The sequence below is a fragment of the Zea mays genome, chromosome 6 (assembly GCF_902167145.1).
Source record: "Zea mays cultivar B73 chromosome 6, Zm-B73-REFERENCE-NAM-5.0, whole genome shotgun sequence".
Classification (NCBI taxonomy): domain Eukaryota; kingdom Viridiplantae; phylum Streptophyta; class Magnoliopsida; order Poales; family Poaceae; genus Zea; species Zea mays.
The window spans coordinates 105,066,951-105,138,199 of NC_050101.1; the positions used below are offsets into that span (position 1 = coordinate 105,066,951).

At 52.0% G+C, this 71,249-nt stretch overlaps 3 protein-coding genes and 1 pseudogene across 3 annotated transcripts; 2 read left to right on the forward strand and 2 right to left on the reverse strand.

The window, feature by feature from the left end:
* The first annotated feature begins 16,034 nt into the window (after positions 1-16,034).
* On the forward strand, positions 16,035-29,097 carry LOC103631254 (protein MANNAN SYNTHESIS-RELATED 1-like; annotated as a pseudogene).
* A 20,971-nt stretch (positions 29,098-50,068) lies between these two features.
* PPR10 (Pentatricopeptide repeat-containing protein 10, chloroplastic) lies at positions 50,069-52,717 on the reverse strand. Its single transcript, NM_001163740.1, has one exon. It carries the CDS (start codon positions 52,548-52,550, stop codon positions 50,190-50,192), a length of 2,361 nt encoding a protein of 786 aa, NP_001157212.1. The 5' UTR covers positions 52,551-52,717; the 3' UTR covers positions 50,069-50,189.
* A 1,314-nt stretch (positions 52,718-54,031) lies between these two features.
* On the forward strand, positions 54,032-55,644 carry LOC103629688 (fasciclin-like arabinogalactan protein 14). Its single transcript, XM_008650802.4, has one exon. It carries the CDS (start codon positions 54,124-54,126, stop codon positions 54,949-54,951), a length of 828 nt encoding a protein of 275 aa, XP_008649024.1. The 5' UTR covers positions 54,032-54,123; the 3' UTR covers positions 54,952-55,644.
* Positions 55,462-59,032, reverse strand: LOC100285613 (CASP-like protein 2C1). The gene is made up of 3 exons (NM_001397137.1): positions 58,697-59,032; positions 58,469-58,592; positions 55,462-56,024 (listed from the first exon to the last, which is right to left on the reverse strand). The coding sequence occupies exons 1-3, from the start codon at positions 58,864-58,866 to the stop codon at positions 55,755-55,757; spliced, it is 564 nt and encodes a 187-aa protein (NP_001384066.1). The 5' UTR covers positions 58,867-59,032; the 3' UTR covers positions 55,462-55,754.
* Between the last annotated feature and the right edge of the window lie 12,217 nt (positions 59,033-71,249).

The following is a 71,249-nucleotide window of genomic DNA, read 5'->3' on the forward strand; positions in this document are numbered from 1 at the left end:
TATCTCCCACACGCTGCACCTCCGCCAGAGCAGCATCGTCTTCGTCAGGAAGACAGTACCCCTCACTAACCCGCTCCAGGTCCACAACATAGTGAGAAGCGAGCACGGCGAAGGCCCGCCTGACGCCGTGGTGCAACGCTTCGCGGACTCTGCCGCGGGCGTGACCACCTAAGGCTCGAAGGCGGCTCTGAGGGGAGCTTCCTGAAGGGACGTCGCCGGAGCCGAGGACACGATAAAAGTCCGAGACGGCCTCGGACATGACCGCGAGGTCCGCCTCCCTCTGCTCGGCGGCTCCGGCAAGCGCCTCAGCAAGCGCCTTGGCGGACTCGTCAAGGGCGGACTCAAGCTCTGCAAATAGCCAGGAGAAATACCTCGAGCACAAGCAAGGGAAACGAACAAGAAAAAGAACTAGGGAGGACCAAGACGTACTTCCGGCTCGGGCACGGTGCTCCGAGGCCGCGACCTGGGTCGCAGCTAAGTCAGCCGCGAGGGTCTCGGCTCGGTTTTCGGCCTCGGCAGCCCGGCCCTGAAGTCGGTTCCGTTCCTCGACGACCCGGACGAGCTCCGATCGCTGCCGTTGCACCTCCGCATGCGCTGCTGCCGCCTCGGCTCTCAGGTCGGCGCAGAGTAGCTGGAGGTCCGCCACCTTGGCATCCTGCTGAGAAAGGCGCGTGGTAGCCCCGGCGAGCGAAGACCTCAGGGATCGCAGCGAGCCCCAGAAATCAACCTCACGGCGGATGAACGACGACTTGGCGGCGCTCCGGTCCGTCAGATCCTGGGGAAAGGAAACAGGGCGTCACAACGGGTATCTCACAGAAGGAAAAAAGGTATGCCCGAAACCGCTACCTGGAGGATTCTGGGGACGTCTCTATAGAAAACCTCCAGCGACGCCCGGAGCGACCCCACCGTTGCCTCTGCGCACTCGCGGAGCTCACCCCAGGACTGGTCCTCCTGCTCATCATCGAGAACGAAGACGGGGTTCGAGGCCTCGCGGGTCCGGAATCGGAGCAACGGGCGCCGGGCCTCGGGGCTCCGCCGCACAGCGATGAGGCTGTCACCCGGCTGGACGGATTGCGCGACCGCGCCCACCTCTTCTGAGGTCTTGGGCGCCGACGCATCAGCCACCCCGGCGCTGGCGGCAACTGGACACCCTTCGACAGGGACGGCGGCAACCTCGGCGGTGGCAGGCGCCGGCATGACCGGCACGACATGCGAACTCAGAGCCACGTGGGCGTCAGCCGCCTCCTCAAGCACGATCGCCGCCTCGGCTGAAGAGCCGGCCTCGGGAGCCCGCTCCTCCGAGATTGGCGACGCCCGAGCCCCCGATGTCGGGGTACCCCGCGAAAGGGTCGGCTGAATGGCGCTGGCCGCACAGTTCGGCGCCGTCTTGAGGGCCTTCCGGGGTGCCAGGTCGGTCTGGCCATGACTTCGCTTGGTGGATAAAAAGGAAAGGGGATCACAACCGAGACATACGAATGGGAGGCCAAGACGAAGACGTTCCGAGGTACTCACCCACTCCGGGCCATGATCCACCGCGCCTGGGGAGAGCCTTCTTGGATCCCGGCTCTCGAAACGGCCGCCGAGGTCCGCTTCGCCGGTGCTTGGGGCGCCTGGGAGACAGATTCCCCGGACACGGCCGCGACAACCTGAGGGTCACCCCCATGCGCCACCGACACAAGCGGTGGCCCCTGGGGAACAGACGCCTTGGCCCGGACCTCCGGAACTACTTCAGCTCCTCCGGCTGAGGGGTCAGGTGACCTCTCGGTTCGCCCCCGCGCCTCGGGTCGGGCGCCCGACGCCCCGACTTCGGGGGCTGACAGAGTCGGCTCGCTCGAGGGCTGGCTCGACGGCTCCTGGCCACACCCCAGGCCGAGGCTGAGGCCGAGACGGGCGGCCATGTCGTCATCAATATCATCATCATCGTCGTCATCGTCGTCGGGCGTCTCCGGCGACGGCTCCCTCGGGAGTCCGTCCCTCTCCTGCTGGCGGCGGCGCTTCTCCAAGGCGTCCCGAGCCCGCCTCCGCTCGCGGGCCCGGGCCTTCTCCGCGTCCTTCTTTTTCTTCTTCTCCTCCGCGGCGACCCACCGCGCTGCACGGCCCACCGCGTCCTCCGGGACCCGTGGCAGGGAGGGTTTGTGACACCCCACATCCTAAAAGGAGGGGAGAAAGGAACCCGATCATAGGGACTCGGAGCGACCAGATATACGAAGAAGGGAGGAGCAAACGCTTACCAAAGTCACGCACCCCTGGTCGGGGCGCATCCGAAGCTGGGAGTATGCGTGGGGGTCCGGCTTCCCCATCGCGGCCGACACCCGCCATTGGAGGGCGTCGAAGGGGAGAGGATCAGGAGACATTCGTGACCCCTCCCAGTCAGCTTCCGGGGTCATCTTCCAGAGCGGCAGCCGCCGCTCCGCCAATGGGAGCACCCTCCGACGGTGGATAGCGGCGATCACTCCCGCAGCGGTAAGTCCCCCCTCCCGCAACTCCTTCAGGGCCTGGAGAAGGGGCTCGAGATTTTTCTGCCTCTCGTGCGGGGTCCCGTGGCGCCAGGCGTCGGTGGCAGCCGTAACTACTCGCTGGGAAAACGGTGGGAGCGACTCACCGTCATTCCGGAGGTAGAACCACCGGCGCTGCCATCCCTTGTTTGAAGACGCAAGAATGGCAGGAATGTACTGCAACGCCCGCGACTGCCTCAACAAGAGAGTGCAGCCGCCGGCCCGCACCGCTGCACGGATCCTCCTCTCCCCCGTCGACAAGGCGAAAGGCTCGGCGAGAAAGAAGTAAGTCCACAAATCCCAATGAGGAGCGATCCCCAAGTACCCTTCGCATAACGCTACGAAAATCGCGGCCTGCGAGATGGAGTTGGGGGAGAGGTTGTGCAATTCCACCCCGTAGTGGAATAGGATGGCCCGCATAAAGCGGCCCGTCGGCACACCAAATCCCCGCTCATGGAAGGAGACGAAGCTCACGACATACCCCGGCGGTGGGGATGGAGCGGCTCCGCCCACGGGAGGAATCCACTCTGGCCGATGCTTGTCGGTGAGGGGGCGGAGCAAACCTTCGCCGACCAGCTCCTCCAGATCACTCGCCGTCACCGTGGAGAAGGGCCACGGATCGCGTGGGGGGATTATGGTCACTCGATCCGCCATCACCAAAATGGAGAAGATGGCGGCGCGGGGGGGCAGGGAGGGCGGTTTCTCTCTCCTCCGACTAAAGTTTCCCGGGTTGCGAAAACCTAAAGGGAAAAGAAGGGAGCGGAGCGAAGAACCGTCACCGGACCCCCTCTCAAGTATATGAAGGCCAGGGCGAAACCGTTTCCAGCACGCCGCCTGGACCGGATGCAGGATTCGAAAAGCGCGAAGCGGCACGGCCGTTCCTCGAAACGGCTCGCGCACGCGTAACGGCCGCCCCGCCAACCACTCGCCCCGTCGCATTAACTCCGCGGCGGGACACGCGGCGTCTCTGACGGGAGGAGCGCGCGACGCTTCACCTTTGCCATAATAACCGCGTCAGAAAAGGTACGCCACGTCGTCCAATTTCGTATCCTTTTCTGTTTTCCTCTTTCTCTATCTCTTGCAACAGGGACCGGGAAAGGGGGATGCCCCGAAAGGGATCCTTCTCCGCGAAGGAACCGGGCTCCGAGCCCCCCACTACTGATCAGGGGTTCGAAGGCTGGCCCTCCGAAGGGTTCAACAGCCGCCTCAGATCGCGTGGGCCCGACACCCACTACTGGTCAGGGGTTCGAAGGCCAGCCCCCCGAAGGGTTCCATGGCCGCCTCAGGCTACTCGGGCTCCGCGCCCATTACTGATCAGGGGTTCGAAGGCTGGCCCCCGAAGGGTTCACAGTCGCCCCAGACACCGAGCGAGGGATGACCAGGGGTACGTTCGATACATAACCGAGGCTCGGGCTGCGCTCCCGAGGTACCCTAGGACATTTCCGAGACCAGCGGGAACGATCTTGTAACGGAATCCCATCGGAGGGAGGCATCGAGCCCTCGGACCCCGTCGCCAGGGGACCGGGTCCGGCAAATCACCCGCAGGTACTTTTGGGCGTGCCTCTGGGCCCCTAGCCAACCCCCAACGAACGGGGCACGGACGTCCACTCGGATTACCCGCTTGCAGCTCACCGGAGACACCATGTTTGGTGCCCATCGAGGGTAACATGGCGCACTCCCCCCCTCCTCCTTGCGGAAAGGCGACGTAGGGGCGTATGTAAAAAGTCGAGTCTGTCCCTGATCGTCCTCTCGCCCTGTGCGGAGGCTCGGGGGCTGCTCTCGCAAAAACCGGCTCCGGCCAAATCGTTGACAGCGTCAACATACCAGCCCGAGAGCTTGGGCCCCGACCGTGCACCCGGGCTACGGCCAGTTCGCATGAGGGAACGACCAGGCCAGCCGAAGCGTTACGCGAGGTATTAAGACCTCGAAGGAGTGTAACCACTCCTCCAAGGCCTCGGGGGCTACACCCGGCGGGTGCGCTCGCGCGCACCCACCGGAACGAAAGGCAACCGAGAAAGGCTGGTCCCCTTGCAAAAAAGTGCGAAAAAGCCTCCAAGCGAGTGCTAACACTCCCTTCGAGGCTCGGGGGCTACTATCGGGGACCATAATTAGGGGTACCCTCAAGACGCCTAATTCTCAGCTGGTAACCCCCATCAGCATAAAGCTACAAAGGCCTGATGGGTACGATTAAGTCAGGGATCAGTCCACACGAGTGACTCGATCATGCTTCACCCGAGCCTAGCCTCAGCCAAGGGCAGCCGACCTCGAGAGACTTCCGTCTCGCCCGAGGCCCCCTTTTTATGGCGGACACATCACCGGCTCGCCCGAGGCCTTGGCTTCGCTCAGAAGCAACCTTGACTAAATCGCCACACCGACTGACCAAATTGCAGGGGCATTTAACGCAAAGGTGGCCTGACACCTTTATCCTGACACGCGCCCCCGGCAGAGCCGAAGTGACCGCCGTCACTCCACCGCTCCACTAACCAGTCTGACAGAGGGACAGCGCCGCCTGCGCCACTTCGACTGCAGCACCACTCGACAGAGTGAGTCTGACCGGCAGTCAGGTCTTGACAAAGGCGCCACGGCAAACTCCGCTCCGCCCGACCCTAGGGCTCAGACTCGGGCTAAGACCCGGAAGACGGCGAACTCCGCTCCGCCCGACCCCAGGGCTCGGACTCGGGCTAAGACCCGGAAGACGGCGAACTCCGCTCCGCCCGACCCCAGGGCTCGGACTCGGGCTAAGACCCGGAAGACGGCGAACTCCGCTCCGCCCGACCCCAGGGCTCGGACTCGGGCTAAGACCCGGAAGACGGCGAACTACCGCTCCGCCCGACCCCAGGGCTCGGACTCGGGCTGAGACCCGGAAGACGACGAAACTCCGCCTCGCCCGACCCCAGGGCTCGGACTTCGCCTCGGCCGAACGACTTCCGCCTCGCCCGACCCCATGGCTCGAGCTCGGCCACGGCAACAGAAGACGGACTCGACCTCGGCTTCGGAGGAACCCCCACGTCGCCCTGCCTAGGGCACAGACCGCCACGTCAACAGGAAGCGCCATAATCATCCTACCCCGAATCGACTCGGGTCACGGAGAACAAGACCGGCGTCCCATCCGGCCAGCTCCGCCAGAGGGGCAATGATGGCGCCCCACAAGCTCTATGACGACGGCGGCCCCCAGCTCTCTTACGGAAGCAGAACGACGTCAGCAGGGACTCGACCGCTCCAACAGCTGTCCCTCCGCCAGGCTCCGCCGCACCTCCGACAGCCACGACATCACACCAGCAGGGTGCCCAGATCTCTCCGGCTGCCACATTGGCATGTACCTAGGGCGCTAGCTCTCCCTCCGCTAGACACGTAGCGCTCTGCTACACCCCCCATTGTACACCTGGATCCTCTCCTTACGACTATAAAAGGAAGGACCAGGGCCTTCTCAGAGAAGGTTGGCCGCGCGGGACCGAGGACGGGACAGGCGCTCTCCTGGGGCCGCTCGCTTCCCTCACCCGCGTGGACGCTTGTAACCCCCCTACTGCAAGCGCACCCGACCTAGGCGCGGGACGAACACGAAGGCCGCGGGACTTCCACCTCTCTCACGCTCGACTCCGGCCACCTCGCCTCTCCCCCCTTCGCGCTCGCCCACGCGCTCGACCCATCTGGGCTGGGGCACGCAGCACACTCACTCGTCGGCTTAGGGACCCCCCTGTCTCGAAACGCCGACAGCGCTGTTCCCACGTGTGTCGTTCGTTGTTGTCATGTCGTGGCGCGCTGTTCGCGTATGTCGTGCGACGTCTGCGCGTGATAATAAATTATTTTCGTTTATAAACACTCATGTTAGTAACGTTAATTCGTCAGGTCGTATATGTTAGATAATTAACTTATGGGTAGCTCGACTAGTATTTATTAGATTAATATTCTAATTGGATTAAATGTGTAATGTTCAACTTAGGCTTTTATAATAAATGTTATCATGGCTAATATTAATTTAACTACTTTCTATTTATTTAACATTTGTCTAGTATAAGCGTGTTCTCTATTTAGTATTTTATCGCCTGTCGCGCGTGCTGTTCTGCACTTGGTCGCGTGCTGATTCGCACGATATTCACGTTGGTCGCACGCACTGTTTCAGGGTCGTTCGCACGCTAAATCGTGTGTGGTCGTGCGTGTCCGCGCGTCGTTCTGCACGCTGTCATGTTGTTTCATGTGTCGTAAATTCGCATCGCCTATAATCTCTCTCTTTAATTAAATTACTAGTTTAACTAACAACTGCTAGTGTAACAGGTTAAGCGAAACTAAATATTAGATATAATTTATATTTGATAACGTCAAATCAAATGTTCTAACTAATATTTTTAGAGTAAATGCGATAACTTCTCGACCGTAGCTTCGACTATCGCATTTCTTTTTCCTCGTGTACTGTAGAGGCGAGCTCTATTTTAAATTGCTCATTTTTATAATATTTTATCTTGTATGGTGTAATGTTCTTATGCAAGTATATGTTTGCTTGTGTCTGTTTGTATTCATTACGCCTCGCGAATAGACTGCGATCCATTCCCGAACTTTGAGGAAATCGACGGCCAAGCTTCGGTGACCAAGAGATCAAACTCTTCGAGTTCTACAAAGTTGAAGACTCTGAGCATCTGTTTGGTGAAGGCAAGTGTCCTCTGACCTATTATGTCCCATTTACTGTATAATTCATCAACCTGCATACCATGACCCACCTAAGGATTGACTAGCTTTTGTTATCCATGTCCTTGTTTACCTATTTGGGTTGGATTATTATTGTTTAGCTTTATGCTATTGCTCAACTCTAATCAATGAACATGATGAGAATTATCAATGATACGGTGTTTTCCCCTCTTTTATTATGATGTTATACTTGTGGCCTTCAAGGGGGCTCGAGCGGTTTCTCAAGTGCCTCTCCGTAAGGACCTGTTCGTTGGATGACCGCCCGGGAAAACAGTGCAACCATGAGGGTGGAATGGGATGCCCTTAGCTGAATAATTAGAGGAACCGGGGTGTAGTTCACTTAGCCGTCGTGCCGTTAATGGGGCTCGGTGTATGCGGCTCGCTCTGCCAAGCTTGGGTTCGCCCCCTTGGGGAGGAGTGTGGTGCATTTAGGAAACCTAACGGGCGGCTACAGCCCCAGGGAATCTTTGTAAAGGCTACGTAGTGATGCCCTGCTGGGCCACCTAGGCAGTGGTCAATGGGGAGTAGCTCTCTCCGGGCAGAAAGGGAATCACAGCTTGTGGGTAAAGTGCACAACCTCTGCAGAGTGTTATGAAACTGATATATCAGTCGTGCTCGCGGTTATGAGCGGCCAAGGGAGCTCCATTGATTAGAGATACTTGATCAGAGATGTATGGTTTACAGGTGGTGGCGAGGATGATGGTTATGATTATGCTTATGGTACTGGTAAGTGGTATTCTTTCCGTTTGGAAAGGATACACCGGGTTAATAACTTGGGTTTATGCTAAAATCTGGCTTTCTACTAGTAAATAATAACCTGGCCAACTAAAAGCAACTGCTTGACTTAACTCCACATAAAGCTAGTCCACTACAGCCAAACGGGACATTTGCTGAGTATGTTGATGTGTACTCACCCTTGCTTTCACAAAACACCAGGTTGCCCTTGGTGCAATCTATGCTCAAGTAAAGAAGAAGGCGTCGAGACGGATCTCCAGGAGTTGCAGGACTTCGACGAGTTCTAGGCGTGGGTTAGCGGTAACCCCCAGTCGGCTGCCTGTGTAGGCCGTGTGTATCTACGTTTCTTTTCCGCACTTTGATAATTGTTAAAGACTATGTGGATGTCTTGGACATCATGATGTAATCGACTATTATACCCTCTTTTATGTCATTATTTGAGCACTGTGTGATGATGTCCAGTTATGTAACTGCTGTGTATGTGAATTGCTGATCCTGGCACGTACATGGTTCGCATTCGGTTTGCCTTCTAAAACCGGGTGTGACATAAGTGGTATCAAAGCCGTGCTGACTGTAGGACCGCTAACCTAGAATAGCATTGGTCGTTTAAGGACTTATTGACTATTACTTCACCTCTTCCTTGATGTTGCTTCAAAATATTAGTCACATCGACTAATTCTATGTTGTGCTTCTATATTCCCCCTTACCAAAAAGTATTTTATTCTAGTATGGTCTATACTTCTCTCAGTCTATTAGATATAATCTCATCTTGTGCTTGCGACATCTTTGTAGATGCCCCCTGACCATAGCCTTTAGTCTTTTGGGACTCTTTCCTCATCCATTATTAAATTGCTACTATTTGACCATCTCTATTCCATTTTGTTATTGACATGCTCGTATCCTTGCATTTTTAATACTCTTATCCCTTAATCTAAAGCACTTACCCTTGTACCTCTACTACCTATTTAAACATTTCAGTTTATATGTCCATGATCTTACTGTCTTTTGAGACCCTTTCCTATTCTATTGATAAGTCGCTATCTTTTTGGCAATTTGTACTTTCTTGGTCTTGGTATGCTTGTACCATTGGAATCTTGCATACTCTTATTTTTATATATGCTTACCTTTATATCCCAATATCTGTTTGAGACATTTTAGTTTACATGCCTTTGACCACCCTTGTTTCTCGATGAACCGTAAGCGGTCATTTTATTTCACACATTCCTGCTAATCTTGTTGTTCCTTATAACATCCCTCGGTAATGAACTTCTTTACTTCAACCATTCTGTTGCAACCTTACATATCTTACCCTTGATTGTTTTCTCCACTTTGCCACTATGCGAGTCTTGCCTTAACTCTATCATTTGTCATGACTTTTGTTATTATCACCTTCACCTTAGACACATCTATATCTTACTTGAGGTTTATCTTATACCGGCATTTAAAATCTTCTCCCTTTCCATCTCAATTTGAGCATCGTACTTTACCTACTTTTCCCTTGGTCCTATCCTCTTCTTTGTCACCTGCGAGTTTTTAACTCTATCCTTTGTTGTGTTTCTGTTTGTTATTTCCTTTACCCTTCTCATCACTCTATCCTGCCTTGTGATTACATTATGTCTGTAATCTAAAATCTTCAGTCTTCTATCTCAATTTGAGAGTGGTGTTTTACTTATCTCACCCTTGGCAATATCCTCTTCTTCACCGCGTGTAAGCCTTGATGTAACTCCATTTTATTTATTGTACTTATACCACTGGCTCTTCTGTGCCTTCATCTTTTCTCTTATGCCCTTGTCTATTATCGCCTTTGACCCTTGCAATATTTATGTCTTTTACCTAACTGCTTACCTTGAACTTATCCTTTAAAAGTCTCCCCTTTCTTTCAACCCAGTTTGAGAGCTGTGAATTACCTATCTCTCCCTGATTTATTTTCACTCCTTGTCGCCTTACAAGTGTTGTCTTAATTCCATCCTTTGCTGTGTTTTGATTTTCTATCACCGTCACCTTGTCATCCATCGATCTTGCCTTGATACTCGTCTTTATTCATACTAAAAAAACTCCGCTCTTCCACCTCAAATTGAGAGTGACAGTTTACCTATCTGGCCCTTGGACGTACCCTTTTTTCACTTGCACGTCCTGTCTTAACTCCACCCTTTGTGGTATTTATATCCTTGGTTCTTATACCCATTTACCTCCTCTTCTATATCCTTGTCCATTATTACCTTTAAACCCTCGTGATAGCTATGCCCTTGCCCACATGCTTATCTTGAACATACCCTTTAAAGCCTGCTCTTTGTCATCGCTGTTTGAGGATAATGCCTCACCTACTTCACCATTGATTGCTTCCTCTTCTTTGATGCCTCACAAGTTTTGTCTAAAATACATCCTTGGTTGTGTTTGTCTGTTATCACCTTAACCCTTGTCATCCCTTGATCTTTACCATGATGCATATCTTGCACCGGCATTTTAAAGCCTCCTCTCCCATTTCATTTCAAGAGTGATGTCTTACCTATCCCACTCTTGTTCGTTCCCTTTTCCTCTATCGTGTTGCAAGTCTTGTCCTAACTCTATCTTTTGGTGTGCTTTTGCCTTTCATCTCCATTACCTTAGTAATCTCTAGATCATTCCATGATACTTATCTTATGCCTACCTTTTGAAATATCATCCTTCCCATCTCGATTTGAGAATGGTGTTTTACCTATACTGACCTTGGTTGCATTCCCTCCCTGTCAGTTTTAATCCTTGCTTTAGCTTCATCCTTTATTATGCTCATGCCCCTATCCTGCATGTCTTATCTTTCCCCTTGGCTTTCGATGGTCTTAGAGCAGTTTCCCCTTAGTAAGGAAAGACCACCATTTAATTAAAAGTTATGTATAGCAACGAAATGTTTGTTGTTGTATGCTTGTGTTGTTTGTCTTTGTGTGATGACTGATTTGCTTCTTTGTGATGAGTGTTGATGTGTTGTGGCCCTTGGTCCGCAATGACATCAGTTTACTAGCTGAGTGCCATATAGATAAGTGATTGGGTTCTCCCCCTGCTCTACCTAATCTATCTATACTTATCTTTTCTCGCTATTCTTTCCTCTTGCACCTATTCAGTTGGTAACCTCCAACCTCTCTCAATCAGTCAAGATCAGAGTCGGCAACATCTTCACCAAGTGCATATCAACGCTCCTGTTAAGGGGGTTAGCCGCTAACCCCAATGAAGACAATGCGATCAACATCAACCAACAATATCAGAGTGGCGCAGCGGAAGCGTGTGTGGGTCCTAACCCACAGGTCTAGTAGATCCTCAAGAACTGCATCAATTGGTCTCGAGCATCTGAAAGTCAAAGCAACAAGTCCACAAGTTAAGGTTGCAGAGTGAAAGTCAACTCAAGAAAGTCATGATCAATCGATGAACCAATATCATTTTCTTGCTAGCCTCTTCTTGAATCTCGAGGGCGAAATTCTGTTAAGGGGGTTAGATTTGTAACACCCTGAATTTGGGGGTATACAATTTCTTTTCCAATATCCACCAAATTCAGGTGTTACCCTCTCTTTCCCTTGATTCTTCTTTTCTTTTCCCTAAGTAGTGGGGAATTATTTTGTTTTATATCTACGTGTAAGCCTAGTAAATTAAAACCTTATGAGTGCTTTGATTGTCGCATCATGCTGGCGTATACTTTCACTTTGTTTGATGAGTGAATTCGTGAAGCATGCGCTTAATATTGAATTCAATTTGGAGTAGTAGGCAGAAGAGAAAATAGAGATAGGAAAGAAATGGGAAAAAGCCCAGCCGTCCCCTCCCCCAATTTGTCCTCGCCCTGGCCCATCTCGGCACTCTCGGCCCAGCCCCACTTCTTCCCCCCCCCAACGGCCCAGCTTCTCGCGGCCCATTCCGCGGCCCAGCGTGCCCTCCTTCTTCCCCCTCTCTTTCCCCAGGCCACCCCCGCGCGACCCGCGTCACCCCAGCCCATTTTGCGCGGCCCAGTGAGCCAAATTGGCGCAGCGCGCCTCATTCTCCCCCAAACCCTAGCCGTCGCATGGCACTCCTGCCCTAGCCGCCGCCCAGCCACGGGGCCCACCTGTCAGCGGGAGAGGAGCGGCTCTGCGCATCATCTCCACTACTCCCACGTTCCTGCCCGGCGCGCAGGAAGCCGCCCACGCCGTTGCATGGCTAATGGGGCCCACTGGTGGCCCGCTTCTTCCTCTTCAACAACCCACGACGCGAGAAGCACGGCTATGAGTTCTCTCCCTCTACTCCCTCCCTCACACGTTCGCCCCCCGGACGCTCTTCAAGCTCGACTCCCATTCCTCTCTCCAACCCTCTCCTCCTTGCCCCTTGTCGTGCTCGGCATGGCGCTCCCTCGGTGTCCCGGTGCGGCAGCACGCAAGCTCGGCGCGCATGGCGCGGCGGCCGGTCTCGGCCAGCCCGCCTGGGCATCAGCGCGCGGCTCGGCTACCTGCGGCGCGGCACGCAGCCAGCCCGCACGGCTTGCCCTAGGCCAGTGCGGCCAGTCGGCCCGTGCGCCCCGTGCTCCCATAGCCCGGTCAGACGTGAGCTGCGCAGCCCCCTCGCCGTGTGTCCACGTCTCACCATCGCCGCCGTCGAGCATCGCCCATGGCCGTGCCCAGGCCTGCTCTGCGCGTCCCGGCATGGCTCGCGGCTCGCTTGTGGCGCGTGGCCAACAGACTGCCCGGCTGTTCCCAAGCACCGACGAAGGAGGACCGACAACGCGCCGTCCATGTCCGCACGTAGGTGAGCACCGTCGATGCGTTAGTATTTTTGTTTCATCATGTCGCACGTTTTAATAATTAATTATACTTTTGTTTAACTAACGTTAGCTAATTAGACCTTTTAGCTAAACTAATTTGCGGTAGTTAACTTATGCTCTATTAAATCCATGTCAATATTAGTAACTCAAACGTCTTGCCCAAATGCCCGTTAATATAAGTGCGATGTTTAATTAATTTATCTCGTGTATCGCGCGCGTGTCTTGCACGTGGATTACGTGTTGATCTACGTGTCGTTCGCGCTCGTCGTTTACGTTATTCCGCGTGGTCGTGCGCGCTTTCCGTGTGCTCCTTCGCGCGTGGCGCGCGCTGTTCCCACGTGTGTCGTTCGTTGTTGTCGTGTCGTGGCACGCTGTTCGCGTATGTCGTGCGACGTCTGCGCGTGATAATAAATTATTTTCGTTTATAAACACTCATGTTAGTAACGTAAATTCGTCAGGTCGTATATGTTAGATAATTAACTTATGGGTAGCTCGACTAGTATTTATTAGATTAATATTCTAATTAGATTAAATGTGTAATGTTCAACTTAGGCTTTTATAATAAATGTTATCATGGCTAATATTAACTTAACTACTTTCTATTTATTTAACATTTGTCTAGTATAAGCGTGTTCTCTATTTAGTATTTTCTCGCCTGTCGCGCGTGCTGTTCCGCACTTGGTCGCGTGCTGATTCGCACGATATTCACGTTGGTCGCACGCACTGTTTCAGGTGTCGTCCGCACGCTAAATCGTGTGTGGTCGTGCGTGTTCACGCGTCGTTCTGCATGCTGTCGTGTTGTTTCATGTGTCGTAAATTTGCATCGCCTATAATCTCTCGCTTTAATTAAATTACTAGTTTAACTAACAACTGCTAGTGTAACAGGTTAAGCGAAACTAAATATTAGATATAATTTATATTTGATAACGTCGAATCAAATGTTCTAACTAATATTTTTAGAGTAAACGCGATAACTTCTCGACCGTAGCTTCGACTATCGCATTTCTTTTTCCTCGTGTACTGTAGAGGCGAGCTCTATTTTAAATTGCTCACTTTTATAATATTTTATCTTGTATGGTGTAATGTTTTTATGCAAGTATATGTTTGCTTATGTCTGTTTGTATTCATTACGCCTCGCGAATAGACTGCGATCCATTCCCGAACTTTGAGGAAATCGACGGCCAAGCTTCGGTGACCAAGAGATCAAACTCTTCGAGTTCTACAAAGTTGAAGACTCTGAGCATCTGTTTGGTGAAGGCAAGTGTCCTCTGACCTATTATGTCCCATTTACTGTATAATTCATCAACCCGCATACCATGATCAACCTAAGGATTGACTAGCTTTTGTTATCCATGTCCTTGTTTACCTATTTGGGTTGGATTATTATTGTTTAGCTTTATGCTATTGCTCAACTCTAATCAATGAACATGATGAGAATTATCAATGATACACTGTTTTCCCCTCTTTTATTATGCTGTTATACTTGTGGCCTTCAAGGGGGCTCGAGCGGTTTCTCGAGTGCCTCTCCGTAAGGACCTGTTTGTTGGATGACCGCCCGGGAAAACAGTGCAACCATGAGGGTGGAATGGGGTGCCCTTAGCTGAATAATTAGAGGAACCGGGGTGTAGTTCGCTTAGCCGTCATGTCGTTAATGGGGCTCGGTGTATGCGGCTCGCTCTGCAAAGCTTGGGTTCGCCCCCTTGGGGAGGAGTGCGGTGCATTTAGGAAACCTAACGAGCGGCTACAGCACCGGGGAATCATTGTAAAGGCTACATAGTGATGCCCTGCTGGGCCACCTAGGCAGTGGTCAATGGGGAGTAGCTCTCTCCGGGTAGAAAGGGAATCATGGCTTGTGGGTAAAGTGCACAACCTCTGCAGAGTGTTATGAAACTGATATATCAGCCGTGCTCGCAGTTATGAGCGGCCAAGGGAGCTCCATTGATTAGAGATACTTGATCAGAGATGTATGGTTTACAGGTGGTGACGAGGATGATGGTTATGATTATGCTTATGGTACTGGTAAGTGGTATTCTTTCCATTTGGAAAGGATACACCGGGTTAATAACTTAGGTTAATGCTAAAATCTGGCTTTCTACTAGTAAATAATAACCTGACAAACTAAAAGCAACTGCTTGACTTAACTCCACATAAAGCTAGTCCACTACAGCCAAACGGGACATTTGCTGAGTACGTTGATGTGTACTCACCCTTGCTTTCACAAAACACCAGGTTGCCCTTGGTGCAATCTATGCTCAGGTAAAGAAGAAGGCGTCAAGACGGATCTCCAGGAGTTGCAGGACTTCAACGAGTTCTAGGCGTGGGTTAGCGGTAACCCCCAGTCGGCTGCCTGTGTAGGCCGTGTGTATCTACGTTTCTTTTCCGCACTTTGATAATTGTTAAAGACTATGTGGATGTCTTGGACATCATGATGTAATCGACTATTATACCCTCTTTTATGTCATTATTTGAGCACTGTGTGATGATGTCCAGTTATGTAACTGCTGTGTACGTGAATTGCTGATCCTGGCACATACATGGTTCACATTCGGTTTGCCTTCTAAAACCGGGTGTGACATGGCGTCTCTGCGGTGGAGAAGGCGATTCCGGGTCTCTGCGGTGGAGAAGGTGAATGCGACGACGGTGGAACGACGGGGGAGAATCTCTTTTGGTTCGGCGGCCGCGGTAGAGAAGAAGCTCACGGCGGCGATTAATCTACGGTTCGGCAGCAGCGGTGGAGAAGAATGAGACGGCAGCGATTTTGCTAGGGTTTGGCCGCCGCGAGCGTTACGAGTGAGGTGAGCTGAAAAAAATGCATGCTCGGTTGCTGGATTCGTGGGCCCGATACACGTAAACTGCTGGCGAAATCAACGCGAAGGCCCATGGACCGACACGTGGATTACTGTATCGTAAACGGAAACATAAGACATCGTAATATCAATATTTATGTGGGGACTAGTACGGCTGCCCAGATTGCGGGAACACAATCTTTTCGTGGGCCCGGATGCTCGAAAGTGTGTAAACCGTAACACAATTGAGCATAACATGTAGTTATAATTGACGTAAGTAGGTGGTACAGTGAGCCAAAAAGTCTGCGCACCTGGTCGGTACAGTGCGGTCCGCGCATCTGGTCGGTTGCTGGTCGGGGCTTCCATTAGTTAGAGAGAGCCCAGGGCTCTAAATACTATATCTATCTATATATATAGTTTATATATTAAGAGCCCTGTGCTTTCAATAACTAGAGGAAGCCCAGGTCGGACGGTGCAATCTGGTCGAGCCGGACCAGGTCCGGACGTCCATAAAACAGGACCCGGAGTGCTAGGGTTCAGTTTTTTACGCTCCACCCCGATTCATTAGCGACACAGTGTGCGACGATGGCGGTTGCCCCAGAGCGTGCGCGGCGGTGGACCCCCAGCCGGTGGCTGCAGCTCCATGACCTCGACGCGTGGTGGCGGAGGTTACTCGATCCGGAGTAGTGGCGGCGGCTCCCCGATCCAGAGGGCGAGCGACAGCGGGGCCCTTGTGCGGGCAAGCAACAGCGTCCCCGAGGCCCCAAGGAGGCGGCACTTCCAAGGCCAGCGAGCAACCGGCGCCCGTCGACGTGCGAGTAGCGATGGCGACGCATGAGGCGCGAGGTTCGAGCGAGCGGCGTCACGGAAGGCGCGAGATACGCGCAGCGATGATCGCGCGTGACATCCTCCGATCCGGCGTAGTTTGGTCGGCCCGAGTGACGACCTACATTTGTGCTTGTGTCATCGACGACGTCCTCCGGCCACTACCTCCTTCGATTCGTGTTTTCTTTTCGATTATTGTGTTATATGCCTACCATATGTATTATTTACGCTAAAAACTGTACGATTTTATGCTTAAACACGGAGTTCGTATATCAGTTTACTGCATGCACATTGGAAAGATAATTCCTTGATTTATGCTGTTCGTAATTTACGCGCATGCAATGGAAACTCCCACGTTTTTGCCATAATTTTTAGATCTGTATAAAAATAGAAACCGCATGCATGCGACTGCCATGTTTTTCGGATCTGCCATAAAAATAGGATCGTAATAACAACCTACTAGAGCTATCAACCTCTCACATTGGCTCGGTATTTACGCTTATAATTGAGGGATTTTATGCTCAAAACTTAAGGTTTTTACGCTCCACCCGGAAATGCGTCCACCAGTGAACAACATACCAGATTTTTTTACGCAGTGTAACGAATTGCATAAATACCTACACAGTGTAGTATAATTTGTATCAGTATATATCATAAAGTAGTTCTAATGCGTTTAGCTGCATGGCTGTTGGAGGGATCCTATATTTATGAAAGAAAATAAAACATTAAATACGATTTTTTGTTTCTATGCATGCAATTCATTTCCTTTTATTGCATATTCTTTCCATCATAATTTCTTGCGCATGCAACCGGTAACATATTTTTACACAGTATACCGAATTGCATAATTATCTACACAGTGTAGCATATTTAGTATTAGTATATAACATAAAATGGTCATTACGAGTCTACCTGCATGGATGTTACAGCGATCCTAAATTTATGGAGAAAATAAAGCATTTAAAAATAGAAACCACCACATATATCTTTCCTAAATTTATGCGCATGCAAAGGAACGTGTTTGACCAATGCATGCATTTTGCCATAATTTTTGGATCTATATAACCGCATGCATGCGGCTGCCATATTTTTCGGATCTGCCATAAAAATAGGATCATAATAACAACCTACTAGAGTTATCAACCTCTCACATTGGCTCGATATTTACGCTTATAATTGATGGATTTTATGCTCAAAACTTAAGGTTATTACGCTCCAACCCGGAGATGCGTCCACCAGTGAACAACATGCCAGATTTTTTACGCAGTGTAACGAATTGCATAAATACCTACACCATGTAGTATAATTTGTATTAGTATATATCATAAACTAAATCTAATGTGTTTAGCTGCATGGCTGTTGGAGGGATCCTATATTTATGAAGGAAATAAAACATTAAATACGATTTTTTGTTTCTATGCGTGCAATTCATTTTGTTTCATTGCACATTATTTTCATCATAAATTCGTGCGCATGCAGCTGGTAACAAATTTTTATGCTCTATACCGAATTGCATAATTATCAACACAGGGTAGCCACGGCCGGCCCTGAGGGGGTGCGGCGGGTGCGGCCGCACCGGGCCCCCAAAAACAGAGGGCCCCTCTGGCCACTCAACATTAACACTTTTTTTTCGCTAAGCATATCTACCCTAGACATAAATATGCAAGAGCGATGCACTATTGATCAGTTTCGTCTAGATTGTTAAACTAATGTCTCAATTACTTATCGAATATTCACTTCGTTCTAAAATAGTATTTGTTTTAACTCTTAATTTTTATGTCTATATTCAATTAGATGATGAGGAATCAACTAGAGAAGTAAAATAAATTCTATTTTGATACAGAGAGAGTATTATTTACTATACACATGATGGTTGCATCGACGGAGAGAAGATTTTTAAACTTGAAATATTTTTTAACTATTTAAGGTCAACAATGACTTAAGAGAGGTTAAATGGTTTGACGATTATATGTATCTAAAAGAAGTTGTTGGATGTGATTGATCTTAATGGTATAAGCGATGATTTGCATCACAAAATGTTAGAAGATATTTTTAATGACATCGGATAACAAGTATGTGTTTTTGCTATATTTTATATTTGTCATCTTATAAACTTGAAAATAGTGCATTATAATTTGTACACGTTGAATATTATATATATATATATTGTGTGGATGGGGCCTTAATTTCGGATTTCGCACCGGGCCCCTAAAAAGTCAGGAACGGCCCTGAGGGTAGCATATTTAGTGGCAGTATATATCATAAAATGATCCTTAAGAGTCTAGCTGCATGGCTGTTGCAGCGGTCCTAAATTTATGGAGGAAATAAAGTATTTAAAAATAGAAACCGCCACACATATCTTTCCTAAATTTACGCGCATGCAAGGGAACGTGTTTGACTCATGCATGCATTCTTTTTTTGCGCACAGACGTGGGGCGGGTGGCGCAACCGACAGCCTGGTTCAATCGGTGTGCTGGGTTGAATCAGGTTGCAGGGTTGATTGACCTGGGCTTTCGTTAACTATTGGAAGCCCAGGGCTCCCGTTATACCTGCCCTATATATATAATGTATTAGGAGCTCTAAGCTTTCTCTATTTAGAGAAAGCCCTAGCCACTCCTATCATATCCAACCAGTTTATCAGACACACCAATAAATTCACACATATATTAAATATGTGACATTCGTTTTTGTACCATGAATCATCATATATGTAAGACTTGATCGTAGCACACATTTGATTCTCGCTCAGGTTTGGCCCTTAAATCCGGGTGTGACACTAACTGATGTAGTGAAACTGTGGATGGGCAAAGGTCTATTGCATCTAGATTTCTAAACTAAACAAGAACACAAACAATTTTGTTAAGAATGCTCATTCATTCACATATTAGAAAATTTTCAAACATGAGGCAGTCATTACGGTTGGGGGAATTTGTCATGCCAGTGTTTTATGACTTTTAAATATTTCATGAATGTGTTGTCCTGTAGGTTAGGATCTTAACCCTTAATGCTTCATACTTCTTGAGGAACGATGGCCACTTTGTCATTTCAATAAAGGTACTTCGAGTTATTATTCTTAATTTTGTAGCAGTTGTCTGAAGGGACATGTCTCTCATGGTGGTGAGAGGTCTTTTTGTTGTGTGACAGGTCTCTCTCGGTGGTTCCAGCACACTTGGGTCCGTCTTGTAGCAGTTGTCATATAGTCATACAGATATGCAATCTTGGTCTGCATTGATTTAATCTAACAAAAAACATTTTGTTTAGGGTAATTGTATCGACTCCACCTTGCCTGCTGAGATCGTGTTTGCTGTTGAAGTTGGAGAATCTCAAAGCACATCAATTCAAGTTTGCCTTGCAGGTGACGTTGGAGCCCTACGAGCATGAACCATGCATGTGTTGTGGGCGGTTATAGGATGCCTAAGAAGCAGAAGGCTACCTGACCACCTCATAGATCATAATCGGAGCTCATCATGTCTGATAAGGATGCTTCGTCATATTGTGGTTTATTAAGATGTCTGCATGATATTGATGATTACAATAATATAGCGGTGATTAGTTGCAATGTAGTGGTGAAATAGCTAGATTAAAATAACAAAATTTATGTATGGCTAGGAGCCTAGGATTACAAATGGGATTATGGAATCTTTTTTATAACAGTATAATACACATTTATATATCTCTACTACTCTATAAGACTCTATTGTAGACCGATCGTGCACCATCGTTCTGCCTCTCCCTGGCCGTAGGATCTGCCTACCTCGGTTATGTCGCTCAGTGGCTGTAGGATCATGTCGTGTGCCCACCGCACTATACGTCATCCTCCCTCACCCCACCATCTTTGGCAGCGTCGCATGGGCAGCAACCACCTCGGCATCATCGGTGTCCCCCACCCCGCGGTGCTTGCGTGCTCTGTTCCCATCCTCCTCGCACGCGATTGCCCCCGCGCCCGCCGCATCCAGTGCCTGGCCCGTGCTCCCTAGCCTAGACATCGCACCCTGCCCTCGTCTCGAGGTCGCCACCCTGTCCTCGTCTTCAGCGGCGCCGTCTGTCGCTCACATGTCCACCTCTCCCCAGGCTCTACGACCGCACCCTCTCCCTCTACCTCGACAAAGCCAAGTGCTGGGGCAACCGCACTGCCGCTTGTTGGAACTTGCTCTCTGTCGCAAGGAGGCCAACAAGGGTGAACAGTGATGACAACAGGGTTACGTGCTAGAAGGCAATAGCTCTGTTCATTTGGCCTCTCACGGGCACTGTGCGGGGGTATTTATAGGTACCTGAGCGCCCAGCGCCTTGTGTTAAGGACGCATGTGCCCTCAGCTACCCAGGTTATCCCCGGAATATTCCCATAAAGCAGGGTTACAGACTGTAATTACAGGAATGCCTTTACAAATGAGGCCCATAACACACGGCGGCCACGCAGGGCCCGTTACAATGGGCCGGATCGCACGTGGGCCTCCGAACTGGACGAGGCCGCACGGTGGGAGGACCTCGTCGCAGGCCTTCGTCTGATGTCGTACCGAGCGAAGGGTGTCCCTGCCCGTTTTGTCTCCGTCGGACCAGCGACTGCGGTGAAGACTTCGAGCGGAGGGTGGCGGCTTTGCCTTCGCCCCAACATTTGCCCTCCGAGGGACCAGTTCGACAAAGTCACCTGGTGCCGAAGACATCGCTAGATGGCGGAGACGCTGCCCTCGCTCGAAGTGGTTCCGCGGGGGTTTTTGACGTGACCGTTGATTGACGGCGTACTGTTGGATTGCGGGTTTCCCGAAGCGTCGCGCCCTGTTGGAGTGCGGGTTTCCCGAAGAGCCGCGCCCTGTCTATAAAAGGGGGCGGGGGTCGGTGCTTTTTGAACTTCACTTTCCGCGCTCCGTTAAAACCCTAGCCGCCCTTTTCGCCGCCTTGCTGCTCGTTTGCTCGCCGTGCTCTTGTTCGCCGGAGATCTGGCTCGAGTGAAGCAGACCGCCCGCCGCCGTCGACGGTACGTAGCGATGTCGTCCTCGTCTTCTTCCGCTGCCGCTACGCCGCCGGCCGATCCCTCGCCGTCGGCCGCCGCCTCGTCTGAGGAGACGCTGGGTAGTTTGATGGCGGAGGATTTGCGCGCCGGCAATTCTGTTGATTTTGGCGTGTCGCGGATGTCGTCGGTCCGCGTGCAGGATATGCAGCGGTTGGGTTACTTCGGCGGCGGAGTTGCTCGAGTCCCGGGGACGGAGGAAGTCCCCGAGCCGGAGGGCGAGTTGGTTGTTTTTGAGGCGTTCTTTGCCGCCGGACTCCGCTTGCCTGCGCATCGATTTGTTGGCGAAGTCCTGCGCAGGTTCAACGTTCAAATACATCAGCTGACACCGAATGCCATGGTGGCTCTGTCGAAGTATGTCTGGGCGACGACTTCGTACGGCGGACAGCCATCGGTCGAAGTGTTTGCGAAGTATTATTGTTTGCACTGGCAGAAGAAGATGATTGGAGACGAAGTCGCTCAGTTCGGGTCCTGCACATTCACGCCGAAGACCGGCAAGACCACGATGCAGGTGGTCGAGTTGGTTCCTTGCGCCCGCAACAAGTTGGGCAACTGGAATGAATATTGGTTTTACGTTGCTGAGGGTACCGTCGAAGGCCATGAGGGACTCCCCGTGTCCGAGATGTGCTCTCATTTTTACTCAGCGTACCCGCCCTTTGAAGTGGCGGAGGGGGATGTGGATGAAGGGGCCCTTCGGTGCGCCGCCGGCCTGAGCAGTGGGCGCGACTTGGTTGAAGAATTTGTGGCGTACGGGGTATGGCCCTTGGCGCATGGCTGGGCGTTGGGCGAAGTGTGCCCTCGCCAGATGCCTTCCCATGGTGGGAAGATGGTGCGAAGTCCTGCCTTCGCACTGAGTCTGCAAAACCGCGACCCGGCCGCCTTTGTGCGTGAGGCGGAGGGTGGGGCGGTGCGGCTCGTTGGACGTTACGTGCCGAGGACAGAGGGCCAGCGCAGCTGGGATATCCGCGGGTCGAATGACCGTTTGAACAGGGTTTTCAAATTAAATCAATTGCCATATGAAGGCTACCCTGGTCAAGACGATGTGGACCGCCGTGGGAAGAAACCGGCGGTGGAGACTGGAGACGACCCTGCGCCGGCGGCCGCCCCATCCTCTAAAAAGAGAAAATTAGGTACTGTTATGGGAGGTCTTGGGGTTTCTGATGGTTTTGCTAGAGAGCTGATGAGGACGTGCGCGGCCCCCGGGGGAAGGATGTCTTCACCCGAGCTCCGGGAGTCTTCGGCTCGGATGCTGAGGGTTACCGGGGGTTGCTGGCCTAGGAATGTTCCTATCCCCCGCGCGGCCGGCGAAGACTCTTTTACATCTCGCATGGTTCGTAAATGGAGAGTTTTTCCTTATGGGCGGAATATTGCTGCTGTTGTGTCGGCAGTGATGGACAAGGATCGCCAGGGAGCTGCACAAAAGCGGCAGGCGGCCGTCAGGCTCGTTGAAGCCAGGCCGAAGAGGCAGCGGGGGGCTGCGAAGGCAGCGGCCCCCGGCGGAGGCAAGCCGCCGCTGTCGGCGAAGTCGGGCGCCCCTGCATCTAGCAAGGCGCCGGAGGCAACGGCGGGCGCCGGAGGCTCCAAATCGACAAAGGTGGTGCCGCCTGCCGGCGGAGTGGCGGAGGTCGCGAAGGCGGCCCAAGCGTTGTCGTTGTCAGGCAAACGCGTCGCCGACTTCGCCACCAATATTAGTGTGCACGACTATCTTGGTGGTAAGTCGTTGGCTTCGTTTTTTTATATATATAATTTATTCGTCGGTACGTCGCAGGGTCGGACGAAGGCCAACTTGCTATAGTTGCGCCTGCCGCGGCGACCACGACGGCTGCCGTGGTGCCGAAGGCGAAGGGCGGGGCTCTTAGCGCCGGAGGCGAGGCGTCGGCCTTCGCGGCTGTCAGGGATGAGGCGGGCGCTGCGTCCCGCCGGCTGGAGGAGGTGACGGAGGCGCTGAGTCAGGCGTCCCGCCGGCTGAAGGAGGTGTGTTTTTTTTTGCTTGCTTAGGCCGCGGCCTTACGTGTGTTCTGCAGGTGGCTGACTTCGCCAACCGTACAGCGTCGGGGGCCCTCACGGCGGCTGTGTCTGCCGAAGTCGAGAGACTTCGGACACAACATGCCGACGCCGTCCGTGAAAAATCGGCCGCCGACAGCAAGTGCCGTAAGCTGACGGACAAGGTGGCCGTACTGGAGAAGGAGAAGGCTGACCTCCGGCGCCAACTAGCGGGGGAGAGGAGGGAGATCAACGAGGCCCTCGCCAGGGAGAAGGCTGCGCAGGCTGAGGCCAAATTGGCGCGGGCGGAGGGCAATATTGCCAGGGAGCGCGCCGAGCAGCTGCAGGAGCGGCTCACTGCCTTGGAGAGCCGCATGGAGAGGGCCAAGGCCGTGTCGCGCGCGGAGGCAGAGCGGACGCGCAAACAGCTCATGGATACATACCATGAGCTCGGCGCGGGGACCGGTGAATTCGAAGTGCCGGACCGAGAGGCCGGACTTCGCTGCCTGGAGTGGGTGCAGGAGGAATTGCAAGCGCTCCCCACTGTCGTGGAGGGGTTTATGTCGTATGCCTCCCTGGTCACCTGCGAGGGGGCGATGAATGCGCTCTCCCGCGAAGGGTGCCGGCACTTCGAGGTCTTCGACCAAGCCGATGAAGATTTCGAGCGAGATATCTTTAAGGTTGAGGACCCCATTGTGAAGGAATCCGCCGGAGCCATCTACGACCGGATGTGGGGTGCGCACGGTCGCGAGGTGGTCAGGGAGCGGGCCGAGACGGCGAGGGCTCAGGTAATGTGTTCTTTCTTTTTTTTTTGGCGTTTGTTGGATGTGGGCTGTGTGTGTGTGCTGACTTTTGTGTGTTTTGTCTTAGGTGGCGCGTGGCGAGAGGGTGGACGACTTCGGGGCGTTGAACAGCGCGCCGCCTGAGCCGGAGCCGACCCCGGCGGAGGCCGTGTCTGGGGCCGCCCTGCAGCCGACCCCGGAGACTGCGGAAGACGCACCGGATACCTCCGCATCCGCTGCGGCCGGCGAAGACCTGCCCCCAGAGGTCGCCGAAGGCGCGCCTGATGCCCCCGCAACTGCTGCGCCGAGTGCTGAAGATCCCGTGGTGGTGGCGGAAACGACAGCGGAAGCAACAGCGGAGCCAGCGGTGGAGGCTCTCGCAATGTCAGGGCCTTCGCAGGTGGCGTAGTGGGTGTAGAGGGTTAGGGAAATTTGTATATGTTGCTGAATTTTGGTTGCTGCGCAGGTTCAAGATTTTGGGCCTGCGCACGCAACCGCTACTACTAAATTTTTGGCGGCTTCGACCGAGGAAGGTGGTAATGAATGTGGTGGATCTGCATCTGAGTCTTTTGATTTTGCTGACTCTGGGAGCTCGGTTGAGTGGACTGAGGAGTCGTCGGAGGAGGATTTGGACTACTTTGCGGCTTTGGACGTGGCTGCGGCGGAGGCTTCGTCGCACGCCGCGGACGCAGGAGATGTGTCAGGCCCTAGCACCGGGCGACGAGGACGAAGGGCGGTTGCGAAGCGTAGAGTTAGTGGGGCGGAGGGGGCTCGGCTTCGTGTGAGTAGGGCTGGCCGGCGGGAACTGCTGTCTTTGCCGGCCGCCGAGAGTACAGGTGAAGGGGAACTGCGAAGTCTTTTTGCGGGTGAAGAGCTTAGGATAATGTTATTTAATTATAGGGAGATGGGAATTATTCCTAAGGTTGAGCCGATGTAGAGTGTGGTGCCCTCGCTTGTATATGTGTAAAGGCTTGTATGATGTAGTTGTGTGCCCTCGCTTGTCTATGTCTGCGAAGGCGTTGTATACTTTGTCTGGTGTGATTGTAGTCGGTCTTGGCGCGGACGGTTTGATGTTGTCGTTTCTGCATTTGTTGTGCCAGTCCGGCTGCACCCTTAGGCGACTTCTGCGCGGACAGTCTTCACGGTGGACTTCGATTTTTCCGCACTTGTTGTGCTAGTCCGGCTGCACCCTTAGGCGACTTCTGCGCGGACAGTCTACGAGGTAGACTTCGGTTTTTTCGCACTTGTTGTGCTAGTCCGGCTGCACCCTTAGGCGACTTCTGCGCGGACAGTCTACGCGGTAGACTTCGGTTTTTTCGCACTTGTTGTGCTAGTCCGGCTGCACCCTTAGGCGACTTCTGCGCGGACAGTCTACGCGGTAGACTTCGGTTTTTTCGCACTTGTTGTGCTAGTCCGGCTGCACCCTTAGGCGACTTCTGCGCGGACAGTCTACGCGGTAGACTTCGGTTTTTTCGCACTTGTTGTGCTAGTCCGGCTGCACCCTTAGGCGACTTCTGCGCGGACAGTCTATGCGGTAGACTTCGGTTTTTTCGCACTTGTTGTGCTAGTCCGGCTGCACCCTTAGGCGACTTCTGCGCGGACAGTCTACGCGGTAGACTTCGGTTTTTTCGCACTTGTTGTGCTAGTCCGGCTGCACCCTTAGGCGACTTCTGCACGGATAGTCTTCGCGGTAGACTTTGGTTTTTTCGCACTTGTTGTGCTAGTCCGGCTGCACCTTTAGGCGACTTCTGCGCGGATTTGTCGCACGCGAGGGTGGCTAGCGCTTAGCCTCGCGGTGACCTCGTATTGGTCGAATGTCGAAGACCGTCGTCGCGGTCTTTTTTCGACGCATGTTTTTGCGGGGAATTTTTCACACATATATTACATGGCTCCGCCTCGTTAAAAACCTCACCCCCCCGGGAGGAAAAGAGTGCGGGCCGATACAAGACGCAGTCGCAGTTGTCCGCCCACCAGTTCTACTCCACCCACGTGTCGTCAAAGAGGTAGTTCCTGTCGTCGCCGTACTCCATGGTGTTGTCGTTTGGCCAGTAACGTGCATGACACAGTGCAAGATGTTGTAAACCTAGAGGATCATCTTTCTTGGCATCTGCAAACAGAAGCTCAAGCATGACATTATTTTGGTAAAAGAGGGAAACATCTATTTAGAGCAGCAACATATTTCAAATATAATGAAGATTAAGAACATAGTTACCTTGCTAGAGAAAAGATTCATTGGACATATGAATAAAATAGATCCGTAAGAGCATGAAGAATTAAAGAGTTATGGTGTGGCTATGAAAATAATGCAAACATAATCAATTACGCAGACAATAATGACTGGCCATTTCAATCAAGACCAAGAGATCTCTTACAAGCAATGTTATGACCGTGCTGCTCAAATCCAAAATAAGTCACAAAGCTTGTTCCTAAAATCAATAGGTTAAGAAGCAACTAATGGGATGAAATTTGGAAGGAAATCAACAAAATGAAGAGAAATAAAACAACATCTATGAGATTAAGGTAACTAACTAAACTAATAGGTCTGCAATTACTACATACACTTTTATGACGTGTTTTATTGCTAAAGGTCACAAATACCATTTTGCAACACATGCTTCCCTTTTCATGGCATAACCAATTCCAGTAAGTCACCTTACCCTATCATATGAACTCACAGTTCACTCCAACCCATAACACAAAACTTTAAATCCATTGGTATTCCTCTAATGGAGGCACCAACTACTCGGTGATCGCCCCTGAATCTATAAAATCTCTCATAGCACCAGACTCCTGAAACAATTCACAACACAAAATCATTGTGCACTTGTGTAGCACCCACCAGAGCACTAATTCCCACTGCTCCCTAAAACTGCATGGACTAATCTTGAACCCTCGCACCTCAGCAGACAACATTCTGAGTAAAAACATGGAGCCCATGAGCAAAATGCACGGCCAGCATATAACATACAAGCAAAGTTTCATTTTTCCAACTGGTTCAGGCATGCCATAACCAAAATCCATGTTTGCAGGAGATGGGCTTGAAGGCAACAGGTGCGCGATCGAACACAATGAAGCTTGATAACAATGTTGATATGAACAGTGTCGATACAGCTGGAGTGGAGGACCTGATGGACACTATCGAGGAAGTTAAACCTTACTGGACCAAACCAAGTCCAAGTAACTCCGCATTTTAAAACCTACAAATTCTTCAGATCTGAACCTTTAGCCTGAACAATGTGGTTACTGATATTACTGATTACTGCAGAAAATCAGCCATCTAATGGTTTTGTTACATTCTCCTTGACTATGGGCCCTGAATATCACATCTCACGGGTGAGCCTGTAACTCTGGACTTTTTTGGCATCATTGATTGTGTAAGCAAAAATCAAGCTACACACTTGTATATTCTATTTGATTGAATACGTGGAACACCATTTCCCAATTTGTATCTGCAGATCACAGATGTTGTGGTTGTTGCGAGGTATCTAGGTGCAACATTTGTACTCCCAGACATCAGAGGAAATGAATTAGGAAATAAGCGGTATGCTTCTTTGACAAGAAGACAGTTTTCAATTTCCTTAAGATGAACCCTGTTGCAAATACATAAATAATAAAAATGTTTGTCCATACAGTATGGGCCTTTACCTCTAGGAATTCAAAATTGTTCTCGTAAATGTCACAATTCTTGCCCATCTCAACTGATGACATAAGTTTTGTTTACAGATAATTCCAAGACATGTACAATGTGGATAAATTCGTGAGGAGCCTAGATGGTGTTGTCAAAGTAATAGATGAAATACCTGATGAAGTGAGTGCTAAGAAGCCATCAGTTATCAGAGTACCAAACCTTGTGACTGAAAGCTTCATCATGGACACCATCCAGCCCATCTTTCAAAAAACACAAGTACTTAAGACTTGCGGTCATTTTCTCTTCAGTAAGTTTAAGGCCAAAGGAGACGAGTAACAAGGACTTGGATGCAACTGCTTGCCTTGCAATGTTCAGTGGCCTTGAACTGAAGCATGAATATTCTGAAGTCGCTAGAAAAATGTTGGATAGGCTTCAAGAATTAAGCAAGAAATCAGATTGGAAGGTATTGGCAATCGATTTTCGGACCGACTTGCTGGAGAAAAAGAGTTGCAAGACAACCAGTGGCGCTCGAAGAAAAGGCTTCTATAACCCTGATGAGGTCCTGGCTTTCCTGAGGAGTGTTGGCTTTTCTGCTAATACTACCATCTACTTGACAGAGACGTGGTGGCACAAAGGCATGAATGATCTGAAGGAGGAATTTCCAAATACTTATACCAAGGCAAGGAACTTACTACACATCTAACGCTGAAAGATAATCTCTTGTTGCTTTGCCTCGGTATAAAAGCCGTCAATAGTATTCTGTCTTATGCTAATTGACACAAAAGGTAATCTTCTATAAAAGCTGTCAATAGTAATCTGTCTTATGCTAATTGACACAAAAGGTGGTCTTTTATAAAAGCTGTCAATAATATTGCATAGAAAAACAAACATAGAGCTCTTGGGATACACCCGTTTGTGCATCACATTTTTTGGACTTCATCTACTCAATCATGCTTTTTGGTAAATTAAGTAGTGCACTTTGTGTTTCTCCAGGATGACATTATGCCAGCTGAGAACAAAGGTGAATTCCTGAAATCCAGCAATGCAGACCTAGCAAGGGCTTTGGACCTTGAGATCTGCTCGCAGAGTGACATGTTCATCCCTGCTGTCGCTGGCCTGTTCTACGGGTATGTCACAGGTAAGAGGATTGCATCTGGTCGTACCTAGATCATTGTGCCTTCTCAGTCCAGCACCTCAACTCATGCTTCAGATTTCACCTCCACCTACATCTCCAACAAGAACCACCTAGCCTACACATGCTACTGTTAGCATGCTTTTGTACTGCCATTAATAAGATCAGCTAAAGTGGGCCGCAGGGTAGTGCTCTGGGTGCATATACAAGTACCTCTCGTTAGTCGTTAACATGTTGTTGTACAGTGGTTGATGTTATGTTATGAGGAATAAATATTAGCATATGTTGTGTGTTGTTTACTTGTTTGGATATTAAACTTTTTACTTGAAATTTATCCTAGAGAATTATCAACCATCTTCTCTTCCTTGTAAAAAAACATTACTTGTCACTTTCGTAGAGAATCAGGAGCTCTATCAAACAACCTCTGATTTCCATCGATGGTAGCGAGGTATCTACCAGGGCATGTTCAAACTAGTCGTGCGTTTTGTGGATGAACAAAAGCATCTAAGAGCCAAACAATATCGGAAGGGAAATGAGCCAAGCATCTCAGACAAGATTGGATCTCATACCAAAGTTGAAGCGAATAGAGCTCATGAGAGCCTTGTTGCAGATGACGATGGAGACAGAGGATATCACCGAGAGGATGAGTGCACCCACCGTTCTAGCTGGAACTTCTCCCCTGCCACCCCCATCTCCACCTCGCCGTTGCAACAAGACAGGCAGAGCTAAAGAATGCAAAAACTCGTCGGCCTCAAAGCACGAAACCATGCCACCGAGCAGCACCTATGAAGCACAAAAGGCTGGGATCCCAAAAGGACAAATTTCGATCGACTGCAGAAAGAACACCATGAAGAGACAAGAGCCGGGATGGTGGGAGGGAGGGAGAAGAGGGGAGCTCAACGAAGTGGTGCACAACTGCGTGGTGGGCGCTAGGCAAGTAGCATCGACGTCATGGCGGTGGTGCTAAGGTAGCATCGGTGTCACAGGTCACTCCTCACTCGGGGCGCGTGGCCGTGTGAAGATGGAAGGGGAAGGGATCGGACCAGGTTCGAGGAGGACACCGACGATGAGGAAGGTGTGGCGTGGCGGCGTGGAACTCATTGGTGCGGCCGCCGGCTGAGGGGCGAGACGGCGCCACATCGCCTCCTCCGTTTCTAGGCCAAAAGGAGCGTCAGAGGCCCTAATGTCGAGCGCGGCGGCGGCGACGTCCTCCAGCATCCTCGTGGGCGTCGTCGTGTGCAGGTCCACCCGCATCTCGCCATTCGGTCATCAAGTGGGAGGAGGAGGATAACGAATTTGTTGTGGGAGAGGGAGCGAGGCGGCTGCAGATAGGGGATGACTACGCCGCGCGGTGCGGACGGGCGGTGGGGGTGACGCCGCCGGGCAGGGCGGACAGATGGTTGGGGTTGGGGGCTACTATCGCGGGTGGTTACGAGGGCATGATGGAGCGGCCGAGAGGTGGCGGATGGATCGGATGATGCGGCGAAGATCACGGGGCATGGGCGGTGGCATACTTGGAAGCGTTGATGGAAGGGCGAGGAGTGCGGGGGTGGGGACGTACCTGGACTGCCGTCGATGGAAGGGCGAGGAGTGGGGGTGAGGACCGCGGAGACGATAATCACGGAGGCGGGGGAGAACGGCCGTTGTCCAAGCTCAGAGAGCGAGTGCGGACGCGAGGATTATGGCGGCGAGATTTGGAGATTCTCCTTCCAAGGGAGAAGCGGATCCGGCGCAGTGGCTGGTGCTGGTGCCGCCATTCATGGGTGGGCGCGGATGGAGACGCGTGCAGACGGCAAGCGGACAACAGAGAGGAGAGCGGGGGCGAGAGAGACGGCGAGACGGGCGAGGATGGCGGCTGGTGCTGGTGCTGGGTTCACGCGTGCGCGAGATCTGAAGGCAGAACCGTGCACCACACACTGTGGACGCCTACACTACTATCTTAAATAGTAGTATAGATTAAACCTCCGTCGTAACGCACGAGCACTCACCTAATAAGTTATTATGTTATTAGATGTTTTTGTTGCAACACGCGATTATTCGCCTAGTATATTATGTATGTATATGTATGTATCAGTATGTACCAAGCAGAACCGGCCACCTGTTGCGCGTGCAGGCACCGGGGTGGGTCGGTGCTTCGTATGCAGGGTCCAAAATACAAAATTCCTGGGGCTAATGATCGATGAGGCGTAACGCAACGTAGCTACTACATGTAGTATTCTGTTTGCGATTGGCTGCATCTGATGGATCTCGGCAAGCTAGCTGCTACGCTACGCAGGCACAGGTTGGTACCCGAGCTACTGATCTCACAGACAGATCTCTGGCGCACGATCTCGTCCAATTAGTAGGGTTATACGCACTGTTTTAAATGTCTGGCTAAAGACATTAGCGGCTAGCTTTTGGATAAGCTATAAAGGCTATAGCCGGCTATAGCTGCAAGCTAATTTATTTAACGAGGTTTTAAAAAAACATGACATAACTTTATAGATAAATTAAATGTTCAATATTTGAACCTTACAATTCAAACTAGTAGTTCAAATGTTCAATAATAAATCAACATACATGCAAATTCAACGTTCAACGACACATGTAAAAGACATTTAACCACTACCTAACAAACATTAAGTTAAAGGGTCCGCCCACAGTTTGTTTTTGGGCCTCAATGTTTTAAAGGTTCGAACAGTAAAAAAGATTGTGTATCTAGCAACTAAATCGAGCTAATGTTGTGTATTTAGCGGGCTAAATAAGGCTATTAGCGGCTAATTTTGGTTAGCGCTAAATGGTGCATCTCTTAGCTCGAGACCTCCTGAAAGGCTATAGCCGGCTAAATAGCCGCTATTAGCCGGCTATTTAAAACTTTGGTTATACGTACGTTGTATATAAAAATAAAATTACTGTGTGCCGCGGTTGATCAGGACTTAGAGCATCTCCAATATCTCCAATAGTTATGTAAATTTAGCACCTTAAAATATAGATTTAAGAAGTTGCTAAATCACTTTAAGAAGTAGAAAAATGTGTGTGCTCCAACAGTTCTCTATTTATTGGTTGCTAATTTTTAAAATTATCCACGTCAACAAAAAAAATGGGCATGCTTTCTATTTTTAATTGAGCTAGCACAATAACAACCTTCCATAATGTCTTGGAAGTTCGAAGTTGTCGATGGAAGACCGGAAGGTCGCCGCGACAACGTCACGAAGACAACACATGACACTGGAGACAGTGGCGGAGCACGAATGAAAAGTAAGGTATGGCATAGAACAAGCAAAAATATGTGTCGGGTACGGTAATTAGGGGTACCTCCAACACTTCTAAACACGGCTGGTAACCACCCTCAGCACAAACCGCAAAGACTGATGGGCACGGTTCATGTCAAGGCTTCGTCTACCCAAGGGACGCGATCTCGCCTCGCCCGAGCCCAGCCTCGGGCGGGAACTGTAGTCCCGGACGAAGTTACGTCTCGCCCGAGGGCCTCCTCAGGCAGTGGGCGCACCCTCGGCACGCCCGAGGCCCAGCTCAAGCAGGCTTCGTCAAGAAGCAACCTTGGTCAAATCGCCTCTCCAACCGACCGTATCGCAGGCGTATTCAATGTGAGGATCGCCTGACACCTTATCCTGACACGCGCGCCTCAGTCGGCAAGGTCGAAGTGACCGCAGTCACTTCGCCCTTTCACTGACCGATCTGACACAGCGCCGCTCACCCTGCTCCGACTGCTGTGCCATCCACCCGGGCAAGGCTGACAACAGCAAGTTCAGCCTTGGGTGCAACAGAAAGCTCCGCCTCGCCCGACCTTAGGCCTCGGCCTCGGGAGGAGGTCTCCGCCTCGCCCGACCCCAAGACTCGGCCTCAGCCTCGGCCTCGGGAGGAATCGCGTCCTCGCCCGACCCCGGCCTCGGCCTCAGGAGAAGTCTCCGCCTCGCCCGACCTTGGGCTCGGACCGACCGCGCCACAAGGGATACATCATTACCCTCCCCTAGCTAGCTCAGGCTACGAGGGAACAAGACCGGCGTCCCATCTGGCTCGTCCCGGTAACAGGTAATGATGGCTCCCCGCGTGCATCCATGACGACGGTGGTTCTCAGCCCCTTACGGAAGCAAGGAGACGTCAGCAGGATCGCAGCAGCACCGACAGTTGTGCTTCTACAGGGCTCAGGCACTTCTCCGACGTCCACGTTATCGCCTACGCAGGGCTCAAACACTTCTCCGACAGCCACGTTGGCATGTACACAGGGCTCAAACACTTCCCTGCCAGACACGTTAGCGCCTAGCTACACCCCCCATTGTACATCTGGACCCTCTCCTTGCAACTATAAAAGGGAGGTCCAGGGCCTTCATGCGGAAGGTGGCGCGGGGGAACGAGCTGACGAACAGGCCACGTTTCTCCCTTGTGTTCCATCTCGCGCCAACCCATCCGGGCAGGGGCACGCAGCGACAAATTTACTCGTCGGTCCAGGGACCTCCCGGGTCCGAAACACCGACAGTTGGCGCGCCAGGTAGGGGCCTTCTGCGTGTTAACGAACACCTTCCCGTTGAGTTCCAGATGATTAGTCTCCAGCAACCTCTTCAGCCCGGGACGCTGCTCCGCTTCGGGAGTCTCGAGTTCATGTCCCTCGACGGCAGCTAGGACATGGTACTCCCCCCCCCCCCCCCCCCGCAGCGCGACAACGACGGCCATCAGCTCACCCGGCGGCGGCGAACTCGACGACGTCTTCCCCTGTGGCCGAAGAGCAGCATCCGGGTTTTCCCCGTCACCCTCCTCGCCGCCGGAGGAGGAGACGAGGCAACCGTGGCCAGACAAGAGGCGGCACCTCGTCGGCTGTCAAGCGAGTCGACGGCGCCGGCACCCCAGCGGGGGACATGTCGGGCGTTGTCCTCGTACCCGAGACAACGGCGGATGTCGTTTCCCCGCAACGTGCCAACCCCAAGCGGACTGATGACGCCAGCACTCTCGCGAAGGACTTGCTGGGTGTTAGCCTCGTACCTGAGATAACGGTGTAGTCCGTCCCCGACGCGACTTCCCCACCGTCCATCGACCAAGAGGTACCGTCTGTTTTCCACCCTGTGCCTTTTAGATTCAGCTTCGATCCACCAAGTGACCCCGCTTCGGTGAGCGCTTTCGTAAAGGCATACCCTAACCTTCCGGGGTACCATATGTGGTCAACCTGGGACCGACTGACGACCGTCTCAACCTACGGGCCCCCGGGTTCCGAGGAAGAGGACGGTCCCGACTCCGGTTGGGATTTCTCCGGGCTTAGTAATCCTAGTGCAATGCGAGACTTCATGACCGCATGTGACTACTGCCTCTCCGATTGCTCCGATGACGGCCACAGCCTTGGCGACGAGGGTTGTGGCCCAAGTCGCGAATGTTTCCATGTCGATCTAGGGAGTCACGACGAAGGCAACCACCTCGGTATGCCAGAGGATGACGATCCCCCCGGGCCTGCGCCTCGCGTTGACATCCTGTGGGAGCTAGCTGTGGTCCCAGTCCCTGCGGGGGGTCAGGACACACAGCTCGAGCAAATCCGTGAGATGCAGGCCAGGCTCGACGAGGAAGCAGGGCAACTTGTGCAGCTCCGACAAAACATCGAGCAGGAGTGGGCAGGCCAAGCACTCGCCGGAGAAGCGCGTCATCAGGCCCGGGACGTCCAACGCCGAATCGTTGACGATGCCAGGGCAAGGTTGCCCCCGGCCTCCAGCGGGGTCGGCCAGAATCTAGCTGCAGCGGCAATACTACTCCGAACAATGCCGGAGCCATCCACCACCGAGGGGCGGTGTATCCAGGGAGAACTCAAGAATCTCCTGGAGGATGCCGCGGTCCGACGGGCTGAGAGCTCTGCCTCCCGAAGGCAAGGGTGCCCCTTGGAGCATCGCATAGCGACTTCCCGACTCTTGCGGGAGGCCTCGGTCCGCACCAGGCGCACGCGGGACGGGGCGCCTGCGGTCCCATATTGCCCCGGCGACGAGCACCACCGTCACGACCGTCGAGCCCGCCTCGACGAGAGGGTGCGCCGAGGCTACCACCCCAGGCGCGGAGGACGCTACGACAGTGAAGAGGATCAGAGTCCCTCGCCCGAACCGTCAGGTCCGCAAGCCTTCAGCCGGGCCATACGACGGGCGCCGTTCCCGACCCGGTTCCGGGCCCCGACTACCATCACCAAGTACTCGGGGGAAACAAGGCCGGAGTTGTGGCTTGCGGACTACCGGCTGGCATGCCAGCTGGGAGGAACGGACGACGACAACCTCATCATTCGCAACCTCCCCTTGTTCCTCTCCGACGCTGCCCGGACCTGGCTGGAGCATCTGCCTCCCGCGCAGATTTCCAACTGAGATGACCTGGTCAAGGCCTTTGCTGGAAATTTCTAGGGCACGTACGTGCGCCCTGGGAACTCATGGGATCTCCAAAGCTACCACCAGCGGCCAGGGGAATCCCTGCGAGAGTACATCCGACGGTTTTCGAAGCAGCGCACCGAGCTGCCCAACATCACCGACTCGGATGTTATCGGGGCGTTCCTCGCCGGCACCACGTGCCGGGACCTAGTGAGCAAACTAGGGTGCAAAACTCCCACCAAGGCGAGCGAATTGATGGACATCGCCACCAAGTTCACCTCTGGTCAGGAGGCGGTCGAAGCCATCTTCCGGAAGGACAAGCAGCCTCAGGGACGGCAGCAGGAAGACATCCCCGAGGCGTCCGCCCAGCGTGGCACGAAGAAGAAGGCCAAGAAGAAGGCGCAAGCAAAGCGCGACGCCACTGACGCGGATCTCGTCGCTGCTATCGAGCACAGGAACCCCTGGAAGCCTCCCAGAGGGGCCAACCTGTTCGATAAGATGCTCAAGGAGTCGTGCCCCTATCACCAGGGTCCCGTCAAGCACACCCTTGAGGAATGTGTCATGCTTCGGCGCTACTTCCATAAGACCGGGCCCCGGCGGGAGATGGCAAAGGCCAAGACAACAGCAAGAAAGAGGGCGACAAGGAAGAGGAGTTCCCCGAGGTTCACGGCTGCTTCATGATCTACGGTGGGCAAGTGGCGAACGCCTCGACTCGGCACCGCAAGCAGGAGCGCCGGGAGGTCTGCTCGGTAAAGGTGGCGGCACTAGTCTACCTAGACTGGTCCGACAAGCCCATCACCTTCGACCAAGGCGACCACCCCGACTGCGTGCCGAGCCTAGGAAGGTACCCGCTCGTTGTTGATCCTATCATTGGCAACGCTAGGCTCACCAAGGTCCTCATGGACGGGGGCAGCAGCCTCAACATCATCTACGCCGAGACCCTCGGGCTCTTGGGGATCGACCTGTCCATGATTCGGGCTGGTGCGGTGCCCTTTCACGGGATTGTCCCCGGAAAGCGTGTTCTACCCCTTGGGCAACTCGATTTGCCTGTCTGCTTCGGAACTCCCTCCAACTTCCGCAGGGAAACCCTCATGTTCGAGGTGGTCAGGTTCTGAGGGACCTACCACGCGGTGCTGGGGAGACCGTGCTACGCCAAGTTCATGGTCGTCCCCAACTACACGTACCTCAAGCTCAAGATGCCAGGCCCCAACGGGGTCATCACCATCGGATCCACGTACCGACACGCGTACGAATGCGACGTGAAGTGCGTGGAGTACGCTGAGGCCCTCGCTGAGTCCGAGGCCCTCATCGCCGACCAGGAGTGCCTCTCCAAGGAGGTGCCTGATGCGAAGCGCCACGCCGGCAACTTCGAACCGGCTGAGGCGGTTAAGTCCGTCCCTCTCGACCCCAGCAACGACGCCTACAAGCAAGTCCAAATCGGCTCCGAGCTCGACCCCAAATAGGAAGCAGTGCTCGTCGAGTTTCTCCACGCAAACGCCAAAGTTTTTGCGTGGAGTCCCTCGGACATGCCCGACATACCGAGGGATGTCGCCGAGCACTCACTGGATATCCGAGCCGGTGCCCAACCCGTGAAGCAGCCTCTGCGCCGTTTCGACGAAGAAAAGCGCAGAGCCATAGGCGAGGAGATCCACAAGCTCATGGCTGCAGGGTTCATCAAAGAGGTATTCCATCTCGAATGCTTAGCTAACCCTGTGCTTGTGAAAAAGAAAGGTGGGAAGTGGAGGATGTGCGTAGACTACACTGGTCTAAACAAAGCATGTCCGAAGGTTCCCTACCCTCTGCCTCGCATTGATCAAATTGTGGACTCCACTGCTGGGTGCGAAATCCTGTCATTCCTCGACGCCTATTCAGGTTATCACCAAATCAAGATGAAAGAGTCCGACCAGCTCGCGACTTCTTTCATCACACCTTTTGGCATGTACTGTTATACTACTATGTCATTTAGCTTGAGGAATGCAAGTGCGACATACCAAAGGTGCATGAACCACGTGTTCTGAGAGCACATCGGCCGAACGGTCAAGGCTTACGTCGATGACATCATTATCAAGACGAGGAAAGCCTCCGACCTCCTCTCCGACCTTAAAACGACATTCAAGTGTCTGAGAGCGAAGGGCGTGAAGCTCAATCCCGAGAAGTGTGTCTTCGGAGTCCGCCGAGGCATGCTCCTGGGGTTCATCGTCTCCGAGCGGAGCATCAAGGCCAACCCGGAGAAAATCGCGGCCATCACCAACATGGGGCCTATCAAAGATTTGAAAGGAGTACAAAGGGTCATGGGATGCCTTACGGCTCTGAGCCGCTTCATCTCGCGCCTCGGCGAAAAAGGCCTACCCTTGTACCGCCTCTTAAGGAAGGCCGAGCGCTTCACTTGGACCCCCGAGGCCGAGGAAGCCCTCAGAAACTTAAAGGCGCTCCTTACAAACGCGCCCATATTGGTGCCCCCCACTGTGGGAGAAGCCCTCTTGATCTACGTAGCCGCAACCACTCAGGTGGTCAGCGCAGCGATCATAGTCGAGAGACGAGAAGAAGGGCATGCACTGCTCGTCCAGAGGCCGGTTTACTTCATCAGTGAGGTGCTATCCAAGACCAAGATCCGCTACCCACAAATCCAGAAGCTACTGTACGCAGTAATTCTGACGCGGCAAAAATTGCGACACTACTTCGAGTCTCATCTGGTGACTGTGGTGTCATCCTTCCCCCTGGGGGAGATCAACCAGTGCCGAGAGGCCTCGGGTAGGATAGCAAAGTGGGTAGTGGAGCTCATGGGCGAAACACTCTCATTCGTCCCTTGGAAGGCCATAAAGTCCCAAGTCTTGGCGGATTTCTTGGCTGAATGGGTCAACACCCAATTGCCAATAGCTCCGATCCAACCCGAACTTTGGACCATGTACTTCAATGGGTCGTTGATGAAAACAGGAGCAGGTGCGGGCCTGCTCTTCATCTCACCCCTCGAGAAACATGTGCGCTACGTGCTACGCCTCCATTTTTCGGCATCAAACAACATGGCCGAGTACGAGGCTTTGGTTAACGGGCTGCGCATCACCGTCGAGCTAGGGGTTCGGCGCCTCGACGCTCGTGGCGACTCGCAGCTTGTCATCGACCAAGTCATGAAGAACTCCCACTGCCGCGACCCGAAGATGAAGGCCTACTGCGACGAAGTTCGGTGCCTGGAAGACAAGTTCTACGGGCTGGAGCTCAACCACATCGCTCGACGGTACAACGAGATTGCGGACGAGCTGGCGAAAATAGCCTCGGCGCGGACAATGGTTCCCTCGAACATCTTCACCAGGGACATATATCAACCATCTGTTAAATTCGACGATGCGCCCGAGCCCGACGAGACCTCGGCCGTCGAGGGTGAGGCCTTCCGCATCGAGGGGGAGCGGAATGGGGTCACGCCAAACACGAACTGGCAGACCCTGTACCTGCAATATCTCCTCCGAGGAGAGCTGCCCCTCGACAAGGCCGAAGCTCGGCGACTAGCTCGGCGCGCCAAGTCGTTCGTTTTACTGGGTGATGAGGAAGAGCTCTACCACCACAGCCCCTCGGGCATTCTCCAACGATGCATATCTGTCGCCGAAGGACAAGAGCTATTGCGAGAGATACACTCGGGGCTTGCGGTCACCACGCAGCACCCCGAGCCCTCGTCGGGAACGCTTTCTGACAAGGTTTCTACTGGCCGACCGCGGTGGCCGACGCCACTAGGATTGTACGCTCTTGCCAAGGGCGTCAATTCTACACGAGACAGACGCACCTGTCCGCTCAGGCCCTGCAGACAATACCCATCACCTGGCCGTTTGCAGTATGGGGTCTAGACCTCGTCGGTCCCTTGCAGAAGGCACCTAGGGGCTTCCCGCACCTGCTGGTCGCCATCGACAAATTCTCCAAGTGGATCGAGGTTCGACCCTTAACCAGCATCAGGTCCGAGCAGGCAGTGGCGTTCTTCACGATCATCATCCATCGCTTTGGGGTCTCGAACTCCATCATCACCGACAATGGCACGCAATTCACTGGGAAGAAGTTCCTGGACTTCTGCGAGGACCACCACATCCGTGTGGACTGGGCCGCCGTAGCTCACCCCATGACGAATGGGCAGGTGGAGCGTGCCAACGGTATGATTTTGCAGGGACTTAAACCAAGGATCTACAACGACCTCAACAAGTTTGGCAAGCGGTGGATGAAAGAGCTACCCTTGGTGGTCTGGAGTCTGAGGACGACGCCAAGCCGAGCCACGGGTTTCTCGCCGTTCTTTCTAGTCTATGGGGCCTAGGTTGTCCTACCCACGGACTTAGAATATGGCTCCCCGAGGACAAAGGCGCACGACGACCGCAGCAACCAGACCAGCCGAGAGGATTCATTGGACCAGCTCGAAGAGGCTCCGGACGTGGCCTTACTCCACTCGGCGCGGTATCAGCAGTCTCTGCGATGCTACCACACCCAAAGGGTTCGGTCCCGAGACTTCCAGGTGGGAGACCTGGTACTTCGGCGACGACAAGACGCCCGAGGGTGCCACAAGCTTACTCCTCCCTGGGAAGGGCCATTCATCATCGCCAAGATTTTGAAGCCCGGAACATACAAGCTGGCCAACGATCAAGGCGAGGTCTACAGCAACGCTTGGAACATCCAACAACTACGCTTTTACCCTTAAGATGTTTCAAGTCGTTCATATACCTCATTTTTTCTTTACATACATAAATAAAGTCTAACCGTCAAGGAAGGATCATCCTTGCCTCGGCAAAGCCCGACCCTCCCTCAGGGGCTAGAAGGGGGAACCCCCTCTTCGTCAAAATTTTCCTCGGAAAAGTCTTTTGCCAGAACGTCTTTCGCGCTTTTCGACTGCTTCGACAGCGGGGTCCTAAAAACGACGAGAGCACACGTAAGCGGCAAGGCCGATCGAGCCGAGGGACTCCTACGTCTTTGGGATACGGATACCTCACTCATCACCTTTCGTGAAAAGTAACTCACGCTTGAACGAGGGACTCTACTGCCAAACAAGTCCTAACGCTTGAAAACTTTTTTGCCAGAACGACTTTCGTGCCGTTTTGACTGCTTCGATAGCGGAACCCTAAAAACGACGAGAGTACACGTAAGCGGCAAGGCCGACCGAGCCGAGGGACTCCTACGCCTCCGGGATACGGATATCTCACTCGTCACCTTCCGCGCAAAGCAGCTCACGCTCGGTTAAGTGGCTCAGCTAGCCGACAGGCGAGTCCTAGTGCTCGAAATGAGAAAAAACACGGCATCACGCTCAAATGCCCAAATGTTCAGGCCTCAGCGGCCACAATGAACAAACACCCATGTTCAGGGTACCATTACATTCCCGCGGGTATGAACAACCTCCACACCAGAGGGCCTACGGGATAACAAACTCCAGGTGGCTCGCCGGCGACCACTGCACCAGCAGCGACAACAACCTCCGCTTCGGGCGGCTAAACAGCAGCAGCAATGACCTCAGGGCAGACGCTGTTGTAGGAAGGCCCTCGTCCACGCCCCCACACGAGGAGCGAGGACAAGCCATCAGAGCCAAAGACCCGGGGGTCCGATCGCAGGTGGCGCCGACGGTCTCGTCGGCAGAGACAACCTCCTCTAGCTGCCACCACCTCAGCACCGACGACAGCGGCCACCTGCCCACCAACACCGCACCAGCGAGTGACAGCCGCCCCAAAGCGCACTGGCAGGTCCTCACTCCCGCTCTCGCCACAAGAACGAGAACGGGACCGTCCCAGAACACGAGTACCGCCCTCGCGGCGTACGACGTGTTGTGCGACCCCCCGGTGCAGCCGGCGATCGTCCGGGCGAAGGACGAACAGTTGCACCCTGGTCGGGCAGCGGCAGTTCGCCTTCCCCCGCATGGCTGGAGGACGCCTCCTCCGCACAGCTGGAGGATGCCCCTCTCCCCCGAACGTCGGAGGAAGAAGCGGGTCGCCGGCCCACGCAAAGGTAGGCCCCAACTCGCCCCGCCCTCCTCCCCAGCCCAGATGATGAAGATCCTTGAAGCTGAGGGCGGAGCAGAGGCCGCAGCCCGGCTCGCTTCTCCCCACCACAAGGCTGATGATCATCCCTACGGATGACCATTGGTGAGGGAATGCAGCCGGGCTGCATGATGAAAATCCTTAAAGTCGAGTGATGGCTGAAGGGTGCCAACCCCTGCGAGGTCGCGCTCCTCCAACAGCAGCAAGACGAAGGCAACGCAGATGCTCCCCATCCGGGGGCTCGGAAGGTGGAAGGGAGCGATGCATGAGGAGAGTGCGAAGGCATGGCTACTGCCCGGGAGATCGACCCCTTTTTAAAGGCGGCTCTCCCCACTCGTATCCCCAAGCGCCACGGGCAAAGTCTCCACCGATGTGCTTCAGGGCCCTCCCCCTACGACACGGGGGCTGGGTCCCACACGTCAGGCGGGCTGACCCAAAGCAAAAGAAGCCAAACCGCCGCACGCAGAGCATGTAACCGCCCCGCGGTTACAAGCACTCCTCCACCCTCGCCGAAACCAGCGGTCGAAAGGGCGGACCGCCATACAGGTGGCATGCAACCGCACCGCGGTGGCGCACCCCTTTGGCTTCGTCGCATCTGGCATGGAGGCCCAGGCCCACACGTCATGTAACCGGCGCGCCGGTTACTACGTGCAAGAAACCACACCACCACTTGCGCCAATGCCACGCCTTCTCGACTGCGGAACTGGTGCCACGACTCGAGGCAGCCCTGCGCATAACCCAACAGTGCCAATCGAGCACAACGATCACGGGTCAGTCAGCCGCGGGAGGAGGCGCGACGGTTGATGTGGCCAAAAATGGACCGGCAGTAATGGCGGCAGCAGACGAGCGGAAGTAGCGGTCAAATCGCCTGCAGGCTCGTGTCCCCTCCTGAAGCGGCAGGGGAGCCCTCTCCCACGGCGTGAAGACGACACGCCCGTGTTCCGTTCCTCGAACGACTCGCGCACGCGCAACAGCCGCCCCGCGAATCGCCCGTCCCGTCGCATTAACTCCTCGGCAGGGCAAGCGACACCTTTGGCAGGCAAAGCGGGCGTCGTTTCACCTCCGCCATGATGACCGCGTCAAAAAAGGTGCGCCACACTATTTAAATTCATATCCTTTTCCTTTTCCCCTTTCTCTCTCTTGCTAACAGGGACCGGGAAAGGGGATATTTCGAAAGGGATCCTTCTCCGCGAAGGAAGCGGGTCCCGAGCCCTCCTACTGATCAGGGGTTCGAAGGCTGGCCCCTCGGAAGGGTTCGACAGTCGCCCTAGAGCACTCGGGCTCCAAGCCCATTACTGATCAGGGGTTCGAAGGCTGGCCCCTCGAAAGGGTTCGACAGCCGCCCCAGTGCTCTCGGGCTCCGTGCCCACTACTGATTAGGGATTCAAAGGCTGGCCCCTTGGAAGGGTTCAACAGCCGCCCTAGAGCACGCAGAGTGAGGGATGACTCTGGGTACGTCCGTTACATGGCCGAGGCTCGGGCTACGCTCCCGAGGTATCCTAGGACATTTCTGAGACCAGCAGGAGCGATTTTGTAACGGAATCCCACCAGAGGGAGGCATCAAGCCCTCGGACCCTATCGAACGGGTCCGGTCCGGCAAATCACCTGCAGGTACTTTTGGAGCGCGCCTCTGGGCCACTAGCCGACCCTTATCGAACGGGGCACGGGCGTCCACTCGGATCACCCGTTAGCAACTCACTGGAGACACCATGTTCGATGCCCTCCGAGGGCAACATGGTGCTTTCCCCCCCTTCCTCCTTGCGGAAAGGCGACGAAGGGGCGTATAATAAAAGTCGAGACAGTCCTTGATCGTCCTCTCGCTCCGTGCAGAGGCTCGGGGGCTGCTCTCGCAACCTGGCTACGGCCAAACCGTTGACAGCGTCAACAAACCAGCCTAAAAACTCGGAACCTGACCATGCACCCGAGCTACGACCAGGCCGCATGAGGGAACAACAAGGCCGACCGAGGCATCACGAAAGGCATTAAGACCTTAGAGGAGTCAAACCACTCCTCCGAGGCCTTGGGGCTACACCCGGCGGGTGCGCTCGCGCGCACCCACCGGAACAAAGTATAACCGAGAAAGGTCGGTCCCCTCGCAAAAAGTGCGGTAAAGCCTCCAAGCGAGTACCAACACTCCCTTCGAGGCTCGGGGGCTACTGTCGGGTACTGTAATTAGGGGTACCCCAACACTCCTAAACACGGCTGGTAACTACCCTCAGCACAAACCGCAAAGACTGATGGGCACGGTTCATGTCAAGGCTTCGTCTACCTAAGGGACGCGATCTCGCCTCGCCCGAGCCCAGCCTCGGGCAGGAACTATAGTCCCGGACGAAGTTACGTCTCGCCCGAGGGCCTCCTCAGGCAGTGGGCGAACCCTTGGCACGCCCGAGGCCCAGCTCGAGCAGGCTTCGTCAAGAAGCAACCTTGGCCAAATCGCCTCTCCAACCGACCGTATCGCAGGCTCATTCAATGCGAGGATCGGCTGACACCTTATCCTGACACGCGCGCCTCAGTCGGCAAGGTCGAAGTGACTGCAGTCACTTCGCCCTTTCACTGACCGATCTGACAGGAAAACAGCGCCGCTCACCCCGCTTCGACTGCTGTGCCATCCACCCGGGCAAGGCTGACAACAACAAGTTCAGCCTTGGGCGCAACAGGAAGCTCCGCCTCGCCCGACCTTAGGCCTCGGCCTCGGGAGGAGGTCTCCGCCTCGCCCGACCCCAAGACTCGGCCTCAGCCTCGGCCTCGGGAGGAATTGCATCCTCGCTCGACCCCAGCCTCGGCCTCAGGAGAAGTCTCCACCTCGCCCGACCTTGGGCTCGGACCAACCGCACCACAAGGGATACATCATTACCCTCCCCTAGCTAGCTCAGGCTACGAGGGAACAAGACCGGCGTCCCATCTGGCTCGTCCCGGTAACAGGTAATGATGGCTCCCCGCGTGTGTCCATGACGACGGTGGTTCTCAGCCCCTTACGGAAGCAAGGAGACGTCAGCAGGATCCCAGCAGCACCGACAGCTGTGCTTCTACAGGGCTCAGGCACTTCTCCGACGGCCACGTTATCGCCTACGCAGGGCTCAAACACTTCTCCGACAGCCACGTTGGCATGTACACAGGTCTCAGGCACTTCCCTGCCAGACACGTTAGCGCCTAGCTACACCCCCCCATTGTAAATCTGGACCCTCTCCTTGCAACTATAAAAGGGAGGTCCAGGGCCTTCATGCGGAAGGTGGCGCGGGGGAACGAGCTGACGAACAGGTTCACTCTCTCCTTCTCGCGAACACTTGTAACCCCTACTACGAGCACACCCCCCTGGTGCGAGATAATACGAGCCGCGTTTCTCCCTTGTGTTCCATCTCGCGCCAAGCCGTCTGGGCAGGGCCACGCAGCGACAAATTTACTCGTCGGTCCAGGGACCCCCCGGGTCCGAAACGCCGACAATACGGTAGCATTTTCTCCTCGTCAAGTTTGTGGACGAACCACATTGCACAATCTTGGTCTGCTGCCATAGCCCATTGGGCATGTTGCCACCGTGCCCGGATGCATGTGCATGTGGATGGGAAGAGCTCTTGAGATGGGCCCCGATGTGCCTGTGCGTGCGTGCGGAGGCAGGCATGGGCGTGGGCGTGTGGAGCGGCCAGAGCGGGTGGAGGCAGGGCTAGCGCCTAGCGGTGAAGCGTGGTGCTCAGCGATGAGGCATACGCGGGGCACAAATGAAAGTCTAGAGAATTTTTGTTTTTCTATCCTCTTGGGCCGGCTGAGGTATGGCGTGGGCCATACCCCGCCATAACTGACTGGAGATAGATTTGTGCTCAACATGACGTTGGAATGACGCAAAACAGTGGTCAAAATATGGTTTTCGCGATGGATTTAGAACCAACATTGATTTAGGAAGTCCCAACGTGGTTGGTAAATATAGGGATGAAATTGGATTTTGTAGGGAGTTTGTAAATTTAAGGACCTACTTTACATATAACTGTTGGTTGCGGTCAATAAGGTAGGGATCATCAAAACACCGAACCACCCAATGTAAAGACGGTTTTCGGTGCTAGTTATCTAGTTGCAGTTGCAGAAGCGACCCCACATGCTTGTACTTTCGCGTCTCTCTAAAATTGCAGTCATGGTAAGATCTCGGTTTATTCAAATTGCAAGGACTCCCAAGCACAACTTTACATAACTGTTGGAGAAGAGTTTTCCCAGAAAATTTCTTAAATTCATATTTAGGGAGTTGTTTACATAACTATAGAAGAGTTTGTAAATATAGTGGGAAAGGCATGCAAGAGATGTCCTGGAACTACGTACGGGTGTCATCTCGCTCTCTCTAAGGGAAAGGAGTGCCGTGGACCCGCCCGGCATGAGCACTTGTCAAATTATGTCATCAGTGCATATATAGTCAACGATGCAAGCAACTTCCTCCATTTAAAATTACAAGTTATTTCAATTTTGTTAAAGTGGTAGCCATGATATATATGTATATTAGGATGGATGAACTGATAGCAGCAGGTTGAGCAGCTATTTCGCCCCTTTCGAATTGCTGTCAGGTAAAGTAAACCAGCGCTGCTACCATGTCGTCTAAAATCTTATTTGGTTGAAGTTACTCTAACGGCATGCATGCCCCCCCCCCCCCCCCCCCCCCCCCCCCCATCTGTCGCTGCGGTGCGGGGATCACGTACCGAACCCATGTGGATCCACCAGTCAGATGTCGAACCGGGGCGGCCGGCGGCGAGAACTGTGGCCGGCCATTGATTGGTCATCGGCCGATCGATCCGCAAGATCAGTGCGAAAGACAAAGCGGGCGGCAGACGTCGACGTCTGCGCGCACGCCGCAGTCGCCGGACGCCGTGCGTGCAGTACCAGTGCCAGTGGCATGACGGGCCGTATGCCTGCCTGCTGGACCTGGACGGTGGATGGTGGTGCGCCAGCAGGCCCAGGCAACGAGCGGCCGGCCAGCATCCGAGATCGAGCCGATCTCGGCGAACAGTTTGGCTTTCATTCCGCGGTCGGGGTCGGGGAGCTAGCTCGGGCGCTGCGCGCTGCGTGCGTAGGGGCCTCGCCGCCTCGGTCCCGGCTCTCGCTGCCCGCGCGCGCGCGACGGGGTATGGTCCAGTATGTGGGGGGTGGCCGAGGCCGACTCGCCATGCACAATAGTGTAATGGCGTAATGCAGTGCGGTGGCCAGGCCCCCGCCGGCCGCCCCGACGATCTCGTATCCCGCCGCAGAGCGTGGGCGGCGGGGTAGTACAGTACCAGTACGTGAGCCCGGCGAGGCTGAGCGTGGTGGACTGACGCGCGGCATGGCTGTGCGTGCGCTCAGGTATATATCTGTATGCCTGCATCTTTTTAGCTAGCTAGCCAGCTAGCTCGAGGTCCGTTCAAACTCATGTAATTCTTGCCACCACGTACTAGTACGTTATTTGTGTATATCTATACTTTCTTAACTATTTTGTTCGTGATACAAGTTAGTTGCCAATTCATATGTTGTTCAAATTCGTTGATATATATATATCCACTTTTTGCATCTCACCTTGATAGATGCATGTGTGTGTTTGCGTGTGTTTATTAAACTGAAATTATACTTCTTATTCCATAGGATAATAATAATACTAGCTTGTGTAGGTACATATATCGATCATCCTTACCATGTCGTCGTGACAGACTTTAGCCATGCACGAAATAAGTTTTATATACTTCTCAGTTTGCCATTATTTACGGTTTCCTTTTCGCATGTACATATATCATCCTTGCCAATAATTACTCTCGCGTGTTTATATTGAACCGATCGAGCGCTCGTAACTAAAGGTACGTAAATGCTGTTTTTTTTTACGGCATTGAAGGTGTAGTACATCTCACGTACTGTAGTGTATTGACTACGTACGTAGGTGTAATAAATTGCCTAGTATAGTCTTACTGCTCCATATATATGTAAGAACAAAGAGGTATATAGACGACAGAAAATGTGTTTACCGTGTAGGCCACAGCAGGCAGGCATCCGATAGATATGAGATCGACGAGCTATAGATGACTGCGGCCGGGCCGGTGGTCCAACCGACTTGACGTGACCTAGTAGCTTGCCTCGGTCCACCGTTACACAGGACCGCTCCTGCACTGCACTGCACTCCATCGACATCGACATGAAGATACGCGACTCTGGCGCGCGGCTCCGACGACTCGACTGCACATGGCGCTCCGAGGTGACGAACCACAACCAACCCCGGCCCCTGACTGACTGCTCGTGTCACGTACGTGCCGGGTGCTGAAACATGGTCCCGCGCCGTCGCCGTCGCCGTCGCCGTCGCTGGCGGTCACACTCACACCACACGGCATGCACGGTGGCGCCGGCCTTCTGCAGCTTCCAGCCCACAGCCCCACACTGCCGGCCGGGAACGGACGAACTCAGGCCCTGTTTGGGAATGCAGTTTTGAAATACTGTAGTTTTGAGATACCATAATTTACAATTATACATGACATAAATACTACGGTATTGCTTTACCACAGTAAAACTACAGTATTGCTCAAAACCGAGATATGTTTGGTTCTATTGGAAAAACAATGTATATGTAGAGAGAAGAGAAGAAAACTGAGGTCCTGAGTGGAGTTTCAAAAACTCCAAAAATACAACAGTTTTGGTTAAACCATGGTATTTAAAACTGAGTTTTGTCTGTACAAACCAAACACCTTTTGGCCTCCAATACTATAATATCATCAAATACTATAGTATTGTTTCAAAACTGCAAAAATACTACAATTCCAAACAAAGCCTCACAGGCACAGAGGTATCGCGCGCACGCGCATGCCCAAGCGGCCCGCCAGCGAACGCTAGCTCGCGGCCGGTGCATGCGTACAGCAGCTGGCCGTGGCCGATCGCACTTGGCACACCTCAGGGTCGGAGCTAGGAGGAGGAGATCGCGGAACTGTGCGGCGAGATCCGGCGCCGGGCGTACGCTGGTTGGATCCGGCCGGCAGCCGTCCGTCCCAGTGGATCGGAGTGAGGTGTCCCCGGAGCATTGATGGAGCCTTCCATTTACTGCGGCTTGATTCTCACTATTGATGATCCCACGTGGCCGGGATTCGGAGACGGGGACAAAGGAAGCGAAGGGAAGTCCCCGCGTCACGTGCTCGTGCTCGGTCGTCGGATTCTTACTTTTTTTTTTTACTTTTACTTTTACTTTTACTTTTACTTCATTCACCATTCACCAGTTCATCATCACATCGCTCCGGCGGCCAAAACTCAGAACGGCCAGTTCTCGACCAGACGGCTCCTCCAACCAGGACCGGACGACGAGTCGTGTCTCTCTGCGTGCTGCGCCGCTGCCCGGTATTAGGATGTACGTACGTAAAGAGAACCAGCATTTTCTTTGGCGCGGCAGGCAGGCAGGCGATACGACCAGATGCGAAAAACGGCGCTGCCACGGCAGGCGTCTCCGAGTGAGTGCCCAAATTCGGCTTTAGTAGCATTCAGCGAGGCAATCCGGATCTCTGACAGTCGATCTCTTTCGACGGACGCCAGTTGAGGAACGGACCGTCAGTCCATGACGCGCGCAGGAACATACGCCCAACTAGTCAAGGCGCTAGCTGGTGGACGTACGCGCACGCTAGACGGCTAGCTGTCGCTGCTGTGCGAGCTCTCGACTCATCAGCCGGCCAAGTTTTAAATTCAGGCATACGGGCTACATACAGCTCACCTGGTCCGGTACGACGGGCGTTGGAGCTCTCGGCAGAGACGGTCAGGTAGCCGTACTCGACGGAACGGAAGCAGAAGCAGAAGCACAGTGGGGGGAATTTTAATGGGAGTTTACGCCAGCCAGCACTCAAGTTCTCCCGTGGAGTTGTTTGTCGCTTCACCCTCACCGCAGCAGAGGGATGGAGCAGAGCAGGTACGTACTCACTCCGCCGCGTACAGTACAGCGGCTGTGTGGAGCCCACGTGGGGAGGGGGGAGTAAATGGTCAGGAGCTGTGCAAGGCTCCGGTGTGTACGTAGCTAAGCTCTCTCAACATTTGTTGTTTTACCCTGCTAATAACCTTCTGTTAACCTAATTAACGGGACACTGGAAGATCCAATGAGCAGAACGTTTAAAACCACCACCACCACCACACACACACACACGTATTCTTTGAAGCCAATAGTACCATGCTGCCGCCTTGGAATTTTGGGCAACGGTTTCGTTTTTATCAATACACATTGATTTAACCGCGGTCCATTTCTGGCCCATCTACGTTGGGACATGTGTGGCCGGGTCACTCACGTGCGCGCGCGCGCGCGCTTCAGCACTTCAAATCTGTAAAAAAAAAGCCCATTTAGGTCTCTTCCCTTTCCGATCCACTTACAGATGCTCCTCAGTTTTGGATCGCCTTTGTCATGACACGGCAAAGCTAAAGCAGGATGGACCGTGCGATCTTTTAGTTTCTACAATAATTGAAAGAAAAAAAAATGAGTTTTTTCCTAGGCTGAATCTAATTGTTTCACGTAACCTAGTAAATATGGGGATCCTAGAAACTCCTACGGCTTAGTTTGGATACTTTAGGATTAGAGTGTTTTGGAGGGATTGGAGAGAGTTTAAATCCCCAATAGATCAAATACTCTACTAATACATCTCAATCCACTCTAATCTCACTCATTACTAGAGTATCCAAATTAGGCCTACGGATTTTCATCTCCGACCCATGAGAATCGAGAGCGGATCGGAGGAACGACAGCAGTATGATGAACGGATACAGAGTACTACTACTGCTAACCGATGAGGTTGCCCTGCCCATCTGAGAGATTCTAGATTAACTGAATGGCGTAGTTTGTATTCAGAACGAATGACACATCATACATACATACATACATAACATCAGGTGCCCCTCTTCAGGCTTGCTTCAGGTTGTCGCAATCTAAAAAGTATGCACCAGCAGAATGTGGCTATAGGTAGGTACACACTATGCGCTGATCGAAACTTGCTTCAGAATGTGGCTATCAAAACTTGAGCATATATATATAACAAGCGAATTGCAAACCGACAGTTGCCTGTAACCAAAGAAAACCGTACGAACTGTACCTAAGCCCACCTCTTAGCACAGCCACTCTCCCTCTCTCTACCTTCCAAACTGCGCATCCTCTATATAGGCTTCGAGCGCCTTCTTGTCAAAATCCAGGTCGGTCTCCGAGACCTCGGACAGGAAGCCGCGAGCCTCCTCGAACCGCTTCGCTCTGCAGTAGCTCTCGACGACTCTCCTGTAGGTCAGCTCCATAGGCTTGAGGCCGTGCTGGACCATGTAGCCGATGACCTCCCTGGCCTCGCTGAACATCTCCAGGCTGGAGTAACCCCCGACGAGCGTGTGGTAGGTCACGGCGCAGGGGGCCATGCCGTCGGCGACCATCTCCGAGAGGACCCTCTGGGCCTCTTTCACCAGCCCCTGCTTGCAGAACCCGTTTATGACCGTGTTGTAGGACACCACGTCGGGCTTCATCGTCTGGGAGCACTTGAGCTGGTTCAGTATCTTCTCGGCCTCCCACGACTCGCTGCACTTGGCGTACATGTCCATCAGGCTGTTGTAGGTGATGAGGTCGGGGCTCAGCCCGCTCCGCTTGATGGAGTCGAAGACCTCGGTGGCCTTGCTGTACATCCCGTTCTTCGCGTAGATGGACAGCATGGAGTTGAATATCACGAGGTCCGGGTTGTAGCCTCTGGCCTTCACCTCTTGAAACGCCGTCTCCATGCCATCCAGTCGCCGGCACTTGAAATTGGCGATGACAAGGGTCCTCAGGATCACCCAGCTTGGGAAAACGGCACCTGATCCGTACACCTCGTTCTCGATCGCGGCTATCCCTGCCACGTTGCCCCCCTTCGCGTAGCACTGGAGCAGCAGCGAATACGACTGCTCGTTCGGCTTGAACCCCTTGGTCCTCATTTTGCTTACGATCGACTGGGCGGTGGACCAGTCGCCCTGCCGCGACAGCACGTTCAGCAACGCGTTGTACGTGGTGATGCAGGGGGTGAATCCAGCGCTGGTCATCTCGTTGTACATCTTGAAGGCATTAGTCCTCGAGCCACACCGGCCGTACGCAGCTATCAGGGTGTTGTAGGTGTCTCGGCTCAGTTCAACCCCGCAAGACCTCATCCCCTCCAGAACCCGGGTGACGTAGTCCTCCATGCCACGCTTCCCACAGACTGCAAGCATTGTGTTCCATGTTACCCGGTTCGGTGTGCATCCGCTCCTCGACATCTCTCCAAGCATCTCTAGCATCACCGTGAACCTTGACTTCTTGCCAAGCATGCCAAGGACAAGATTGTACGTGTTCACGTTCGGCACGAACCCGGTCTTCTTCATCTGGTCAAACAGAGCGAGCGCCTCATCCACCTTCCCAACATTCCCATAGGCTGTCATCACGGTGTTGTACGTGAATGCGTTTGGCAACAGACCCTTGGATGCCATTGTGTCCAGGCACCTGGCAGCCTCCTCGAAGAACCCAGCCCGGGCGTACGTTCCGGCGAGCTCGTTGTACGTCACAGCATCTGGCTGGCAGCCGTTCTGCTCCATCTCCCCGAGCACGCGCAGCGCCTCCGTGTAGTTCCCGGCCTTGCCGAACACCTGGAGCAACGCGTTGTACGTGACGACGCACGGGGCGTGGCCGCGGGCCTTGAGGTCCTCGAAGAACGCCACCGCCTCGTCAACCAGCCCGTCGCGGCAGCACGCGGCGATCACCGTGCTGGCGGTGAAGCCGTCGGGCTCGACCCCGGCGGCGCGCATCTCATCGAGGAGGGCGACGATCCGCGGCCACGACCGGCCCATCCGCCCGTACACGTCCAGCACGACGTTGTAGGTGACGAGCGTGGGCGCCACCCCCTGGCGCCGGAGCTCGGCGAAGAGCTCGAGCGCGCGCTCGTACCGGCCCGCGCGGGAGAGCGCGTGCAGCACGGTGGTGTAGGCGCGGACGTCGAGGCGGGAGCCCGGCGGGAGCGGCGTTTCGTCGAGCAGCGCGCAGACGGCGTCGTGCTGGCCCTCGCGGCCCAGCGCGCGGACGACCATCTCGAGCGCCGACGCGTCGGCGGCACCCTCCTTGCCTGCCCACCGGAGGAGCGCGAGCGCCCACTCCCAGTGCCCCGAGAGCTCCAGCGCCTTGAGCAGGGACGTGATGTCCGCGCGGAGGAGCTCGTCGCGGCGGGAGGCCAGGAAGGCCGCCAGCGTGGGGAGCGGGTGCGAGGAGATGGCGAGCACCAGCACCTGCGCGTCGGGGGAGAGGAAGGAGTGCGGCGGCGTCGGCGTCTGGTGCGACCGCCGCGGCGCGGGGGCCGGCGCGGGGGCGGGCGCGGTGAGGTGGAGCAGGAGCGAGTCGAGCGGGAGCGAGGAGGGGGACGGTGGCGGGGGCGCGGCCGGGAGGAGCGGGCCCCGTTTCCTCGGCCCCGCCGGGAGGGTGGGCTTGTTCGGGAACAGCCCCCTGCCGGTGGCCTCCATCGGCGGCGGCGGCGGCGCGGGTTTGCCGCTCGGTGCAGGAGCCAGGAGCGGCAGGAAACGGCTACGAGCTGGTGAGCGTGGAGGGGAGGCCCGCGCGCAGCATGCCCCCTAGGGGAAATGGGGGATTGGGTTTACGGATACGGTGGCGGGAGCGGGTGGACGGGGAGTTGGCTGGCGGGAGGAGGGCCGGCGAGGCGACTCACCCCGCTGTTTGGTATGGAAGAGGTCTGGACCTGATCGGATCAGTCAGTGGCACCGATCCCTGATCGAGTGGCGCAAATCTGCTGCCTCCGGCAGATTCTGACCACCCGCTGTCGGTCCTTCACTTTTTTCAGCTTCCGGCTACTACCAAAGATATGGGCGTGTTCGGCTGGCTACAAGCCGACACTGTTGCAGCTGTTTGGATTGCTGCAGCTGCAATCCATAGAGAGAAAAATACTGTAGAAGCCGCAGCCGCAGCAAGCCGCAGCGAACAAGCCCTATAGCTTCTCAACCAATTTCTATAAAAACCAATTTAGTTAAATTCATCAAAATCAACATAAAACATAATCAGCTAAGTTGTTGTAATAGTAAGAATAGTTACTTTCTAAAGTTTGTGAATCTTATGAACATCTTCATTTTCTACCGCAAGTAACGATACCCACATTCTCTTCACTTCTAGCAGTTCTTCTCACGGCCAGATTCAAAAAAGCTAGTCGAAAAAAAGTTAAACTAAACATACTCGACTCCCGTTTTGCGCTCTTCCCCTTTTTTCTGACCAGACACCAATCTATTTGCATCTATCCGCTTGTTGAGCTATACTATACATCAGCACACGAGCTAAAAGCTGAAGCTACAGCTGGCGACAACATGACATCTGATTTGCGCATGAATGTGTTTCAGCTTGTGCAATATAAGATACGGATGTATTGGGTGAATGTACGGATGCAGACAACCAAACATAGGCTCATGCGAATAGTATATGGCTCTGAAGCACAAAATGCCTGTCTTAGTCAGGTCAGCCCACCCCAAACCCGGGAAGGCCCATTCTCATTCTTAGACTAGGAACTTAGCTAAGGGTGCATTTGGTTCAACTACTATTTATTAAGATAACGAATTTGGATAAGCAATAAAAGTAGGGTCCAAGCGAAATGCTTTTTCAAAGTAGCTACAGAAAAACTAAACCCTTTTTATTCATCTTCTATTTTTTTAGGCAGAGAAGCAGGTTTCAAAAGCTGATCAAATGCATCATAATTCCCTCTCTTTTCTCTCTCTCTCTCTCTCACTCTCTACTAAATTGACAGTACAATGAAAAATAGGCAAGAATCCTGGTCATGACAATCATTCCTGACCACTAGCACGATCAAACTTGCCCCTGTATGTAAGGTAACATGCATGCATCATGACAGCGCCTGAAGAAGTGGTCATCGGACTGTGAGAGTGAGATCTGCAGTCTTCACTGATTCACTCTAACTGTCCAGACCTTAAACCCCTCCTGTCCTCCAATTCCTCTCGCGCTCTCTATATCTACGTGCCACACGCCGTGCGGTACCAGTGCTTGCGCGTGTACGTACGTACGTGTATCGGCGCACGCATGATGGCTCCTACCACCTCCTTGCTCGCGCTCGTGTTCCTCTTCCTCCTGCCCGCCGCCGCCGTCGCCGCCCCACCGGCTACCGGCGACGCCGCCGCCTTCAACGTGACGGAGATCCTCAGCCGGTACCCGGAGTTCAAGCTCTTCAACCTCCTCCTCAGCAAGACCCGCGTCGCGCGCGAGGTGAACCGCCGGAGCGCCGTCACCGTGCTGGTCCCGGACAACTCGGCGGTGGACTGGCTCCTGCGCCGCAGCGCCAGGCTGCCGCGCGCCGCGCTCGTGGAGCTTGTCTCCGTCCACGTTGCGCTCGACTACATCGACGCGGCCAAGCTGGCCGCGCTGCCCCGGAGCGGCCAGCCCGCCGTGGTCACCACGCTGTTCCAGACCACGGGGGCCGCGCTGAACCGCACGGGGTTCCTGAACGTCACCGCAGTAGGGCGCGCCGGCGCTGTCTTCGTATCGGCCGCGCCCGGGTCGCTGGTCAGCGCCACGTTCAGGAGGGCGGTGACCGCCCGGCCGTACAACATATCGGTGCTCCAGATCAGCAACTTCGTCGTGCCGCCGGGCGTCATCACCAGGCCGCGGCCGCCGCTGCCGTCGCCGCCCGCGCCGAGGATGAGGCAGATGGCCATCGCGCCCAGCCCTGCGCCGACGTTAGCTTCGTTGAGGCCATCTCCGACGACGCTACCGTCCTCGGAGGGCGATGCCGCGGAGGCTCCGGACACTACTGCTGAAGCGCCGACGCCGTCGCATGGTCATGTGGCGGAAGTGACCAGTTGGTGGATTGGTGCGGCCGTGGGGGTGGCATCCATGCTCGGGTACTTGTAGATTGCTCCATCTGCCTGCAACTGATCGATCGGGAGGGAATCGTCACATGCATTTTTGTAATAGCTCATGTTGCGCACCCTAGTAAGTAATTCTTATATCGCCTTTTTCTTTAGTCGATATTTGCACTTTTTTGTTTTCTTATATTATTAGGCTTCTTGGAATTATAGAGAGTAGAAATACAAATTAAAGGCCACAAAAACAAGTCGAGTATGTCGAGACAAGGACTCCGTCTGCATGTCATTTCTGATCCATGGATTCCCTACCACACCAACACACGATTCACTTGGGTCCGTGTGTCACTTGGTTTGCCCGCGCACCACATTGACATCTGGTTTGAGGTTTTGAACAATTTTGCATGAACCGATCATATTTTAGGATTCATTTTTACTTGTTTCTGGGGACCAGGTATGACATATAATGCTAAGTTGGAGAACCACTATTATATTCTACTACTTTTTATTCTTTAGCTGCACTGCAGTCTACAGGTAAAGAGGCAACATATTATTATTATTATTATTATTATTATTATTATTATTATTATATTATGTACGGAATACACTGACGAACATACATACTCACGTCACAACTAACGTACCAAATGCAACAAAATTAAATGAAAATAGAAGTACACACCTTAGAGAGACAAAGACAAAAGAGAGAGGGAAACACAGGTAGGAGGAGTACACTCTAGAGCACAACTCAATCATCCTTCATCTGGGCCTGCACCTGCGCTTCGTGACGGCCCAGTGTTAGATTCTCCGGAGAAGCACGCCCGGCCCAGCTGACGCCCTGGGCCGAGAGGTCTAGTGCGCGGCGCAGGTCTCCCGCGGCGGCGGCGAGGCGTGCGACGAGCAGTAGTAGAGGCGGAAGACGTTGCGCGCGGAGGCGGCGGAGAGGACGGCGGTGCCGACGGCGGCCAGCATCCCGAGCGCGAGGCTGCCGGCGACCTGCTCGCAGAAGCGGGTGTAGATGTTGCAGAGCTTGGTCCACTGCAGCGCGTGCGCGCCGTCCAGCGCCACCACGCACGCCTGCGCCGCCGCCACCGTCGTCGCGAACGTCGCGTACGCGCACGCCTGCGGCCACAGAGACAGAGGTTGAAACTTGTGTAGGTACGTACGTACGACGACGAGTACGGCGTTTATTTATGGTGGGCTGTTCCTGCCGCTGACTTGCTGTGTCCTTCCTTTGTGGTTAGTAGCCGACGCCGTACTGTTCGAGCGCTCTCTGTGATGAAGGCAGCTGTTGCTGCGGTTGTTGGCGACACCGACACGGAGCGGCCAGTTGCATTGCATTGCATGCGGGTCCTTCTCCGGCCGCCGTGTGTAGTAATAATAGCTCGAGGTGTTTCCTACGGCTAACCAACTGCGATCACTAGTACTAGTATTCACTCCGCACAAGGCGATGTCGCACTCGCTCCACCATATCCAATCCAAATGACAACTGCATAGCACGCAAAAGCCGCTGTTTTGTTAATTAATTAATTAATGGATGGACGGATGGTGAAGAGTCCAGCCTCCGCTTGGATCGGAACCGCCGCCGCCTCCATTGATGGCGATCATCCCGAATTCTTGACGCGCTTAATGACGACACACGCATCAAACGCTATCTTATTAAATCCCAAACATGCTGAGCACTGATTCGGCCGCCAAACACAGGAACGAACTGCTTAGCAGTAGGGATGAAAACGGTTTCGGAATTTTTCGGAATTCCGGAAACCAATTTCGAAATTTTTCGATCGGATTCACCGGTAACGGTATTTTTCGAAAACGGAATCGGTTTTCGGAATTTTCTACCGGAATCGGTATCGGAATCGGCGTGGTGTTTTACCGACCGTTTCCATCGGTTACCGGTTTTTTGTCGGAAATTACCGGATTTGTGTCTCGGAAATTTCCGGAATTGTGTCTCAGAATTTTTTCGGAATTTTTTCGGAATTTTACAGTATGTGATTTTTTCGCATCGCCTGTACATTTCTGAATAAGGATTACTTATTTTTGTATTTTTTGGACGCTTTAAGATTTTTTTGGGGTTAGATGATGTTGGAAGGCAATTGAGATTAACGATTTGGTCTCTCGAACGAATCCATCATTTTCTATGCACATGTTATGTATTAGTAATATATAATGATAGAGAGCCGACAGTCTGTCTTTTTCACACACTAGATTTTAGGGTTTTCCTGTGAGGCTATGAAAAAACCTTTTATGTGAGGAAAAAATATTTTATGAGTAAGCATGTCATGTCAACTAAATCGAGTGGATATTGTGAATTGTGAACTTTGAGTCTGTGAACTTGTGATCTTTATGAACTTGTTATATTGTGAACTTGTGATCTTTGTAAACTTTTTATATTATAAATTTGTGATCCTTGTGAACTTGTTATATTGTGAACTTGTTATATCATGAATTGTGAACTTGTGATATTTGTGATCTTTTGTCAATTTTGTTTTATTGTGAAGTTTGATACGTTTACCGATCGTATTTTAGATTTCGACCGTTACCGGTGTATTTTCCGCACCGAGCTTTCTTTTCCGATGTTTCCGAAATACCGATATCGTTTTCGTTTCCGGAGTTACCGTTTTCGATTTTGTTTCCGATAAAAAATATGAAAACGGTAATGGTTTTAGTGTTTACCGACCGTTTCCGACCGTTTTCATCCCTACTTAGCAGGGCTCTCTACAAAGGCGTGGATTATCCGCGGCATAGAGCCTGACGGTCCGCGACATAGAGCAGGAGCAGCTCCTTCTCTACACACTTCCGGACGGTCCACGTCTAGGACCAAACGGTCCACAATAACGTGGAGGGTCTTCTTCTCCGCGAAGAACCTTAGAACTCATCCCGGGAGAGATCCCGGGAAAGAGTTCCAAAGGGTTGCTCCGAGTCGGCAGGTCATTCGGTACTCCTCTAATTGGCGTAGAGCCGAGTAGAGATTGTTGTGAAAGACTAAACTAGATCTAATTCTAAGGCTAAATTACTTCTATTCCTAAGAATTGGAAGAACGAAAAGGTAAAACTGATAAATAGATTTGATTTAATTGATTGTGAGGTTTTAATCGGTCGTAACCCTTTATCTATATAAAGGAAGAGCTACAAATTGTTTTCCGAATTAATCCCACGATTTTAGCTAACAAACGTAGCAAGAAACTCAAAACCCGTGCGCACGAGAACCGGCTGGATCGTCCGCCTTGCCTATTTTAGTGCTCAATACACACGCTTGCTTGCCCTGTGCGCCGATGAGCACATTTATTAGGAATTCCCATTTATTATTCGTTGAATTGTCTATCTAGCTAGTAAATCCCAATCACGCAGCAGCATGTATGGATGGGGCCTGACAAGTCACAAGTGTACGACTGGAGTAGCGCAGTAGAGTGGCTGCCGTGTGCAGCTTATAGGCAGGCAGGCAGGCAGGCAGCCTATATAGGTAACGCAGCTGTCGAATGGAAGGCGCAAATCCCTAATTCCAGAATGAACCAGCAAGCACAACTGGTTGCGGAGGGAGGCGTACGATGAGCTTGAGCCACTTACCTTGTCGAGCAGGAGGCACGTCCAGGCCAGAGCCCTGCCGCTGCGGCGGCGGCCGAGGTAGAGGCACTTGAGCAGCTGCAGCAGGTGGTAGCCCGCCGCCGACGCGGCCGCCATCGCCAGCACCCTGCGGCAGCAGCAGCGCGCGCGTACAACCATCGATCGATCAGCGCACCCGTGCTTTGCAGTGCAGAAGAATGGTTGGGCTCGGCTGCTAGCTAGCTAGCTTACCAGAGCGCCTGGACGTCCTTGACGGTGGCCTTCTTCCGGACGAGCAGCACCGTCTCCGTCTGCGTGCTGAGCCCCACCAGCAGCGCGGCCGCCGCGGCCAGCGCCGCGCACGCGCCCCGCAGCAGACCCTCCGCCTTCACCCCCGACACCACCCTCGCCGCGGCCACCATCGCGCGCGCACAGAGACCGTCGTCGACCGCAGCGCCCGCGCTGGCTGGCCCCGCTCTGATCGTGGATATCCCCTCCGTCCGCAACCAGCAGGCGCGGGGCGCGTGAACGCTCGCCTCGCGCCTGACCAGTCGCGTGGCCGGCCGCGCGCGGGAGCGGGACGTACCGTCTACCGTGTGCGAGAGCGAGAGAGAGCGAGTTGGTTTTGGCTTCGAGTCGAGTCCGGATCCAGATCCACCTCGGCACGGCCGGTCTGCCGGGTCTTATAGGGCGCTCGACATGGATCGCTGCACGACACGTAGCGGGACATGCTGGTGTTTGTACCGCGCCAGCCAGCCATGTCATGCTACCGAACAGAGCTGTGCGTTCTGTGCACAGTTGACGGGATCATCCAAAGGACACGGCCGATCGAGGGGTAGCAGCAGCAGTGCGAATGAGACGGGATCCCAGGGAAGACACGGCTAGTACAGTAGGAGTTAATGGAATTCATGAGGCGTGGCACATGCATGTCCGTAATACTACTACTGTCCTAGGCTCCTAGCCTACTGGGGGGCGGCGGGCTAGCTTTTGACATGGTTTTACGGCAGGGGATTGCCGTGTCGTGTCGTGACAGGGCCGGGCAGGAGGTCCCGCGAACTAATTTGTTACAAGTGTAAATAAAACAAGCTATTATACAAGAAGTGCCGCCACAGCACATTCACCATATCAATATTGTTGTTGTTGGCGTGGTTGATGCTTGAATATTGATAGATGTGTCCCTCAACGGACAATGGCATAGCTAGTACCTAGTAGTAGTAAGAACCGAAGCACTTCCAGTACAGCCTTAGCTAATCGACCATATGCTAGCTAGTAGCTGCAATAGCTAGCTCGATCTGGCTTTCAGGGCCAGCGACAGTGTCTCTCCCCTTGATGGTAGCTATATTATGCTATCGAAACTATGCTCGGTGGGCGGTGGCTAATTATTGCTACTGCCACTAAGTACAGAGAAAACTCTACAAGCGGTTATAAATCTATATATTTGTTCTGGCATTTTTTTAATAAACCGTCGGTGACATCGAAATCGTAAAAGTCGCGACAATTTTTCGCGCGAAATTCGCGTCAGCAGGGTAGCTAGGAACCAAACTCATAACCTCACCCTCACGTGAAGTCTAATCTACCACGCGCATCTATGATGTGCCTTGTTCTTAGATTACAGTTTTGTTGCACACATATTAATAACCAACCGAGCGTAAATTGACTATTCGAGACCGTAAATGAATTCAAACAAAAAAAGTTGTCAACTACAATGTTGAATAACTTTCGAAGTTCTACAACTTTTCTTTTTGTTTTGATACCCGAGATTGATTTCAAATAACAAAAGTTGTCAACCACAAAGCTTCATAACTTTTCGAGATCTACAATAACTTATATTTTTGTTAGTTTTATCATCCGGGATCGAATTCAAAAACTCAAATAATTTAAGTATATAAAATATGATTTCTAGTGGTCGTTGCTTAAGAAAACCGGCACAAGAAATTGTAGATTTCTACGAGCGTTTTTTTTTTTACGAATCATCCTGTAGAAATATGATTTGTAGTGGCGTTTTTCTCAAGTAATGTGGTTGATACCCGAATCCCGCCTGTAAAAATTATGTCGCACCGCATGTTTAGAGCTTTTTTTTATTCTACTAGTATACAACCCATAACCCTATGAGTTTCCGTTGAAACGTACAGCAGCCACTAGGGATTAATTGAAGGGTATCTTACCAGTCAGATAGATGCCATTGTAGCTGTAGGGTATTGAAGCTTGTTACCAAATTAAAGGGGTCGTACACTCGTACTTGATCAGGACATGGCAAGCTCTGGACTCAACATGAAAAGGTTGGTACCAAGTAAACTGCGCACCAGTGACACGCCGCATAAACAGTGCGTAGGACCAACCGCGCGGGAGCGCGTGGATCCTACGACGCGGGGTATGATTTGCGTATTCGGAAGAGTGAAATGCACCGTAACGACTGTTAGGCTATCTCCAACAGTCTCTATTTTATTTTTTTATTTTAAATTTCACATTATAAACAGTGTAATTTATAGTACAAAATAGTTAGTCTGTTGAAGATGACTCTAAAACTGTCCACGGCTTAAACTAGCAGAGGAACAAACTGAATCGGACACGTTGTCTGTCCTCACTTTCAGTGACAGCGCAAACTCCGATAGTCTGATGAGCAAAGCAGCAGGTAGTTGGCAGGCGGGCACCTGTCTACACGACGTGCAAGTGCAATGGCATGCATGCGACTCGAGCTAGCTAGCTGGTTCACGGCCCAAGATAAGAAGACACGATCCCTACCATACCAGGGCCGTGGACGTCGACGTACGTGGCCTGCTGGTTGCTGCTCTCGTCTTCAAGTTCAACTATAGATGTCCAAACGGGCCACCCGGCACGGATCCGGCCCGAACCCATTTCGGCCCGGTACGAATAGGGTCGGGCCAGGCACGGCCCGTTGATGCTTCGGGCCGGGTCGGGCTGACCCACGTGCCTAGGGACATGTCCAAACCCGACACGCACAGGGAAAAATCGTGTCGGGCCGACCCGTTGGCCCGGTGGGCCTCAACGTACCGGGCCGTCCACTGGCCCGAACCAACATTAAAGTGGTATATAAATACATACATTTAACAGAATTAATCATATATAATAACATATTATTTACATATATTAAGACAACAAAATATTTATGTATGCATTTTATATTAATGTATACATTTTATATATGTTTGGTCGCATATTTAGTATTTACATATTATGAGAGAATTAAATGTATTTATATATTTAGTATTTACATAAATATGCGGGTCGCCGTCGGGCCGACCCATTTATCGGGCCGGGCCGGGCCAAAGCACGCGGGCCGCCGTATCTGCCCATACCCGGCCCGCTAAACGGGTCGTGCCGGCCCGGGCCCGTAATCGACCGTGCCTGGCCATGTTTGGATCGGGCAAAATTCGTGTCGTGCCACGGGCCAAACGGGCGGCCCGCACTGTTTGGACATCTATAAGTTCAACCTCTGAAAAAGTGGAGCCGCTCGTACTGGCTATTCAACGCCTAGGTACTCCCAACAGAAAAAGTGCAACGGCAAGCATGCGAGCTGGTTCACGGCCGAAGAAGGCACGATCCGGCGGCCGTGCAGTGGCCTTCTCTCGTCTTCAACCTCTGGAAAAGTGGAGCCGCTCGTAGTGGCTAATTCAACGCCTACGTCCCACCCATCATCTCCATCAGACCATCACCCGCGCGCGTTAATGGCGAACTGGCGATGGCGCAAAACGATCGTCGTCGGCCTTAACGAACGGATCGGAGTGGTCTTGTCCGGTGCCCTACGTATGTCCCTGGGCCAGTCTAGCTGCACGAAAAACAAACTATGGAAGCATGCAGTTGGAGACGGATGGAGGCCACAGGCCACTGGCCCTCACACTAGGTACAGGTACGGACTCCAGGCCTATTTTGGAACACGTGAATTTTAACATGATTAGTATTCATAAAATTTTCAAAGAAATTAGTTTATTTTTTATATAAAACACAGAAAACAGGGCAAAAAAATATCTCTAATCTAAAAATGGCCTAAATGAAATGTCTGCAATGCTACGGCTTATTACGGGAAGGACCCGTTTGGTCGGTCACATGCTGTCCATTCGTCGCACTCGCACTCATGTGAACTGTATATATTTTTTTATTGGGCTTTGATTGGGTAATCTTACGTTTGTTGTATGGATCTGTTTCAGATCTAGAAACACAGGATCGGAGTACTTGTTACCCATTTTTTATTTTAAAGTAAACTATCTAATTGGTCAAGTTTGTACAACAAAACTAATTAATGTTTACATTACCTGTCAATAATAATATATATAACAGAGGTACCTAGATCAAGTTCATCGAAAAAAAAAGCATGTACCGATAGATCCATGGGCTCGATCGACAGCCTATGTACTCGACCCCATCATACGTAGAAGGAGGCCTACCACCACAAGGATCATGAGCTCGTTTCTACATTTGTATAACGATAAAACTAAGAATTGGTTGCTACCTTATATTGATATCTTAAATATTCTTATAAATAATGATGATGATGATGATAGAGAATGCACGTCCATCAAAGTTGACTTTCCAATTTATCGGTAGCCAACAATATTTCATTAGGAAGGTCATAACTCCTTCGTTTAGAATGAGTTTGAGATCCATGAGCACTTTATAAAAAAAATCTTATTTGATGAGCTTTCGAATGGATCTAGTTTTACCTTAAGATCGTATATTCAAAGCCTTTAAGCAATTGCCATAAGTTATTGATGTTTCCATCGAGAGCTATATTGTTGTTGTGGGCCTGAAATTCAGCATTGGGACCCTGTCCAAGTTGAAGCATACCCAAAGTAGACGAAGATCACATCAATTAAGCCCTTGGACGTCCTCCACTTTGGCCACCACCTTAGGAGGTCAGTAAGAACATCTAAGCTAAATTGGAGTCCTATTTTTTTGGGGGTCATGTTTGAGTCCATTTTGGAATACATGATTAACCTACAATAAAACTGTCGGCGTTTCGGACCCGGGGGGTCCCTGGACCAACGAGTAAATTTGTCGCTGCGTGCCCTGCCCAGATGGGTTGACGCGAGATGGAACACAAGGGGAAAAACGCGGCTCGTATTATCTCGCACCAGGGGGGTGTGCTCGTAGTAAGGGTTACAAGCGTTCGCGAGAGAGAGAGAGAGTGAGCCTGTTCGTTTGCTCGTCCCTCCGCGCGACCCCCTTCCAACCCTCCCGTAGGAAGGTGATAGTCGCCTAGAGGGGGGTGAATAGGGCGAAACTGAAATTTACAAATATAAACACAACTACAAGTCGGGTTAGCGTTAGAAATAAAAACGAGTCCGCGAGAGGGTGTAAAACAAATCGCAAGCGAGTAAAGCGGTGAGACACAAGGATTTGTTTTACCGAGGTTCGGTTCTTGCAAACCTACTCCCCGTTGAGGAGGCCACAAAGGCCGGGTCTTTTTCAACCCTTTCCCTCTCTCAAACGGTCCCTCGGACCGAGTGAGCTTCTCTTCTCAAATCACTTGGGAATCAAACTTCCCGCAAGGGCTACCACACAATTGGTGCCTCTTGCCTCAATTACAAGTGAGTGTTTGATCACAAGAAAGAGTGCGAAAGAAAAGAAGCGATCCAAGCACAAGAGCTCAAATGAACACTACAAATCACTCTCTCTAGTCACTAAAGCTTTGTGTGGAGTTGGGAGAGGATTTGATCTCTTTTGGTGTGCTTTGCAATGAATGCTAGCTCTTGTATAGTGGTTGGAAGCTGGAAAACTTGGATGCTTTGAATGTGGGGGTGGTTGGGGTATTTATAGCCCCAACCACCAAACTTGACCGTTGGTGGAGGCTGTCTGTCGTATGGTGCACCGGACAGTCCGGTGCACACCGGACATGTCCGGTGCGCCAGCCACGTCACCAAATGCCGTTGGGATTCGACCGTTGGAGCTCTGTCTTCTGGGCCCGCCTGGATGTCCGGTGCACACCAGACATGTACTGTTCAATGTCCGGTGCGCCAGTATGGGCGTGCCTGACTTCTGCGCGCTTCTGGCGCGCATTGAATGCGCCTGCAGGTGACCGTTGGCGCGAAGTAGTCGTTGCTCTGCTGGTTCACCGGACAGTCCGGTGTACACCGGACATGTCCGGTGAATTATAGCGGAGCAGCCGCTGCGTTTTCCCGAGGCTGGCGAGTTCCGGAGGCCGCTCTTCCTTGGAGCACCGGACACTGTCCGGTGTACACCGGACAGTCCGGTGAATTATAGCGGAGTGCCTCTGGAAATTCCCGAAGGTGGCAAGTTTGAGTTGGAGTCCTCTGGTGCACCGGACATTGTCCGGTGGTGCACCGGACACTGTCCGGTGTACACCGGACAGTCCGGTGCCCCCAGACCAGAGGTGCCTTCGGTTGCCCCTTTGCTCCTTTGTTGAATCCAATACTTGATCTTTTTATTGGCTTGTTGTGAACCTTTGGCACCTGTATAATCTTATATACTAGAGCAAACTAGTTAGTCCAATTATTTGTGTTGGGCAATTCAACCACCAAAATTATTTAGGAACTAGGTGTAAGCCTAATTCCATTTCAATCTCCCCCTTTTTGGTGATTGATGCCAACACAAACCAAAGCAAATATAGAAGTGCATAATTTGAGCTAGTTTGCATAATGTAGGTGCAAAGGTTGCTTGGAATTTAGCCAATATAAATACTTACAAGATATGCATGGATCGTTCCTTTGTTTTTAACATTTTGGACCACGCTTGCACCACATGTTTTGTTTTTGCAAACTCTTTTGTAAATCCTTTTCAAAGTTCTTTTTGCAAATAGTCAAAGGTAAATGAATAAGATTTTGTAAAGCATTTTCAAGATTTGAATTTTTCTCCCCCTGATTCAAATGCTTATCCTTTGACTAAACAAAACTCCCCCTAAATGAGATCCTTCTCTTAGTGTTTAAGAGGGTTTTGATATATCATTTTTGAAATACTACTTTCTCCCTCTTTTGAACATAATAGGATACCAATGGAAAATACTCTTTGAAAAACTAAGTTTTTGAAATTGGTGGTGGTGCGGTCCTTTTGCTTTGGGCTCATACTTTCTCCCCCTTTGGCATGAATCGCCAAAAACGGAATCATTAGAGCCCTTTCAAAACACTTTCTCCCTCTTTGGTCAAAAACAAATGAGTGACGATTATACCAAAGATGGAGTCCTTTTGCTTGGTGCTCATGCTTTCTCCCCAAAAATGGAGAGTTGCTTGGAGTGACAGCGAAGGATGAGTTACGAGTGGAAGCCTTTGTCTTCGCCGAAGACTCCAATTCCCTTTCAATACACCTATGACTTGGTTTGAAATAGACTTGAAAAACACATTAGTCATAGCATATGAAAGAGACATGATCAAAGGTATATAAATGAGCTATATATGCAAGTCAACAAAAGAAGTTGCGCGAATCAAGAATATTGAGCTCATGCCTAAGTTTGTTAAAAGTTTGTTCATCAAGAGGCTTGGTAAAGATATCGGCTAATTGATCTTTAGTATTAATGTAAGAAATCTCTATATCTCCCTTTTGTTGATGATCCCTTAAAAAGTGATACCGAATGGCTATGTGCTTAGTGCGGCTATGTTCGAAGGGATTATCCATCATCTTGATTGCACTCTCATTATCACATAGCAAAGGGACTTTGGTTAATTTGTAACCGTAGTCCCGCAGGGTTTGCCTCATCCAAAGCAATTGCGCGCAACAATGGCCTGCGGCAATGTACTCGGCTTCGGCGGTGGAAAGAGCTACCGAATTTTGCTTCTTTGAAGCCCAAGACACCAAGGATCTTCCCAAGAACTGGCAAGTCCCCGATGTGCTCTTCCTATTGATTTTACACCCTGCCCAATCGGCATCCGAATAACCAATCAAATCAAATGTGGATCCCCTAGGATACCAAAGCCCAAACTTAGGAGTATAAGCCAAATATCTCAAGATTCGTTTTACGGCCGTAAGGTGAGCTTCCTTAGGGTCGGCTTGGAATCTTGCACACATGCATACGGAAAGCATAATATCCGGTCGAGAGGCACATAAATAGAGTAAAGAACCTATCATTGACCGATATACCTTTTGATCCACGGACTTTCCTCCCATGTCGAGGTCGAGATGCCCATTAGTTCCCATGGGTGTCTTGATGGGTTTGGCATCCTTCATCCCAAACTTGTTTAGAATGTCTTGAGTATACTTTGTTTGGCTAATGAAGGTGCCCTCTTGGAGTTGCTTCACTTGAAATCCCAAGAAGTACTTCAACTCCCCCATCATAGACATCTCGAACTTTTGTGTCATGATCCTACTAAATTCTTCACATGAAGACTCGTTAGTAGACCCAAATATAATATCATCAACATAAATTTGGCATACAAACAAGTCATTCTCAAGAGTTTTAGTAAATAAAGTAGGATCGGCCTTTCCGACTTTGAAGTCATTAGAGATAAGGAAATCTCTAAGGCATTCATACCATGCTCTTGGGGCTTGCTTGAGCCCATAAAGCGCCTTAGAGAGTTTATAAACATGGTTAGGGTACTCATTATCTTCAAAGCCGGGAGGTTGCTCAACATAGACCTCCTCCTTGATTGGTCCATTGAGGAAGGCACTTTTCACGTCCATTTGATAGAGCTTAAAGCCATGGTAAGTAGCATAGGCCAATAATATGCGAATTGACTCAAGCCTAGCTACGGGTGCATAGATTTCACCGAAATCCAAACTTTCGGCTTGGGAGTATCCCTTGGCCACAAGTCGAGCTTTGTTCCTTGTCACCACACCATGCTCGTCTTGCTTGTTGCGGAAGACCCATTTGGTTCCTACAACATTTTGATTAGGACGTGGAACTAAATGCCATACCTCATTCCTAATGAAGTTGTTGAGCTCCTCTTGCATTGCCACCACCCAATCCGAATCTTGAAGTGCTTCCTCTATCCTGTGTGGCTCAATAGAGGAAACAAAAGAGTAATGCTCACAAAAATGTGCAACACGAGATCTAGTAGTTACCCCCTTATGAATGTCGCCGAGGATGGTGTCGACGGGGTGATCTCGTTGGATTGCTTGGTGGACTCTTGGGTGTGGCGGCCTTGGTTCTTCATCCTCCTTGTCTTCCTCATTTGCATCTCCCCCTTGATTATTGCCATCATCTTGAGGTGGCTCATTTGCTTGATCTTCTACTTCATCAACTTGAGTTTCATCCTCATTTTGAGTCGGTGGAGATGCTTGCATGGAGGAGGATGGTTGATCTTGTGCATTTGGAGGCTCTTCGGATTCCTTAGGACACACATCCCCAATGGACATGTTCCTTAGCGCGATGTACGGAGCCTCTTCATTACCTATCTCATCAAGATCAACTTGCTCTACTTGAGAGCCGTTAGTCTCATCAAACACAACGTCACAAGAAACTTCAACTTGTCCAGTGGACTTGTTAAAGACTCTATATGCCCTTGTGTTTGAATCATATCCTAGTAAAAAGCCTTCTACAGTCTTAGGAGCAAATTTGGATTTTCTACCTCTTTTAACAAGAATAAAGCATTTGCTACCAAAGACTCTAAAATATGAAATGTTGGGCTTTTTACCGGTTAGGAGTTCATAGGATGTCTTCTTGAGGATTCGGTGTAGATACAACCGGTTGATGGCGTAGCAGGCGGTGTTGACCGCCTCGGCCCAAAACCGATCCGAAGTCTTGTACTCATCAAGCATGGTTCTTGTCATGTCCAATAGAGTTCGATTCTTCCTCTCCACTACACCATTTTGTTGTGGCGTGTAGGGAGAAGAGAACTCATGCTTGATGCCCTCCTCCTCAAGAAAGCCTTCAATTTGAGAGTTCTTGAACTCCGTCCCGTTGTCGCTTCTGATTTTCTTGATCCTTAAGCCAAACTCATTTTGAGCTCGTCTCAAGAATCCCTTTAAGGTTTCTTGGGTTTGAGATTTTTCTTGCAAAAAGAACACCCAAGTGAAGCGAGACTAATCATCCACTATTACAAGGCAATACTTACTCCCGCCGATGCTTATGTAAGCAATCAGGCCGAATAGATCCATGTGGAGTAGCTCAAGCGGCCTGTCGGTCGTCATGATGTTCTTGTGTGGATGATGGACACCAACTTGCTTTCCTGCTTGGCATGCGCTACAAATTCTGTCTTTCTCAAAATGAACATTTGTTAGTCCTAAAATGTGCTCTCCCTTTATAAGCTTATGAAGATTCTTCATCCCAACATGTGCTAGTCGGCGATGCCAGAGCCAGCCCATGTTAGTCTTAGCAATTAAACATGTGTCGAGTTCAGCTCTATCAAAATCTACCAAGTATAGCTGACCCTCTAACACACCCTTAAATGCTATTGAATCATCACTTCTTCTAAAGACAGTGACACCTACATCAGTGAAAAGACAGTTGTAGCCCATTTTGCATAATTGAGATACAGAAAGCAAATTGTAATCTAAAGAATCTACAAGAAAAACATTGGAAATAGAGTGGTCAGAAGATATAGCAATTTTACCCAATCCTTTGACCAAACCTTGATTTCCATCCCCGAATGTGATAGCTCGCTGGGGATCTTGATTTTTCTCATAGGAGGAGAACATCTTTTTCTCCCCTGTCATGTGGTTTGTGCACCCACTATCGATGATCCAACTTGAGCCCCCGGATGCATAAACCTACAAAACAATTTTAGTTCTTGACTTTAGGTACCCAAACGGTTTTGGGTCCTTTGGCATTAGAAACAAGAACTTTGGGTACCCAAACACAAGTTTTGGAGCCCTTGTGTTTGCCCCCAACAAACTTGGCAACTACTTTGCCGGATTTGTTAGTCAAAACATAAGATGCATCAAAAGTTTTAAAAGAAAGACTATTTCATTTGATGCACTAGGAGTTTTCTTCTTATGCAACTTAGCACGGGTTGGTTGCCTAGAGCTAGATGTCTCACCCTTATACATAAAAGCATGGTTAGGACCAGAGTGAGACTTCCTAGAGTGAATTCTCCTAATTTTGTTCTCGGGATAACCGGCAGGGTACAAAATGTAACCCTCGTTATCCTGAGGCATGGGAGCCTTGCCCTTTACAAAATTAGACAATCTTTTAGGAGGGGCACTAAGTTTGACATTGTCTCCCCTTTGGAAGCCAATGCCATCCTTGATGCCAGGGCGTCTCCCATTATAGAGCATACTTATAGCAAATTTAAATTTTTCATTCTCTAAGTTATGTTCGGCAAGTTTAGCATCTAATTTAGCTATATGATCATTTTGTTGTTTAATTAAAGCCATGTGATCATGTATAGCATCAATGTTAATGTAACGCCCAAATTCTGGATTTGGGATTGGGAGAAAAAAAATATGAGCAAAGTACCCTTGATAAAGAATTAAACTTTATAATTCACCCTTTTTAAAGGTAAATGATTATAATAAAATAACGATAGTTAAAATAAATCATAATAAAAAGTAGACATTGGAAAATATCCCTATCAAAACAAAGGGAGAGAATGTGCGTACACTTCATATTTGAAAGCATTTGCATAAATGAACAATATAATACATAAATGAATAAATAAAGTGATATTTAGCATTCACGTTGTGATTTTTTGATTGTGATATAAATTGAATTTATAAACTTAAAACCTATTTGAAACTGATTGGAACTTTAGACTAAAAAAAGAGAGAAAATAGGAAACAAAAGAAAGAAAAATCTGCGTTGGACCAATTTCACCTAGATAGCTCATATGCACTTGCCATACGATTTTCCATTTTTTTATTCATTTGGCCGGAACTTACCTCAGCATGACATTAGAGATGAGGTCAGCATGCAAGCCACCAGGAGTCTCACGACTGAGCTCTAAACCACTTGGGTCGCTGCTTGTGGAATCTAGATTCAACAAAATTTTCTATTCTGCGCTGTAACAGACTCACGATGCGGCTGCAACAAACGCACACCCATGGCCCCGAAGCTCCTCCTATCGCATGGACGTCAGGTTGACCGTCCCTGGAATATCTCAGCATGAAGCCGATTTGTTGCGAGCAGACGCCGACCATCGCGCTGACAGTACACCAAGGATCCGAAGCTTCTTCTCCGAAGATTGTTGCGAGCGGGCAAACCGGGACTTGCCGTTGTTGATTCCCTTCCTCCAGCCCAGGCTTTACCTCCACGTATATAAATACTGGCCCTAGGAATACCTCTACTCGCCATCCTAGGGACACCCGAGCGCCGTTCTAGCTAAGGAAGAGAGAGAGATTCAACCATAGCAGGAAGCGGCCGCATTGCATCGCTCTCGTGATGGGGGTCGGATGGGCGATCGGGACGCTCCTGCGCAGGGACTACCATGCCCGCGCGACTGCTACATGCGCGCGATCGTAACTGTGCAGTGGGGGACGCGAGGGAGCAGTTTGTCGCCTCCCTCCTGCATCGTCCCGGCCTTCTCTGCCTCCCACTCACTCGCCGCCGCCGCCGGGATGAAGAACTCCGACTTCACTGCGGACAAAGTGCTCACCATGGACTTCCTGTCCAACTTCGTCGGTCCTCAGGGCGACCCCAAGTACCTGTGCATCCTGCAAGATGTCGCCAACAGGAAGATACGTGTGGTCCAGATTTCTCGCCGCCCCTCCTCATCGCCGTGAAGCCGCCTCGTGTCGTGGTCGGAGTCTACGACTGCCCTTTGGCCGGTAAGAACCACTTATGCCGTTCGCCCGTCCTTCCTTTTTGAGTAGAGCCCATCAGGATGAAGCTTTGTGCTCGGTGGCCGGTCTTCCTGTGTCCGGCAATGGCCGCTGCCATACTGGCTTTGCGCGCCGCTGCGCTGTGTGGTCGGGCGGGGAAGACACTTTGACTGCCGTTGATCCAGCCGCTAACGGCTCGGAT

Coding starts and splice junctions, on each gene's coding strand:
- PPR10 (NM_001163740.1), bottom strand. CDS start 52,550: ATGGAGGCCACCGGCAGGGGGCTGTTCCCGAACAAGCCCACCCTCCCG.
- LOC103629688 (XM_008650802.4), top strand. CDS start 54,124: ATGATGGCTCCTACCACCTCCTTGCTCGCGCTCGTGTTCCTCTTCCTC.
- LOC100285613 (NM_001397137.1), bottom strand. CDS start 58,866: ATGGTGGCCGCGGCGAGGGTGGTGTCGGGGGTGAAGGCGGAGGGTCTG. Junction 58,593..58,696: donor AAGGACGTCCAGGCGCTCTG/GTAAGCTAGCTA, acceptor CTGCTGCCGCAG/GGTGCTGGCGATGGCGGCCG. Junction 56,025..58,468: donor CGTGCCTCCTGCTCGACAAG/GTAAGTGGCTCA, acceptor CTGTGGCCGCAG/GCGTGCGCGTACGCGACGTT.